Here is a 72,089-nt window from a genome sequence, read left to right on the forward strand (position 1 = left end):
AAGAATGCTCCAACTACCGTACAATTGCACTCATTTCACATGCTAGCAAGGTTATGCTCAAAATCCTCCAAGGTAGGCTTCAGCAGTATGTGGACCGAGAACTCCCAGAAGTACAAGCTGGATTCTGAAGAGGCAGAGGAACTAGAGACCAAATTGCTAACTTGTGCTGGATTATGGAGAAAGCCAGAGAGTTCCAGAAAAATATCTACTTCTGCTTCATTGATTATGCAAAAGCCTTTGACTGTGTGGACCACAGCAAACTGTGGCAAGTTCTTAAAGAAATGGGAGTGCCTGACCACCTTATCTGTCTCCTGAGAAACCTATATGTGGGACAGGAAGCAACAGTTAGAACTGGATATGGAACAACTGATTGGTTCAAAATTGGGAAAGGAGTACGACAAGGCTGTATATTGTCCACCTGCTTATTTAATTTATATGCAGAATACATCATGCGGAAGGCTGGACTGGATGAAACCCAAGCCGGAATTAAGATTGCCGGAAGAAATATCAACAACCTCAGATATGCAGATGATACCACTCTGACGGCAGAAAGTGAAGAGGAATTAAAGAACCTTGTAATGAGAGTGAAAGAGGAGAGTGCAAAAAAATGGTCTGAAACTCAACATCAAAAAAACTAAGATCATGGCCACTGGTCCCATCACCTCCTGGCAAATAAAAGGGGAAGACATGGAGGCAGTGACAGATTTTATTTTCCTGGGCTCCATGACCACTGCAGATGGAGACAGCAGCCACGAAATTAAAAGACGCCTGCTTCTTGGGAGGAAAGCGATGACAAATCTTGACAGCATCTTAAAAAGCAGAGACATCACCTTGCCAACAAAAGTCCGAATAGTCAAAGCTATGGTTTTTCCTGTTGTGATGTATGGAAGTGAGAGCTGGACCATAAAGAAAGCAGACCGCCGAAGAATTGATGCCTTTGATTTGTGGTGCTGGAGGAGGCTCTTGAGAATCCCCTGGACTGCAAGGAGAACAAACCTATCAGTTCTAAAGGAAATCAACCCTGAGTGCTCACTGGAAGGACAGATCCTGAAGCTGAGGCTCCAGTACTTTGGCCATCTCATGAGAAGAAAAGAGTCCTTGGAAAAAACCTTGATGTTAGGAAGGTGTGACGGCAAGAGGAGAAGGGGACGACTAAGGATGAGATGGCTGGACAGTGTCTGCGAAGCAACCAACATGAATTTGACACAACTCCGGGAGGCAGTGGAAGATAGGAGGGTGTGGCGTGCTCTGGTCCATGGGGTCACGAAGAGTCGGACACGACTAAACGACTAAACACACACACACCGGGATAATATTTTAAAATTGGGGAAATAACTAGATTGATTTATTTATTTAAAATATTTCTATCCCACCTTTCTCCCCAAAAGGACGACGCAAGTCTTGAATCTTTATAAAATGTGCAATACAGCAGGATGTATTCCATGGTTTCCACCATACTAGACTAAGAAGGGCAAAAACATTGATCGTAAAGGATCGCTGAGTACCTTCCCTCTAGAATGGCTGAAGGCGGAGTATTGAAATAGGCCCCGGTCAAACAGCTGTTAAACAAATAGTCTTTCAATGCTTGTGCAACACTCTTTGTCTTCAAACAGCTAAAAATAGTCTTAGAATGAAATTTTTACTTTAAAATGTAATTGTTAAGATTGTTCTTTGCTTGTGATTCCTTTCCTGAGGAGGCCTGGTAGTCAAGGACAATAACTCATTAAATAAATATATTCTACACAATCCCCTTGGAGGTTAATCACCTACTCAGTTTCAAACAGCCTTATTCGGAAGTGTCATGCATCGTTGTGCATTATTACACACAACTGAAGGATTTTAACTTAAGTGGTGATGATGATGTGTTAACTCTGAAAGCAGGCTTACTAATACTAATCTATTTTGTGTTTACATTGCTTGCATGAATTTAAGGCCCACGAGCCTTAAAGGATTATTTATGATCTGCATTTGCTTACAAAGTTCTCACTGAATGACAGTGTTCAGAAAGCTCAGAGCTGAATTTCTGGGTCCTGTGAGACAAGCCTTCTGTTGGGCAGTTGCCCTGTCCCGTTCACAGAATTTATTATCTCTGACACCCTAACATTTTATAGATATGCTAATTGTTACCCAGCAAGATGTTTTGCCATTGTGAAAGTGTGGTGACACTTTTGGGTGCCTTCAAATCTTCCATTGGAAGGGGGACATTGAAGAGTCCCACAGGTTCAGACGTAAAGGTAGGAGCTGAAGCTGCTATTCAATGCAACTTTATTAAACAGACCAACAACATAAGATAACTCTATCACAACTGCCATTGCCCTCTAGTTCTCCTGGATAAGATGTGATTCAATCTCATTCACAGGCCCCATGCTGGAAGTGGTTGCCTCACCCATTCCAAATGTCCAAATGGGAAAAGTGTTCTAACAGTGTCCCTACTATTGGCCACAATGGCAGGTGGGGATTGACCGTTCTTGAATGGCCAGTGCTTTGGTGTCCAGGCATCATAGAGACTGGAATGGTAGCTGCCTTCTCTACCTCTGCAGTTGGGTTGGAGTGGGAGATGCTGGGGTGGGTTGGTGGGAGGATAGTCACAGGTACTTGAGCTACGGCATCTCTTTGGCAGTGGAACCAAGAGACTTGCAGGACCTCTTTAGGTGGCTCCGGCTGAGGTGGCTCTGGGGCCTCAACCAAGGTCTCTCATTCTTTGTCTTCCCCTGCATTTTATTCTATTGTCTGTTCCCACCAGTTTTCTCCATCCTTGTTCACCTTTATTCTCATTCCTCCTTTCTGTCCTCTCAGTGCCCCATTTTATATCTTCCCAGCTCCCTCTTCCTCTCCAGATTCTTCTATCTTCTGAACCCCATCCTGTGCTCCCAGAGTCTCAATGTTTCCAGAAAGTTCCATGTTCGGCTTCAAGGGCAGTCCCATGTAGAGTGCGTTGCATTCATCTAATTGGGAAGTGACCAGGGTATGGACTACTATAACCAGGTTATCCCTGTCCATTTAAAACTGCTACAAAAAGAAATCTCATGCCAAACAAGAACTGGCCTTAATTAAACAACTACACATATCAACAAGTTATCCACTTTTATAACAATATTGTGAAAGCTGGGTGAGTCATGCTTTTTAATGTATTGATGTTATTTTATTTTGTTACTTTGTTGTTCTGTCTAGTTGTTGTAAACCACCCAGAATGGTCTTGGCTGCCAGATGGGAAGTATATAAATCAAATAAATAAATTAAAAATGGTATAATGGTAGTTTGATGTCCAGCTTTACTGGCTGGGCCAGTAAAGTGCCTGTTGGAGCAGGCCAGGGCCAAAGAGACCACATGGCAGCATCTAAACTTCTGTCATTGGAAGCAATATTGGTTTGCAAGTTACCTTTGTCTCACCTTGAGCTTTTGATTTCTTGCTGCTTAAATAATGGACAAACTGGTTGTGTAGTCAGCTCACACTTTACCTCTGGCTTTGCCCCAGCTACTTGAGAGGGAACCAGCACCCACTAAAATAATTTTGCCTCGTTTTAACTAAGAAACACTCATAAGTGAATTGCTCCTATACAGTGTATAACACCACTCATTTCTGTGGAGAAGCCATAACGGATACAACGTGTGAGCAACGGACATAGCAGGCTTTGAACAAACCCTTGGTCTATTTGAGATGTGAAGGAGGTGTCTGATGCAGCATCTGAACCATTGCAAAATCTGCTTTAAAATAACCTTGGACCAAGATAGGTGTAGCAGCTGCAAAGGTGCACTGTTCTTGTTCCCTAGGCAATAGGTGCCATCACATTATTAGGTAATGTTAGGTAACAAATTAAGCTGGGTTTCTTACTGCATCACCCATTCTAAGTTAAGTTTGAGGTTTCATGATTAATTTCTCTAACACAACTCACCCGAAAAGCAATGAAATATATTTTCCCATCTCCAGACTTCTGTGATGGTTGCTGTGGAAGATTTTAGAACTAGTCCTTGTTATTCTCTTTATCCTGTCTGTCCAGCGTTACAAAGCACAGCCTATTCTCATTTTCATGAAGTTCAGATAATTATGGCAAGCCTGCTAGGAAGCTTCTGGCATTCTGCAGGAAATGTCAGCAATCATTTCGAAAAGCTGAAGTGTGCACTAATCCTGCCTGTATATTATTTATACAATATTCCCCTTTCATCAATATTAAATCAGAGCAGTGAAGTATGCAAATCCCACAACTATTTTAAAACTGTTCGGAAGCTGAAAGATAATTCTCTCCCCATTACTGATCTTGCTTTCCTGGCCTACGAAGACACTAACAATGTTGGGATTCTAGGAACAGTGAACATTGTGAAAGGAAAATATCAGATATCTTGCACATTTAAATATAGAGGAAAAGAAACTGTCTCCAAGCCATTAAAACTACTCCCTTCAGAAATGTAATAACTTTCTTCCTGACATGCCAATGTTCATATCAGCAGGAACTCTGAATCAGGCAATTACTCACCTGTAAGCAGACGATTCCATATAACTCTTTTGAACACGGGGGCCAACTAGTAGCTGTGATTTTCTAAGGATAAATGATGAAAATTGCGAGGTATTTATGCCTGTGTGATTCAGCCCAAAATTCCAATTTCTGTGGTCTTGTTTGGAACTAACTCATCACAAGCTTACAGAAAGTTGCTCCCTTTGGGGCACAGTTGGAGAATGTGTAATCCTCCAGACATCACTGGATTTCAATTCTCTTTAAGCCCGGAGACCACAGCCACTAGGTTGAGATGGTGGGAGCAGCGAGTCAGCAACCACAAGAAGGTCACAGATTCCTCACTCCTGCTTTAGGAATTGGACTAAAGAAGCTTTTGCAGAAAATGTGCATCGGTGTGATTTCAGGCCTACCACCAATTCCATCTAGGCAACCAGTCTTCTGCTGGGTAGCTCAGTGGTTCAGGTCTCTGACTGCAGAGCCAGAGGCTGGATATTCAGTTCCTCGCTGTGCCACCTTGACAGGGGCTGGACTCAGTGCTTCATAGGGTCCCTTCCAGCTTTGCAGTTCTAAGATGTTTGTAACTGGCAGCTCACAATCATAGAAGAGGCTAACAATGTCAGTCCAACAAACATGGATGTCCATGCAAGACTGTGATCCTCAATACATCCATTCATTCAGTAATGCAATTTGATCTAAAAGAAATAGGGGGAGTAGTTTAGATAGCTTTGAGGTAAAGGTAAAGGTTCCCCTTGACATTTTTAGTCCAGTCGTGTCCGACTCTAGGGGGCGGTGCTCATCCCGTTTTTCAAGCCGTAGAGCCAGCGCTTGTCCGAAGACAGTTTCCGTTGTCATGTGGCCAGCATGACTAGGGAATGCTGTTTTACCTTCCCACTGAGGTGGTACCTATTTATCTACTCATATTCACATGCTTTCGACCTGCTAGGTTGGCAAGGAGCTGGGACAAAGCGACGGGAGCTCACTCCGTCACGTGGATTCGATCTTACGACTGCTGGTCTTCTGACCCTGCAGCACAGGCTTCTGCGGTTTGACCCGCAGCGCCACCACGTCAAAAGTGTTCGCCGAATTCAGAGCCAGCCTACAAATATGGCAGGGGTAGGGCTTCCTCTTTCTGCTTCCAATACTGTTGCTACCTCCAATTCATTCTTCTTTGGAGGAGGCAAGGATGAAATCTCACTCTGGCAACCTGTGCTGAGCAGGACAGCACTCCAGAGTGGCACGGGCCTCCCGCCTGGGTGGGAGGGAGTTGAAAATATGCTACCCACCGTGCACTGCTGCCTTAGGCTACTGTTTCAAGGGCTGGGCCGGCCTTATCCTACTGCGCTGCTCTTCCAGAGAGTCGTTTCTGCCAGAAACCAGAGGAAGGATAGCAATCCCCTGAGACGTGGCAATCCTGGCAACAGCCAACGTCATCATGAGTGATAATCAGGAGGTCCCAGCTTAACTCTGCAGTCCCTGATTCCATGGAGATAACTTCAGTAAATGCACCAAGACATCATTATAAAGGGACTATTTTGTAATGGCAAACATCTTATTACATGTTTGCATTCAGTCGTAACAAAACTCTCTCATGAGAAAAAAAAACATGAATCACAGAAATATTCTGGGTTTCTCATCTGCAGAAAGCATTCAGTTGTGTGACACCCTCTCCCCACATGCATTCTTAATTACCAGATCACTGCTAATTAGACCTTGGAGGCAATGATATGATTCACCATGACATGGATTTCACACACCTGGTTCATTTTTTATCTCTCAGTTTCTTTTTAGCAATAAACTTTGCATCAGATGTTATTTGCCACCTTCTCTTTTGCTTCCTACGTATCATTTGGGATGGGATGCAAAGTCTGGGTGACATGGGCCGTTGTTGTAAAAAGAATACTGCTCTGAATTCCATTTCTTCATTGATGAAGATACACAGGGTAGGAACTCCTCTTACTGTTTGAGTATGGCCTTGCAAAAGGAATACGGAGACCTGCAGGTAAAATGGGCTGAAGGGTTCTAATCCATGTGAATCTGATGCTTCAGTAGTCTTCATCATCCCCTTATTGATATCTATTCCAGGCCATTCATGTGATTTCTATTCAAACCGGTAGCAGCAGTGTCTTCAAAATGTTTGGTAACGCCTATCAAAATAAAGCCTCATTAATGGCACCCTGAATCTGAGCATTTTTTTCCACAGATTTTAGTGCTTTTCACTTGTTTTGTTTTACATCTGATAGGTAAAGGTAAAGGTTAAGGTTCCCCTTGACATTTTTTGTCCAGTCATGTTCGACTCTAGGGGGCAGTGCTCATCCCCGTTTCCAAGCCATAGAGCCAGCGTTTCGTCCGAAGACAATCTTCCATGGTCACATGGCCAGTGCGACTTAGACACAGAATGCTGTTACCTTCCCACAGAGGTGGTCCCTATTAATCTACTCGCATTTGAATGCTTTCAAACCGCTAGGTTGGCGGGAGCTGGGACAAGCGACGAGAGCTCACTCCGTCGCATGGATTCGATCTTACGACTGCTTGGTCTTCCGACCCTGCAGCACAGGCTTCTGCGTTTAGCCCACAGCACCACCACGTCCCTTTACATCTGATACCTCAATGTAATTGCTTCCTAATTTTTGGTGTGACTGTTATATTCTCTAATAATGTATGTTGTATTGCTTGCAAAGCATATGTGGCCTGCAGTAAAAAAAAATATCACTAGGTGGCAGATGTCCTTAACCTTCCCTAGAAATGAAATTTGAAATCTGTGAAGCCAACAGAGCCTCTACACCAATCGTTCCCAGGCTTGAGACCCCAGATGTTCTTGAACTAAAACTTCCAGAAGTCTCCACCATTAACTTCGCTAGCCAGGATTTCTGGGAGTTGTAGTTTGAGAACATATGGGGATCCAAGTTTGGGAACCACTGCTCTATATGAATCCAAATTCTAATTCCCTCTGCAGGTCCTCAAACTCTATAAGGAGAGAGAGGGAAGGTGGGGGAGACAGAAAGTGCAGTTTTCTGTTTGAGATGGAGTAAAGGTAAAGGTAAAGCCGCCTAGAGTGGTCTTAATCGACTAGATAGGCGGGATATAAATAGAATGAATGAATGAATGAATGAATGAATGAATGAATAAATAAATAAATAAATAAATAAATAAATAAATAAATAAATAAATAAAGGTTCCCCTTGACATTTTTAGTCCAGTCGTGTCTGATTCTAGGGGGTGGTGCTCATCCCATTTTCAAGCTGTAGAGCCAGCGCTTGTCCGAAGACAGTTTCCGTTGTCACGTGGCCAGCGTGACTAAGGAACACCATTTTTATCTTCCCACTGAAGTGGTCCCTATTTATCTACTCACATTTGCATGCTTTCGAACTGCTAGGTTGGCGAGGAGCTGGGACAAAGCGATGGGAGCTCAGTCTGTCGCATGTATTTGATCTTACGACTGCTGGTCTTCTGACCCTGCAGCACAGGCTTCTGCAGTTTAGCCCGCAGAGCCACCACATCCCTGGCTAAATAGGCAGGTGGAGAGAAAGATCAGCAAGACATAAAAGAAAGGTAGTGGGAAAGGGAGAGAAAGAATGGAGAAACAGAACAGTAAGGCGGGGTGGAGCAGAGGAAGATGACAGTTTTAACCGTTGCAAAGCCAGGAGCATCTTCTAGTGCCATTTAAAAGTAAGTCTTTAAAAGTCTTTAAGGTATCACAGGGAGATTCTGTGATTTTAGCTGCAGTACTGTTAATATAGAACACATTTTGAGGCTAAGAGGTTTTTTTATTTTAAAAAATGGTAAGTTCAGTAAAACAGTTATCTTCCTGTTTGTTTTCAATAAGTGATTTAAGAAGAATTGGTTTAATTAATTGGACATATCTGACCTGGGGTTAATTCTCGCTAGCTGTTTTTTAAAAAAATATATCTCTTTTCAGTGTCCCTGAACAAATAAAGTGGAAAGGCTTTAGCAGTAAGCAGTTATATTTCAGTAGGGGGACGGAGTAAGTTTTAATTGGCTCTGACAATAATGTTATTTATACTGAAAATCAAGCTATGAAACAGTTTCTAGATTGTACATTAGAGACCTAATACATGACCATAAGAGAATGGCTGATCTAAACAGTTCTGATTAATATTGCTTTGTAGTATGACATGGGGTGCAATGTGATTTAGTCCTCTAATAAGTGCACTGGAGGTTTGATCTATGGGTTTGAATGTATAGGTTGATAAAGTGCATTGTGCTCTTAATGAATATTGGCTAGAACAGGGCATACTTGCTTTGATAAATATTATATTTTGTCAGGTCATTATAATACAATGTTATTACTGGTTTTAGATTATTCAGATCATCTTTTATCCCCTTGAAAAAATGTTTCACTTGAAATACATCAACAATAAAGAAGTGAATGGGGTTTTTAATTGTATGTTAGCAGTACAACATTTTTTGTTTGTTTTAATTTCATCTGCTACTTTCCTTCTTTCTGGTCTATGGAAGATTTTGGGTTCAAAAAATGCCAAGTAGAAGGGGTGGCATTTGGCTGCTGATATAAAAGAAACATTTGGCAGCTAGGAGCCAATCTTGTGTCAAGGTTGCTGCTCTTCCAAGGCAGCCAAAGAATGCCAAAATTAATCCAGCAAAACCAAGTCATGTATGATGGCACAATGAATTCCTGGTAGCTTGTCAACATTTCAGTACCACTGCAGAGTGCCAGATTATTCCCTTTAGGGAGCCGTTGCAATGGATGCATTGGGAAGATGAATAAAACTAAGACAATATAATAATGCTTCCTTCCATCCATGAATTAAATTTAGTATCCTATATAATGCATATTTTTAAATGCATCAGCTAAATTATATAAATATGTATTGTGCCACTATATTTGCAGTAACTCTGACTTCCATTGATGTCAATATTTTAAAGACCATTTACACCTGCTCTAGCTTTTCTGTAATATATTTCTAAATCACTGAGAGGTAGAGTGGAAAGTATTATTCAATTAGAGGAGTGTAAGATGTACTGCTGTTTAAAATGGCTTTCTGGTCAAGATTTGATCTGGATATAATTTCAGCCAAAGCTTGTGAAAAAAAAAGTTCGTTCTTTGGACTAAAACACGCAGGCTAGTAAATCACAAGAGTAGGCCCACAGAAAGAATGGAACTTATGGAGGAGATTATTCAGGAAATTTCTACTTATTCAATGGGCATACTAGGCTAAGCAACAGGATTATAGCACTAGTATCCATTGACCACCTTGGTATGGGATTCTGAAATTTGTAATCCAACAAACTGTTTCCATTTAGATATTTCCAATACATTTTAAAATGATAAAATTATTGTCATAAATGAAAATTGTGCATTTCTTACACGCAGACGTTTCCTCACATGCCAAGTTTGTGTTTGCCAAATGGCTCCCTTGTGGTACCCATGGAGCTACTCCTAAATATACATAGGGAAAGGTTGGTGGTGTGGCATGCAGTAGCATTCTGGTCTGCTTATAGAAGATGCTCACAGCACTTTAAACCAGATACAGTAACATTTTTCATTGGATAGCAGAGATCATGATGAAATCCAGATGAGTAGTCAAGATTATAGAGCTCAAGAAAGTTACTTCTTTGGTCTACAATTCTTCCTGCCAACTTGTTCACCAACAAAGTTGGCTGGGTGTTTCTGGGACATGCAGATCAAATGTTAACTTTTCCAATTTGGGTTCAATAAAATATGGAATCTTTGACTCAAAAAAAAAAATCAGACCTGTGATGCAAAGCCCGTAGTAAATTTCAACCTGTAAAATAATGATGTATTATTACTGGGCTTGGTCCTGAAATCTAACTTTTAAAGTCAAACCTGCAAAGACGTTTTCTCTGCACCTCATAGCTTTATATTTGAACATCAGAAAAACAATGAACCCTCTTTCTGGCTATTTCTTTTAACAGTAACAAAAATTAAATATTTACGTTGACTGTGTTCCAGGCAGCTCCCACTATAATGATCATTTCATGCTGCCTACAGGCACACATTATGTGGAGAATCAAGCAGACTAGCAAAAATGCATAAACTGAAACCCAAGTTTCTATAATGGAGTTCTGTGGTGAAGCATAAATTCTCCAGATATGAAGTTCTAACCACCATACTCTCTTCTCGTGTCAGAAAGAGATTAGCAAGTGAGGGGGTGATAATCCTTTAGTGGTAAAGGCAAGCCTGGTCCTGTAGCACCACAGTGTATTCCAGAAAGGGGGGGGGTGTTAAAAAAAATATTGGACAGTCAAATGAAGCAACATGGAACACAATTCCAGAAACCACAAATCCGCACAAGGCTCAGCATCAGGTAGCTACGTATTGCCCTGAGCAGACGCCAGCTAACAGTCCTTGTAGACATGACCAAATATCAATGGGGTTGTTGGAGACAACTGTCTGTCCTCATATGGTTTTTACCTTTTGTATCCCTGGAAAACTTAACCCGACATCAAACCATCTCACAGCAGAAACGCAAATCCCTCAGCTTCTGGATGACTCCAAAGCCCACCTTGTTTGTAGGTTTTTGGTGATTCAAAAAGATTACTCATATACAAAATGCTGTTTCTCCTCATGACTCATGTAGCCACTTAGATTTTTAAGTTTTTAAGTACTTGCAAACAGTAGTGTTCAAAATCTCTCTGTGCCATTAAATGCAACCATTTCTTGAGAAAGAGCTGGACAACATGTGTGTCTTAAATGTTGTCAACCTGTAACTTCAATAATCTCTTTCTAGAGGCTAAACTGGCTAGGATTGTTGGTAATGGCAGCCCAACACCACTGGAAGGCCACATGTTTCCAACTCATAGCCTGAGTTGCTGTGTGTGTGTTTTTAACATCTCAGCACCGATTCCCCACCTGTATTCTGAAATTAGCTGGTTACTGTTAATTAGACCTAAAGGGAAATCTGTGATTAATCAGTCACACTGACAGCTTGCCTTCTTTTTTTAGATCTGTCCTATTTTATATTCACATAAGAAATTATGGCTGAAAGGAAAAGTCAACAGAGATTTCAAGGCTCATATGAATCACTTTATTCAGGATACTCAAGATTCATCCCCTTCTTCCGTTCCATTGGAGTCCCTCTCTCCTCAGAGAGTGCTGTTTATCTAATCTAGACTAGAGGATTTTTCTTCTCTCATTGCTTTCCTCACTCCAATCAATTTGCTCACCCCTGAGCTCATAAATTACTGAATGGGCTCAAATGCAATATGAAAACCATCCTGCATATTTAAACCCATCAGTTCTAGTGTGACTACCCTCAATGGTATATCTTAAACTTGTGGAGTGGACTCGTAATCCAGATAGGTGGGGTATAAATCAAATAAATAATAATAATACATAATAAAGATTTTTATAGACTCCATGGTATTATCAAGACTATGCACAGGCATCCTTCAGTCTTGAGAGACTATGGTAACATGCTCTGAATCGAGGAGTGTCCTCTCCAGAGCATGAAGCCCAGGTAAGGTAATATGGAGGATAGGCTGTTACCCAAGCAGCAGATCCCCCCTCTCCACATTGCTGAAATGGTCCAATGGAAAGGCAAGAGCCAATACAACTGGTTCCAGCAATGTCGCAGGAGTTGGCAGAACGACACATGCTGCCTTCGGGACTCCAGCTCCGGATTTTGCCTCGAGGTTAACTACTGAAGCCTTTTCCATGAGTGGATATAGCCACAAGGCAGTGGAGGTTTGAAATCGGAGTTTTCCTTCTCCTAGATGGGCTGCCTTCCATGGCTGACGAGCCCCACCTACCCAGCCTGATCTTTAATAGTGCAAAGGTATGATCTGATCCTTAAAACTTTCCTGACTACCCGGCTTATGCAAATCTCATTGGCTTTCCTATTTACCATATTAGGGCCAGATATAAAATTGAGAATTTCGCGCACCTAATGGCCTGGGACACGCTCTTTTAAATCAGGAAGTCCCACCCCTAGGCCCCACCCCAGGCCATGTGCTCAGGAGACAAAAAGAAAGCCCAGGAAAAGACTATAAACCTATGCATATTTAGGAGATAACACTCACAAGTCAGAATTCTGTTGGTTAGTTAAACCGCCGCACGTGCAGTGGCATGGGCTGCAGAAGCAAATTGCAGCTAATTAACAAGTCGCCACTTGCATTCCTTGCCACATGCCAGTTGCATGAGTTGGTGCATGAGAAGGAATGCAAGTGACAACCTGTCAATTAGTGCCACTTCAGCAAGGTAATTCACACTCCTGCACTTACATTGCTGCACTTCACTAGTGGGATTCTAGTCATCTTCCTGAAGATTTTAATTGTATTTTAATTGTATTTTAATTGTATTTTAATCATTTTATCTTTTATTGTATTGAACTTTAATTGTTGTGAGCCGCCCAGAGACCTCTGGGTAGATTGGGCGGCATGGAAATTAATTAATTAAATAAAATAAAATAAATAAAGAGTCTTTTGTGTAGGTAGAACTGGGGCCTAATGTTACATTTCATTATCTGGAACAGACATTCTCAAACTTATATTTTTGGCCATGACCAGAAACGTTAAGAAATATATATAGGCTGAATCAGGATTGTGCAGGTCGCATAACAAACTTTATAAGAACCGAGTATTTGCATTTGATCCCAATATTTTTGTATACCTCTGTATATTTATATATTTCGAAGTTTTATTTGTGGCTGATCTTTGACCGTAATAAAGTTTTATCTATCTACCTTATAAGCAGTGGTGGGATTCAAATAAATTAACAACAGGTTCTATGTCCTAATGATAAATAAATAAATAAATAAATAGATAGATAGATAGATAGATAGATAGATAGATAGATAGATAGATAGATAGATAGATAGATAGATAGATAGATAGATAGATAGATAGATAGATAGATAGATAGATAGATAGATAGATGCCCAGGACATTTAAAAAAAGGTACCACATAAGCAACAGTCTTATGTGGTACCTTTAACTTGAAAAAAATCATAGTAAAATGAGGACGGTTGGGTGTTTGACTGAAGCAGTCTCACCCCAAAACCTTTTCCCTCTGTGTCCCGCCCTCATGCCTTGTCAGTCACCCCCCCTCTCTGCCTTGAAGCCATGAGCTTTCCTCCAGTGACGTCAAGGACTCATCCTTTCCTCCCTTTCCCCCATTGACGCCTCTGCTCTTTCCAGGGCTTTATCTCTCGCACCCACACCCCACCTCAGACAGCTCAGTGTGGCACAGGAAGGGAGGCAGCTAATTGCGCCCCCCTCCCCCCGCTCATCGCTGGTCACCTGGCCCCTCCTCCTTCATTCATCTCAGGCCAGCAAACGGTTCTAAGAACCAATAGTACATTTAGGAATCGGTTCTATAGAATAGGTGCGAACCTGCTGAATCCCACCTCTGCTTATAAGGTAGTATGTGAAGAATTGTTTCCAGTCTGTGCCCCCCTTTAAATATGCCAGGGCCATTCATGGGGCCATATGCCCCCCCATTGAGAATGCTTGATCTGGAGAAGCTGCAGGCATGTAGAAAAGCACAGCTGTGATGACAACTACTCTGAGATTTTGACAGTTGTGGGAACAATATGTACCAATTCCCAAATCTATGTAGTGAAACATATAAATGTATTTTAAAATCATAACCAAGATATCAGAAAAAGAAACAATGCCAGTTTCAAAATCTGTACTCTGAAAATAAAAGTAATATGAGATGTAAGCTGGCTTTATAGATGTTAACTCAGTCTCCTGGTTCCAACAGAAGTTGCCTTTGAACTTGCAAAACCTGCCAAGAATTTAAGATACTGTGACTGGAATCTCTTAAATAGAAACAAAACATTGACGATGGATTTAACATGCTTCTGCTTGCTTAAGCTCTCACTGGTGGTACATTTGCCAGTTGGAACAAACTGTTTAATAATAAACATGAAGTTTTGACAGTTTTGTTCTCTACGTTGACAGGAAACATGTATATAAGGTCCAATCTGCAAGGTTCACTAAATATAATACTGTATATTAAATATATTATATTATATAGGTCATGGTGTGGAGGCCATTGCTATAAGATAAGTAGGATAATTTCTTTTATATTACACACACACTGCCCAGGACTTATACAAATATATGTAACGTACATATACTGTATATGAATGGCATTCGCTGTGTAAAGTACAGCATGTACACTTTGACAGAATTCTTTATTTGACCGCATTCTTGAAACAGCCACACATTTTTGTTCAGAAAAAATATATTAGTTTTCCTCATCATTTATATAAATAATCACAGAATTCCTCAACCAGTAACATTTTGGTTAAGCAAAGCAATATGATGCATAATAAGCTATTTTTCAAAGTTTCTGGTACACTGAATAAGCTTGTATTTACTGAAATTGAAATACACCTCCTTTTAGGATGATGGATGGGAAACAGACCATAAAAGTAACATGTTACAAGTAGCAGTATTATTAACTATAATGCATTACTTTTGGAATAATGATGTAATCAAGATTTTTTAATTTTTAAAAGCAATATAATCTAACAATAATATTGTTACTTTTTTGCATATATTTATTAATACTTACCTTACATTCTAAAACATTTGATGTAGGGCAATTTTTGTAGTTTTAAGTGTATTTTTTAAATACACCCCCACACCCCCACACACAAACACAGTATTTAAAGTAACTGAAAAGCAATTAGTTAGAAATGAGACAAGGAAGTTTTGGTGATCATCTTAAAAATTCCATATGCTGCTCTCAAACGCACCCTTGGGATCTCTTTCATCATGGGAGAGCCACTGGAACTGTGGGACAGGAGGGGGGTCCTTAATTTCTCCGAATTGCCTTTGTGGTAAAGACACCTCATCAGCAGCGATTTTTGGAAATTAAATACTTCCAACAATCCCATGGCTCTCAACAGTGAAAGAAAATCCCATTGGAGCACTAGGACCTTTGGGAGGGAATCTGAAATTTTTAATTTCCAGAAGAACAATGTGGCTGATGTCATCAACCCTACCTAAATTATACTACTGGATTTCTATGAACGATTTCCTGAGTAAACCCCACTGGTCCTAGTAAGACTTACTTTAGAGTCAATATGTAGAGAGAAGCATGGACCTGGTGTCATTCCTGTTTTATTTTATTCCAGATTCCGCCTCCTATTCTGCAATGTGGGTTCTGGAAGAAGGTCCTGAGATTTTATCTTCTTAAATTTTTTGTAACAGAAGGACTTTTACAAATGTCAGCCTAAGATACTTTTCTTCATATCTTCTCCACAGATGGTTCCATTTCTATGACTTCTCTCCTTTGTAAGAATATGTCCAATTATAAAATGTAGCTATATATTTTCACAGCTGTTGGTAACTGAGAAAGACAATGTAAAACGCCCCCATAGCCATACCTACACATTTGATGCTGGGAATTTCATAATAGGTTTTATTAATTACACAGTCAATAATTATATGAAATGCAGTTTCCTCAGTGGCTGAATTGTACACTCCTACATCCTTGCTCTTGAAAGTCCCCTGGACTGCAAGGAGAACAAACCTATCCATTCTAAAGGAAATCAACCCTGAGTGCTCACTGGAAGGACAGATCCTGAAGCTGAGGCTCCAGTACTTTGGCCATCTCATGAGAAGAGAAAACACCCTGGAAAAGACCCTGATGTTGGGAAAGTGTGAGGGCAAGAGGAGAAGGGGACAACAGAGGATGAGATGGTTGGACAGTGTCTGCGAAGCAACCAACATGAATTTGACAGAACTCCAGGAGGCAGTGGAAGACTGGTCCATGGGGTCACAATGAGTTGGACACGGCTAAACGACTAAACAACAACAACAACATCCTTGTTTAGTTCTAACACTCTTGGGCCAAAAAACCATAGAATTTGGGGTTGGGGGTTACCCTTCTCTTCCTGTTCTTGGCTTAGGCATGGGCAAAATTGCTTAATCCATAGTTATATCTGAATCAGGGAAATGGTGTTTAATGCTTGCATACTATGATGTAAAGCCATCATGAGCAATCGTGGTCAGATACAATGGGAACCTGGCTTAAGCAAGCCACAATCTTAGCATCAAATGCAGGAACAGGAAGTAGACATTCCTGGATGAAATAGGCAACCAAAATGCTTATTCTTAGTCCGGACTGTTTGGCCTCATATTCTTATGCATGAATTTGAGTTTAGAAACAGGGAGTGTCTTCCCCAAAATGAGATCTTACTTTAAATACAACCGTTAAACCTTATGAGTGACACATTTTTAGCAAGACTCCTTCCCACTACTGAGATTTCTGATGAGAACATGATGAGACTGTCAAAGCACAAAGCAGTTGAATTTAGAGTCTATTTAATTCTCTCCAGACTCTCTCTTTAGAGAAGTCAATAAAAAAACAGGCAATTCAGGTTATTCCCTAATGGCATTAAACTTGTTGGATAAGAATAAGGAACCCGACAGAAAGTGACCCTGTTGACGCACTTTTGTGATTATTCTGTCTTTGCACCGATCCTTTGCAATGATTTACCTTTGCTAAATTCTACCTTTGACTATTAAATCCAAAACAAATCAGCATTTGACAATCTGATATTTGTCTGGCCAGAAACATCAGTGAGTAAATTTTACTTCCCGGTGCATATACGGCAGTATACATTCGTTCAGTTAACACAAAAATGTGAGGTAGTGTTGTGTAGTGGGTAGAATGACAGACTAGGACTCAGGAGACCTGACTCTGAATCCTCCTTGGCCATGGAGACTCATGGGTGGGTGGTTCAGGATGGTAGAACCACTCCTTAAATGTCTCACACACCTTATGATAGCTGTAGATTGGCTGCGAGTTGATGGCACATAACAACTATAGACAAATACTAAGTTGTGTAAGCAAATCAGGTAGACTTAAATCAGTTTATTTTAATTAGTTATTTATTTGATTTTTTTATACCATCCATTTGGCTGCCAAGCCCACTCTCGGTGGTTTACCTTAAACAAATTGTGGGCTCGATCACACGTGCCAAAAGAACCCCAATTATACCAATTGTGCCATTATTTAGATAATTTCAATTTTTTCCGTTCACAGCTAACATTGATTCATTTGTTTCACCAATCAGTTTATTTCCTCCTCACTGGCAAAGTTGTTTTAAAATGTACTGATCACGTATTGATGGAATTCATTTCAATTCTGTATATCAGGATACAGCTGTTGATTTATTTCCTTTTTGAAGGGGTTAGGTTTTGGGGCATTTTCGGCACTTCATGGCTGCTGCACTTGTGCACTTTTTAAAAAATTACAGGTGTGTCTGAAAATTGTTTGTTGTAGCAACAGCAGCCACAACAACAACAACAACAACAACAACAACAACAACAACAACAACAACAACAACAACAACAACAACAACAACACAGGAATACATTGCTCAAAAGGAGAAAGCATGACCCTCTTCCCTTGCAAGTAGGAAAGAGGGCATGAGTCAAGAAAGGGCCATTCCCTGCTTGGGATTATTTGAGTGGGGAAAAGAAAGAGGTGTTGGTATTCATCAATATATCAATAAGGTTTTTTTAAATTAAAGGGTGGGTGTGGCCTGCATTGCCCCACCATCACCATAGTAAAAGAATCTATTAAAAATACCTGTCCAATGTAGTCTGCCAAAATGGTTCAAATAGCTGGGAATGAAATGATTCTTTTCACAACAACATGAACGTACCTATCGACATATAAACACGAGATGAATACATTTTAAAATGCATTGATTCCAAAGAGGGGTGAAAATAAAACAATTATTTTGTCACATGTGATTGAGCTCTGAGTCAAGAAGTACTTGTGGGAAAACCTCAATGCTCTATCACAGTCTCCCATAATCTTCCAATCTCCATGGCAATTGACAGTGTTGACTAAGGATGGCTGAATATGTAGACAAACATATCTAGCCTCCACTAGGGTTGGGAAAGGCTGACCTGCCTTGTCTCCTGAAACATGAACCACAGAAAATGTAGTGGCAAATCTAATAACCAGTGATCCAAAAACTTCTATTGACTCCCTTAAAATCTGTCTGTGTTTGATTACTCCAACATGTATAGCACAACACAGAGCAAGTAAAAAAAAGAACTGTGTAAATGGCAACTACACAGGACATTTCTGCACTTATAGCGGTGTAAGAATAATATATACCTTTGGAAGTATCTAGTGGTATCAAAATGCCAGCCCTTGCAGCAAACAATGTGTTTTTGGTTGCTACTGAAAGGGAATCAAATGGAAATAAAAAATCTGCTTTGGCCAAATTGCAAGCATTTAGCCTTCAGAAGCTATAATTGTATAAGCTGTTGTACGGCAGTTCCCATCTCACTTGGCAGCTTTCCTCACAGTTCCAGAAAAACAATTCTGCACCTCTCTCCATGTAGTCTGCTTACCACTTGGATCAGCACAACCATGAAGAATAAAACTGGGCCAAAGAGTATGCTGCCAGAGTCTCAGAAAAGCAATTCTAGATCTGTGTTCTAGCTCTACAGAGAGCAAAACTGGCAAAAGTAAATGGAGATGGAACTCCAGTAAACTGGGAATAATAGATGAGCCCATAACCCTATGCTGGGAGTGAGGGAGAAGATGCCACAATGTGACCAGGAAGGAAAAATATAACCATACGTGGCTATATATACAGAAGGAGCTGGTTGTTCCACAGCCAGAGAGTAAACACATGAAAGTAACAATGTCCACAGACATTGGGGAGGATTATTTATGATTCTGCCATTGTGGACTCTGCATCCCTTTGTTGCCAAGGACTGTACCATATTTCAGGAAGAAACATGGACCAGTAACAAAGTTATTTGACACAGGGCTCCAAATACCCATTTAACCCTCCTCAAGCACATCATTACGTAATACACAGTGAAATGGCATCCCTGGTTTTCTTACAGCAGCTATATATACCCATGATAAATGTCTTGATTTAATTGACTTTCTCAAGAACAATACTACCAGTTATATGGAACCGTAGTGTATTTTTGCTGGTCATCTCTTATTTCATGAGAGCTACACTTCCAAAACATTATTCTATAGTCTGTCACAAGGGTGCTTCAGTAAAGACAGCAATAGAAACATGCTGTGCCAGGTACAGAGGCAGGAGTAAAAGCAAGGTAAAACCAGCGGTGCTCAAAAAATAAATGACTTTTTTAATAAAAAAAATTAAGCTTATGAAAGCAGTCTGTAACACACATACTTTTCAAAGGAACACTAAGTCCTTAATTTCTTTGCCCTTCCAGCGTACGACTTATAAGGCAGCTTTCTATATTAGAAAACAACTTTTATTCTTTATCCACCTTGGAGAAAGCATTTGCCCGGAGAACCTCCATGCAGTTGACTAAAATCAGAGCACCGGTCAGTTCTCGCCATTGTTTGGTCACAGGGTTTTTCATTTTGTCCAATGCAGATTGTAGATCTTGCAACATATCTCTGTAGCTGTCACCATAGTGAGCTCCCCAGGTGTACAGAAAATCATATGCTGGTTTCCACATCATCTGCAGTTGAATATATATTAGATAAGAAATATTAAGATTCACAGGAATCCCAGCAGCATCTACAAAATTTTGGAAATGCCATAATATTTACAGATTTCATATCTTATCTGCATTTCTTCTCTAAAATGGGCTCCATTCACAAGAGTCTACTCTACAGTTTAGTTTTTGCATCTGGTCATCCACTCCACAAGTAATCTTTGTTTTACACAATACAGAATTAGTTCTTAGGGTCTGGAAATTTGTTCCTAGTAGGATGGTCAGTGTCCTAATTTAAAAGGTCAGTTCTCTATCTGAAAAATGCATTTTAGAGAACTTCTCTCAAAAGGATCATACACCTTCATAGATGGAATACAAGATATGTAACAGGCAGGTAGAGATGAAAGCAGAGGTCACTTATAAGTATCATAAAACAGGATCTTTTGATGAAATAATATAAAGAGCAACTTGCTAGTAGAACAAACAAGCAAGCAAGCAAGCAAACAAGCACCACACTATATGAGATTATAGGTTACACCATATGTGCAGCATGGGGATCACCTGAGGGAATCTGGAGCTATCTTCCTGCAGCACTGAACACAGACAGATGGCACAGATTTCTGCCAGGAGTGGCTAATCGACCATGAGCTCCAGAGTGATAGGAAGGGAGCACAGAGCCCGCAGCAGCAGCAGACGGTGAGTGGGTGGTCCGGCTTCGGGGGCTGGACCCTCGTTATGTCCACCCATGGAGGGGTATACAAATATGAATACCCCCATCTCTATCTGGGCTCCTTCCAGGTGGAGTGGGGATATGGGGCTGGACTTAGGTCCTTGGACCCACCACTCTTTTAGTCCTACATGTATTCAGACACACCGCCTGACTAGGGCTAAAGTGTGGATAACCTAGAAACTATCTTGATCAGGGGACAGAACACAGCTTCAAAATCTGGTATCTATCCTCCAGAATTTGTAGTGATCCTGACAGACAGGTGCAGAATGGCAATGAAAAAACTTTTGGAAATTGGGCGGGGGGGGGCAGACAAAATGACCAATTCAAGTTTCTTCCTTTTTGAAGCTGCAACAGCAGCAGTGTTAGTGGGGGCATCAGCCGGCGAAGGAAAATTATAAGAATAGCACAATGAAAACAGGCTGAATTTGGAAATGAAAATAAAAAATAAAATATTTCACCATATGAACATTTCCGTGTGCATTCATTTTCAAGACTGTACCTAGAAGAGTGATGTGAACAGCAAAGGAGCCAACAATACATTGTTTCAAGAAACTGTTCTAAAAAAAGGCTGTGCCTGTGGCTTCTATTTTTAAAAGAAATCAATCACAACACATTTAAAGTTCATCTTAAAAACCACAGGTGGAAAGCAAGATTAGCAACGACAGCACAAAGATGGAATGCCACCACAATCCATGACGGTAACGTAAAATTCAGACAGCTGGTGTAAAGCAGTGACCTTGAACCTGCTGCTCTTGAGCTTCCTGGATCAAATGTGCCCAGTTAAGCTTGGTTTGCAATAAAGATGGCTTCCTGGATGTCACTTTTGCAAACTCAGCCTACATGGTGAAAGTCAAACTGTGCTTGTGCCTTCTCATTGAATTTCCAAATAGGACTTGAGTAAGAGGAAACGAGACCAGTCTTACCGCTACTGGACTTAATGGAGCTAGAAGCAGCAAAATGGCCACAAAAAAAAAAAAAGGTAGCCCAATAGGGATGGGATAAGCAAACATGGTTTTCAAAGGCTAGCTTGAACATTCAGCAGCTCATGGTACAGCAGAAACCGGGCTCTTTATCCTTTCCCCAAGACCACATTCTTCTACATAGAATCGAGACAAATTGCCATTAGTGTACAAAAGAAGCTGCCCTTACAGCCCTACGTCTATACCCCAAGGCTCCAGCATAAGAAAAGGAAGAAGCCACTAAGGACATCTTTAAAGTTCAATGCTATTTCTCTGGTCCTAGGATCCTAAGGTTGGCTGTGCCAGCTCTTCTCAATGGAAGCTGAAGTGCCTGAAAAGTTACCCACTAGAAGGGCAATTCTCCTATTTTCTTTTATTTTAATGGTGTTATGGAGGGCTCTGAGGGAAACAGAAGAGAGCTTGGGAGGGCTGCATGATTCTCATCTCTGGTGCAACAGATCCTCATTTCCAGTGCAAGAGATTAGGAAAATCTGCCAAAATGGGATGGACGGGGCTCTTCCAACAAAACTGCCATGAGACTGAGTGGGTGCTGCTGCTGTTGTAGTAGTATGCCATCAAGACATTTCCCGCTTATAATCATAGGTGACCATGAGAAGTGAAGGAAACAAGAAACCCTGAATCTCAGCTAGAAAGGGTTGAATTCTAAATATGAAACAAAGTGGACTATCCTGCTCCCAAACAGTCTGGTCCCAAGGGCTAGGTCTGATGCACATATAGCAATAGGCCAAAAGAGTCCAGAATCACAACCAAGGAAGGAAGGCAGAGATATAGCAGCAGCAAAGCAGTCCTACAAGGTAAGATAGGTGCAGGAGACACAAAGCCAAAGTCCAGGAACAATCATCCATGGTCAAGCCAGTCTAGTAGTCACAGCAAAGAAACGGAGAATTTAAGAAGTGTTGTCCAGCCAGTCCTTCATGACATATACAGCCAAGGAGTCAACAATAAGTGTCAGGACAGAAGGAAGGAAAGACCTAGAGAAGTCTTTGCTGCATCCAAGGAGGGCTTCTAGTCAGACTTGCAGCTTCATCCTGTGGTGCTCTCCTTCAATGAGAGTTCATCTTGCCACCACCTCCACCTCAGACACAGAACTACCTCCATTTGAGGGTTCAACCTCCTGGACTCCCAAGGGTCTAGGTTGAGCACTAAGACACTCTCCTGAGGATTCTGCTTTCTCTGCCTCCAACGGTCCAGGATCTTTCCTGAGTCAGGTTGATGAACTGCCCATTCTAGACTGTCTTTGCTGCACGATTCCTCTAGCAGGGTTATGATGGAGGGAAACACATTGTACCATCACCAGAGTCCTGGATGATACGTTTTTTATGCTGAGGAACAAAAGGTAGCTTTTGGGAGGTTGCAAATAATTCATTTAATGTTTCACAGTGAGAATTTAATATCATTGTGGCCAGTGATACAGGGGTTCTAAGACAAATGACTCTGAATAAAAATGCCACCATCATCAAAATAAGAGACTATTATGCATTCTAATTCCTTTTGTGACAAATTATACTTTGTGCAGAATGCAAGGTTTCTCCTAAATTCTAATTTTCCTGCAGGGTTTGAAATCTGTCTTATTTTAAAGTAATTTTTGTCAATATTTACATGGCAGCCTCGTGACACCTCAGAGAACTGCATCAATAAATCTGAGCAGCTACAGGGCACTCTAAGCCACTGAATGGAACAACATAATGATTAGCTTTTTCTTTGGTCAAAGCACTGCGAAAATCAGTTTTTACAACAAATCCCTTTTGTAGACTCCAGTACTGCAAAAAAACATTTAAGATTGTCGTTGTTCTCATACTGAAAATATACCCTACACCTTCAAGACTATAATATCTTCAAGATGGCTTATACTCAACATGAAAAAGGAGCCAGAAAAAAAAATTGCTATGAAACATGTAACACACACAACATAGACCTCTCTTTGTGTATCAGGATTACATAGTTACAGCAGCTTGATACCACTTTAACTGTTATAGCCCTCACTGGTGACATCCTTGGATTTGTAGTTTGAAATTGTAGTTAGAATTCTCTGCTAAGAAGCAATAAAGCACTCCCCTGACATATATTAGTAGTGCTCAGTAGCACAGAATTCTAAGACTGCATCTGCAGTTTCTACTCAGTTATAGCAGTTTGATCCCAGTTTAACTGCCATGGCTTCATGCTATGCCATTGCAGGTTTATTGTTCGGTAAGATACTCAGAATCCTCTGTTACAGGAGATCTAGAGTTGCAGTTGCGTACAGTGAACAAGGAGAAATGAAAATCTGGAAATATAACAAGAGGAAAGAAAACTAGCCAGTTTTACAGATGTGTAAGGCTAAAGAAAGACATTTTGAAAGTCTCAGATAAACACCCTTGACTGGTTTTGGTCATTTTTCAAAAACCTGCACAACCTGTTTGAATTAAAGCAACATTTGGAGCAAAGAAACGTTATATACTCAGCACGCAACAGGATTCCTTCTTTCAAATCCCTCTTAAAGCTATTGCCAGTTTCCAGCCTAAAATTGTATTGCAACAACAGTGTAAGATCACGAAACCTCACCTCTGGAGGAACATCACCGTTTCTTCCCCAGTGTGGGGATTCATAAGCTTCGATCTGTTGCTTTGTGAGTCGGGCTAATTTTTCTGCCACTTCTCTCCAGCCTTTCCCAAGCTTTACAGCTGATGTGAAAATGACAGCATCTTGAGTAATGCGGGCTAGTAATCCTTGGCAATCCATCTTGAGAAGTGCCTGCAACCACAAGTTTGATCATGATGTTCCCAACAAAATAATTACTATGTGCTAGGTAACAATTTAGAAGATTAGTAGGCATGAAACATTCTTTGTTTCTGTAAGTTATCTAGCAAACAACTTCCTGGTGCCTTGTACTACTAAACAGCTTTCAGAAACAATTATTTTAGGCACCAATCCATCAGGGCTTCAACAAGCTAAATGTCTGTATTATATTAGCAATATTTTACTGCTATTTAAAAAATATGAAAGAAAATATATACAATTGCTGGATACCTACCCACAACATGAATGAATAAATGAATGAATGTACAAGTGGGTTATAAGGAAGCAAATATTAGTTAAATAAGGTGAAGAGATAAACAGATTTAACCTTAAGGTATTCAAGGTGACGAATCACAGACAATATACTCAAAGTCACAAAGTATTGTTGAGAAATGAAGAATTTATATCAGTTTTATTAAGAGCAGCATGAATCGTTAGAAAAGCCATATTCATCCATTCTCTATGAGAATTCTCATATTCATAACAACCAGACACTTGAAAAAGCACATTGGTTTTAGGGGTACAAGACCTCCATGAAGTTCAAAATCCATGTATAACTCTCAAGTCCCCCCAAACTTAACTACAAAGCATAAACAGTTGAGACAGGAGAGAGGGAGAAGGGCAGGCAGCTAAAGGACAGGAAAATATGCTATCAGGGGAGGGAAACAGAGGCACAATTTCTCCTCCCCACCACCCATGGAGCAGCACGCCACAATCATCTCTCGTAATCTGCATCAGCCTACTGGCATGCCCAACACCCTCCTCAGCTGGCAAAACTGTGTACTGTATAACCAACATCTTGCTGCTCAAATCTGTGCAATTCGGGGGGGGGGGGGGGAAGTGTAGTTCACAAACTCCAGTCCTCTTCAGGAGTTACCGAGTTGGATCTTTACAACGCAGGAGCAGAGAAGTGCTTAGTCCCTCTCTGTTCTCCCCTTTGCATCATTTTCCACTTGGAAAGTGACATGTTTCTAGAAGAGAGGTTCCTGCTTATGTGTAGGATCCCTGTGCAAGCATAAACCCTGATTCTCCTTTATATTTAATTCAGTGAAAACAAACCCATGTCTCTCTTTTGTACTGTAGGGCAAAAATACCATTTCTGAATCTCATGCCTGACCTCCATGAATAAGGAATAAGCAAGGCCACTCACAGAATACATAACACTCCCAGTACAAACAACATTAACATAAAAGTATTGTTAAGAAGCACACCAAGTGAAGACAAAATGAAAAATCCCTATTTAGAAAATACAATCTCCCCCAAGCTTTTGTTGTTTTGAGTTTGTTTCTGTTATCTCTCATCAAAAAGCCAGAACTGAAAAAGCGTCAAAACTAAGGAAGTTTTCCAGCTTCACTGCCATGATGCCAACACGAGATACTGTTCCAAAAATAAAAAGAGTGTTCTACATTTGTGTTGTCCATTGCTTTTGTCTACCTTGTCACTGTCACAAGTTGTTTTCCCTTGTTAAGATTATCAGTCAAATACACCAGTACAGCCTCATTCAATTTTGTCTCTCTGTAGCTCTTATAGATGAGGGTGGGGAATATGTAGCCCTCCAGATGATCTTGGATTATAAAGCCCATCATTCCTGATCACTGGCTATACCAACTGGGACCAGGGGCTGGAATACAGCATTATCACAGGACTCTCTCACCTGGGAATAATGTAACCCAACTGAAGGGGTATGAGAACGCCAGTCGATTCAATGGAATATCCATCACCAGGGCAGAAATACATAACTTTAAAAATGTGATACCTACCACAGAAATATAGGATTCTTGAACCAGCAGAACACTCTAGGAGAAATCATGGGTTGATGCAAAACAAATGTCAAAGAGTCGTTTGCATAACAATGCACATGCTGGACCTAAAATCAGACAGCTTCTCAGAATGTCTAGCTCAGCCTCGTGTGACCTCCCGACAGGTCCTCCAACCACCCCAGCATACAGTGCAGAGGTGTTACACATAGCTGCAGTTACGGATCACAGACAGTGATATTCATTAATTATGCATTCACGCTTTTAAAGTCTTTCAGTCTTTGCTTTCAAATTTGGTGGGTTTTTTTTTTTTTCGTCCATCAGAAAAAAGTAGATTTTTTTAAAAGGAGCTTTACCAAGAAAGGCACCTGAATAATGAGGCCAAATATAAAGCTCTAGAGAAAGGGAAGCTCAGAATGAGAGATACAACTTTTACCTGCAAGACCAGGTTTTGAGTTAGAACTGCGAAGAATTAATGAGAAGCTCTTAGGTGATAATGAATGACAAAAACCATTGTTAGGCAATTTTTTGTCCTTTGGGTAACTCGCTAATGAGTTGTGCAACACAAAAAAACAAGAAAAGGTTGCTGAGGTTTATGGTCTAAATTTATAACCCTGAGGCACTTTTGTCCTCTTTGCTTCCATTTCAGTCATTAGAAAAGCATTTCATTATTTTGGACCGTTCCATAATATCCTGTGTTCCACACATACATTCAGTAAATTCAGCCTGGCTTCAGCATCATCTATCTATCTATCTATCTATCTATCTATCTATCTATCTATCTATCTATCTATCTATCTATCTATCTATCTATCTATCTATCTATCTATCTATCTATCTATCTATCTATATATATATATATATATATATATATATATAGGTGGAATATATATATATATAGGTGGAATACCAATACCAATAGAACTATTTCAAGCCATAGAGGCTGAATATGTTAAAATCCTAAAAAGAATATGCTAGCAAATGCAGAAAACAAAACAATGGTCCACAGACTGGAACCATTCAATGTCCATTCTAGTTCCCATCAAAGGATATGCCAAAGAGTGCAGTACCTATAGGGACATTGCTTTAACTTCCCATGCAAACAAAGTGATGCTAAAGATATTGCAACAAAGGCTTTTGCCTTACATGGAACAAGACATGCCTGATATTCAAGCTGGATTCCAAAAAGGAAGAAGCACTTGACATCATATTGCAAATATCTAATGGTTACTGGAGCACACTAATTTTTTTTCAGAAGATTAGTCTATGCTTTATAGACTATAGCAAAGCCTTTGACTGTGTGAGAAACTATGGGTTGTTTTGGAAGAAATGGGTGTGTGCCTCAGCATTTGATTGTCCTGATGAATAATCTGCATTGTGGACAAGAAACTACTGTTAGGACAGAATATTGAGAGACAGAATGGTTTCCCATAGGCAAAGGTGTCAGATAGCATGCATTTTATCCCCTTATTTCATCAATCTGTATGCAGAACACATCATATGGAAAGCCAGTCTATATTTAGGAGAAAGAGGAGTGAAAAAAAAGAGGAAGAAACACCAATATTTTAAGATGGATAGATGACACCATCTTACTAGTGGAAAGCAGCAATGACTTGAAATGACTTTTAGTGAAAGTAAAAGAAGGAAGTTCCAAAGCAGCACTGTAGTTAAACATTAAGAAGACAAAAATCATGACTACAGAAGAACTACAAAACTTTGATGTTAAGAATTAAGACAGTGAAATAATGAAAGATTTTGTATACATTGGTTCAATCACCAATCTAAAAGGGAGACTGCAGCCAAAAAATCAGAAGACGACTGCAACTTGGAAGGGCAGCAATGAAGGAATTTCAAAAGATCATCAAGGGTAAGGCTATATCACTAGAGACCAAGATCATCCACACTATTGTGTATTTCTAATCACCATGCATAAGTATGAAAATTGGATAGTATAGAAAGTTGACAAGAAAAAAATTATTTGTTTGAAATATGGTGCTGGAGGACAACTTAATGGATACCCTGGACTGCCAGGAAGAAGAAGGGGGGGTGTCCTAGAGCAAGTCGAGCTTGAATTACTTCTGGAGGCAAAATGCTGAAGCTGAGGCTGTACTACTTTGGGCACATCATGAGAAGGCAGAATTCTCTGGAAAAGACAATAATGCTGGAAAAGGTTGAAGGCAGCAGGAAAAGAGGAAGACCAAATAGATTGATCAGCTCTTTAAAGGAAGTCACAGACTTGAGTTTACAAGAGCTGAGTCCCTTCTAATTGAGGACACGACATTTTGGAGATTGCTCATTCACCGGGCTGCCATAAGTCAGAAGTGACTTGAATGTGCATATCAACAACAACAGGCACAAGAAATCTACAGCTACAGAAGCTGGCTGGTGATGTTACTGGACTGCAGGAATGCAGATACTTATGGAGTGATAATGAAATCTTAAAAGTTCAGAGAAAATCCCACTTATGAGTAACATTTGGGGAAGAAACATTGAGTTAAAGTCATTTTCAGACACAATAACCAAGCAGAAAAGCCTGAGAGAAGCCCATAGTGTGGAGATAACTTTAAAATGAATTGAGAAGAGTTAACACATTTTTCCATTTATAAGATGATACTTTTGTCTAAAATCTTTTGACTAAAAATCGAGGGTTGTCTTATATACGGAAAGAAGCTGAGGAGAGAACAAAATGGCCCATACCTTGCCTCTGCAAACAGGCTGCCTCAAATCACAAGGCTTAGCTTCCTACAGTCAGGAGACTTAGCTTCCTCCAATCACGAGCCTTATGTAACTGACATCAGCTGATGCCGAACAAACCAATTCCAACACACCTCATTGGCAGTGCTCAGGTGCAACAGGGGCTCGTAATGTCCAAGAGTTTTGAACCCAGAGGCTGAATAAAGATAAAGTGTGATGCATAATATGACAGTACTGGTATGTAAATGTTACCTAATTACTAAATAAGTATGTGTTCTGTTTTATGTTTAAAATATTGGTTTCTTAATTTTGGGTTAGAAAAGTGGGGGGCGTCTTATACATGGGGCGTCTTATACAGTCGTGCCCCGCTTTACGATTGCCCTGCATCACGATGTTTTTGCGATTGGAAAACGATGATCTGAACAGGCTTGTTTTGCTTTGCGATGATCGGTTCCCTGCTTCGGGAACCGATTCTTCGCAAAACGATTTTTGGACAGCTGATTAGCGGTTTCAAAATGGCACCGGGTAAATAAAATGGCTCCCCGCTGTTTTCTGGGATGGAATCCTCGCTGCACAGGCACCGAAAATGGCCGCCCTATGGAGGATCTTCGCTGGATGGTGAGTTTCCAGCCCACTGGAACACATTGAAGGGGTTTCAATGCGTTTCAATGGGCTTTTTATTTTCGCATTACGACGTTTTCGTTCTACAGCGATTTCGCTGGAACGAATTGTCGTAATGCGAGGCACCACTGTATATGGTATGTACACACGGAGTGAGAAAATGAGAGTCCAGCTAGTAAGCATTAGCCAGGAACAGTACTAGCAAAAGTCAGCATTGTCCTTAATGCTGACCAAGGGAATTCACTGTCATCTTGCAAGTACTCCATATCTATTTACTTCCATTCAAGACTTTGAGGAGGTACAGAGCAAAAGATACCTAAGAACATATAAATTTATCAGTCATTATGTTTGCCAGAATCTTTTTTTTTTTTTGCCCCAATTTGCACATCATTTAAAAAATATTGAATATTTTTACATCTCTTTCTATTGGAACAACTTGCTCATGATCTAAACAACTCTGTAAATACAGATGCAGATAAATACAGGAGAATCACATACAGAGTCAGAACCTTCTTCAAAGATTCTACTGCAGCTGCTACTCGCATGGTTAACAAGGCAAGCTTCCCATTTTAAAAATAGCTGTTTTTGGCATTGAAATACAGAAGAGCCATGATCATGACAGATTTTCTAAAATAATGACTATCAATTTGAACCTCATGTGAAGTAATGCAGCCCAACCAATTAATACTTACAACAGAAAGCACATACAGGAAACGTCTTGCATTCTTGTTAGCGTGGCAAACTTCCTTGAGTTTCTTGACAACATATGCTACTTTTTCTGATTCCTCCTCAGCTTGTAACTCACTCAGACCATCCAGTGACACATTTGAAAGCCGAAGGGCATCAGCCAAAGCTTTCCAGTCGTAAATGCCCTCTGACACTGTGGACAAGATTGCTGAATAGATATAAGTCAGTTTTTTAAAAGGTAATGCAATTTGTTCCACAAGGCCATTGGTTGAGATTGTATTGTCCTCAGTATCCATTACTTGGTCTTTAGTTATGATTTTGATATTTTTGCAGTGTACAAGGCCGACTTTTCTTCTGAGTACTCCTACGTACCACTCTTTTACTTTAGTCTGCCCAATGGCTTTGATCTTGTCTTCACCAAGAAGTGCTATCGTATCACCTTTAAAGTATTCAAGCAAATAATCAATTTTACTTTGACGTAACACTGTTTTCAAAGCCACCCCATAGTTGGTAACATGTAAATCCCTCTCTTGAAATGTGGGATATTTTCTGGCTGGCACTGACAACAATGGTGCCAATTTTCTCTCCTTGTGTTTTTCTAATTGGTTTGGCTGACTGAATATGCCAGTTAATGGCTTTGGGGCTGGTTGAGGAGTTGTAATATAGAACTGGCAGACCAAGTTGTTGTTTGGGACTTTGACCTGAACACGGAAAACAAAGACATGTATCTTTCTTGTACTGATGACTGAAAATTGGAAGTGCTGGTGAATCACTGGGCCACCTTCTTTCAACATTCCCTCCTTAATTTCTTTCCCTTGATCTTCTTCCTTCACTTCAAAATCTGGGTCGCAGGAGGTCACAAAAATATTTAAGTCTTGTGGCTTCTCAAGTACAAACGTGTGTTTCCCCCATAGCTGGAAAACAACTGGGGGCATACTCTTTCCACCCTTTTTAATGTCACACACTGTAAGCTTCTCTGGAACATACGTGTGGCCAAACAGGGCAAAAACAACAGTGAATGAAGGGTGGATGTGTTTGGGCCCATAAATTCCAACTGAAAGTTTTCTGTGAATATATTCCCAAGCACTTGCAGGAGAATTAACTGTATTTGTTTGCGCTACAATCACAATGTACATGAGGTGACTTAAGTCGGTCAGCTTTACCTGGATAGTATCTTTATAGAGGTAACAGCTGTGAACTTTTTGAAAGGGCCCTTCCTTATTTGAACCACACAGGCATGTGATTTCAGTCATTACCTGGCTAAAAGGGTCCTTCTTGACTTCAGCAGCAATTTTCATTTCTAGTAAAATGGCTTCTGTGGTATTGAGGTTACTTAATGTAAGTTTAATCAAGGGACTCACAGTGGTTGAAAACTCATGGTTCAGTGATGATGGAGAGTCAAGGATAGCCTGTAACCCAACCTCTTGGAATTCTCCAAAAGGCACATGTCCTTCAGGGAAATGAACAGCAATGTCTGAATCTGGAAGCTGTACTGAGCCACCTTCATGGTTCACTTTGCACACTATATGTGTCTCTATGGACTGCGTTTGTGCCCATCCTGGACTCTGATTTATTGCATTCAAATCCAAGAAAGATCGGGCTAGCTGCCTTTGATTTAACCATGCTGTCTTATAGGCTTCACGATCATTCTGAATTGATTCAATCTCTGGAGGTAGAATATGGTTGACTGGCCTTGTACTAGGCGGCTCAAAAGGCTCAAATGTCTTGGTACATACAATATCCAAAAGATCTGAAGCACTCCTAGATTTTGAAGATATCCTTGATGCTTTATGAAGAAAAAGATAATCAATATTTAATTCATCTCCAGATGAAGCAGCAGAGTCCCTGTCATTTGAATCTCTAAAAAATAAATAGGGATCTTCTTTTAAGATAGATACACGCTTGTTACTTTTCTCTTTGCTGCTTAACTGAGCAACATCGTCTAAAAATGGGTTGGATGCTGACAGTTCATTCCAAAATGGGTTTGTCTTAAACATACCAGGGACCACTTGCTTAAATTCTGCAGACCAGAGGGACTTCTCATCCATTTTATATTCCTTGTTACCTGTTTCAAAAAGAAATAGTGATAAGTATCCCTTCTATGCATATGTTCTGACTGTATAATGCATATTCCCAAATATGATTTCTGATGTCAGTTTGCCAGGAATAATGTGGAGGAAAAGACCCTGTACAGTGTATTTACATGTGCATCTATCGAGGGACTGAATGTAATGCATTCAATCATACATTTTCATCCCAGTTACATCCTCTTTTCTTAAGCCTATGGCTTCAGCTCCATGCTGGAAACTGACCATGACCATTTAAAGACAGTTAAACAAGTGTGACCAACCTAGGAAAAATAAATTTGCAAGTAAGAGGAGTTTGCTGACTCAGGCCTTTCTCTCACTTCCACTGTTCTCCTCACATGACGAGCAACATTTTGAAGAGGTGGGCCTCGTTAGTGCTTAAGAGATCACCACACACCCCAGAAAGCTGGAAAAATTAGCATTAAGGCTCTCCATAACACCAAAAGAGAGGGAAGAAAAATAATGTTGAATTGCCTAGGCTACAGACAGAAGAAATTCCTTTTTCATAAAGTTGTTCTCCATTTGAGGACAGAAATAAGCAAGGACAAGCAGGCCTGGGATACTTCTCCTCTTTCCCCTCACATGCTTCTTTCCCCTAGACCACTTTGGGTCCCCAGATATTCTTGGACTAAAACTCCCAGAAGCCTTCACCACTAGCTGTGCTGGCCAGGATTTCTGGGAGTTGTAGTCCAAGAACATCTGGGGACTCAAGGTGAGGAACCACTGCCCTAGACTAATAATAATTCAGTTATGGTAGTACTGTTTTTGTATAGGTTTTATTTTGGGCAGAATATGTTAATGTCCTTGAGATGCAACTGCATACTGTTACTCAGGCAAGGTAAGGCTACAGAACTATGTGCACTTTCCTGAGATTCAGCCCCCCTTGAACACAGTGGGATTTGCTACAAAATAGAACTGAGCTATTGGATTGCAATCCACATCTCTTCACCTGGAAGCAAATTGCATTAAACCCAGATTTACCTCTAACCAGATACTTGTTTCTTATTGCCCATGGTCTGTGTTGGTGCCTTTTGAGTACAGCAGCACACTGAAGATACCCGTGTTAGTATAAATCTACTGTATCTTCTATTACTTCTATTACTTCAACATTTCTATTACTTCTATTACTTCTATTACTATATTTAGAATTTAGAAACATATTTATGACTTCTTTTCTGTTCTGTTGAAGACCTTTGGAAAATTTAATTTGTTTATATTTTAAAGAATCAAGAACATGCCTGATTTTGATGATAAAACAGTAAAATGCATAAAATAGATGCCCTGTTCTTGTAGCTTATTGTTTTATTATTTATTTTTTCTGCCTACTATTACTACCACAACTATTTACATAGAACGTCATCTGCACAAGACATACTCAGTGAGATCCAGATATAGTTGTGTGACTGACATAGCAGATCTTCCCACCAGTTCCTTGAAAATGATACACAGAGTGTCGATGGAACATGTCAAAAGGGGATAATAGTGGTACTTGGGATTCCTGAATGGATGCTGAGGCTGAGATAACTTCCACAAGCTGAGTCCTTCTGTCAACAGAAGACAGATGCTAAATCCAAATTAGTAAAAGAAATGAAACTTGCTTCAAACTTCACAAACCTCTTGTCCACAGTATTATACTTTTAATATACATTAATATAAACAATGAATAAAATTCTGCATGGAAATATAGGCTCGTGACAACATACCTTTCCAGTCATTTCTTGCAGATTTTCCATCATCTAGGTCAACCAGAGATCCCTCTGATTTACTCCATGAAAGATCTTTTATATGACATGAAGCAGACATTTTCTGTCCTAGCAGATTTAAGATATATTGGTTACACATTGAGAAACAATTAGAATTACAAAGCTGTCATTCACTGGGTGGTATGGAAATAAATAGGTAGAGCAAATGTGAGCAAAGCTTGACCTCCAAAATGTTGATGAGTTGTACTCCTATCTTATCTCACCATTGGCCATGTTGGCTAAGGCTGATAAGAATCTGAGTCCAACAACATCTGAAAGGCCACAGGTTTCCCAGGCTTGGTTTACTAGATTCCCTGAAAAGGGATCCATTAATTTCCCAACAGGGAGTCACTGACTTAAAGCTAATGCAGTGCTCAAATAACTCACCCACAGTCCTTAAGTCATGCTTTGTGTAATTGCTTATTGAGTATACAGTCAACCCATGTATGGAGGGAGGCATGTCATGAAACAAGGTGCCAGATACGGTAGCACAAGGGCTGTTCTCACAGGCCTAAACCCAACAGCCCCAGTTAGGGTAGACACACTGAATTAATCAGTGCTTAGTAAGTACATAGTCTGGTAAGTTCCACTGACTCAATAAGCCTACTCTACAAGAGACTAACAATTTGATTTAGACCATAAGTCCTTACAGGCACAAACATGACTTGTTGCCACGGATAAAGAAAATATCCCAATCAATTTAGCTGCTAGAGGTATACTATAAAGAAGAAGAAAGCCATAATATGAAAGGGTTAAAATTATGAGAAAGAAAATATAAGATATAATTTTAGATTTTAAAGGCTTAGAAAAAATTAGTGTGAAGTAAGCTTAGTAAGAAACATATTGACAAATGTAATAATGATATTTATACTGTTCTCTATCACATTCTGTATTTTTTATTTATCCCAATACCCTAATCCAAATCCCCTTCCCTATGATCTTCCCTTACCCAATGGAAAATGAATGAAACATTTTTTAAAAAAAAGAAGAAGAAAAGCTAGGTCATGAAAGTTTCTAGAACGTTTAAGAGAGGGAGCTCTCCCAGAAGTGAGAACTACAGGAAAAGGTTACAAATCCTACATGCATTCACCTGAGAAAATTCCACTGAGTAAAATCCCACTGAACTTAATAATATTTACTTCTATAGAAAAATATAGTCTTGCATTGCATGGAACAGAGAGATACAAGCTACAATGAGTGATTATGCCATTTGTTCTATGGTCAGTTGATGTTTGAGCATACCAGGACAGTTGCTTATGGGCTACAAACAAAAACTTGAAAATTTACATCTGTTAGAGGCCAATATCTGATTTCCATTTAGACAAAAGATGTTACACCTCTGTTTCAGAGGCAGATTTACATATGTTTCAAAAGCTAAAAGCTGCTACTTTTAAGAGTACTTTGTTTCTTATTGCCCATGGTCTGTGTTGGTGTCTTTTGAGTACAGCAGCACACTGAAGATACCCCTATTAGTATAAATCTACTGTATCTTCTATTACTTGGCTCATGATGGACAAACTAAGATTCTGTGACCATGATGAGCTGTGGAGAAATATCTGCACAGCTCACCAGCAGTGCAGAAACAATAATAAATAGCTGCAATGATTTTTTGCAGAACCAGCAATACAAAGCTGGTTTTACAGTTTACCCATCAGCAAAAGGACTTCCAGAGACTGCCAGAGAGAGAGAGACTTGGTTCCCTATTCCCATCTGCATTGCTCAATTTTATTGCTAGAGTTCTAGTCATACTAATAAAAATATATCAGACTTAAAGGAGAAGCAGACTTTTTTCAATCAAGCACCTCTTGGATTTTTATAATGTTTTCTCTTCTATATCTTCTTCATATTGGAAATGGCAAGAGTAGAATAATTTTTAAAATGTCCACTCAAAAGTATTCTGCATGAGTCAATAGGATGAACTAACTATGCAACACAACATAAAATCAATTAATATTGAGTGGACCAAAACATCACTGCTGATATTGCTACGTTAAATATATATTACTGAATAAAAGGAAACGTTGCCATCCATTCCTGAATTCACACCAGAAAAAATTGATTTTAAAAAAAGTATGCAGGATAAATATGGGGACAACTTGGATTTTGTTACCTACATGCAGATTACAAAATAACATTCTGCTATTCTAAACGAAGATAACAGTAATACTGTATTCTTCACTGATTGTCTGTCAGGCTGTTTATGTAGATATAGTAAAGAAAAAACTGCCAGAGAAAAAATAAATGGGATAGCATATCAGAAAGCAGACAAACAGCTGCTAAACAATGCATATTCTACAAAATGTAACCCAAAGAAGGCATTTATAGAGGGAAAATATAATGACAACAGAGATGCATTGACTTCAAACTTTTGCTTGTGTGTACCACATAAACGAACAGTGCAAACTATTTCCTGCCTCCACATTAAAAAAAAAATTAGTAGATTTCTACCTTTGAGTTTAAACATTTTTAATGCAAGTAAACACAAACTGGCAAGTGGGAAGAATTTTATTACGAAAAAAGGCTCATTGAAATTTCAAACCACTGAGACACCTCTATCATATATGCCTGTCATGAGTCAAGGATTTCAGTGAAGACCATTCTATACACTGGCTTCTGTTTTTCTACAAGCAGAAAGATTAATCCTCACATCAGGAAAGGTTCGCATTGGACTAGTTATAATAAATGTCCCGCCAAAGTGAGATGTGGATTTTATAACAAAGACAAGAAGGGAGAAGAAGGGTGTTAAAGGGTGCTTTTCTTCAGTAAGCAGTCTCTAGTGGTCCAAGTGTCATGCACACCCATCTCTGAGCCCAGGAAGGCTACTCACATTCTCAAAAACACATAAGAACTTTCTGAGCAATCAAAATGTTAAAAAGATTTTTTAATTATTGGGAGGCAGTCTGTACACTGTGTATATCTCATGGGCCACTGTCCATAAAGAAAGCTTTTGTGTGGGCATTCAAAATATAGACATCTGAAACAGGCATAGGTTATGCACATAAATCTGATTCTTGGCACTTTTGAAAAATTTTACTGAATTTCAGAACTCTTAAAGGTAGTTAACATCCAAAAACTGCCATCCAACTTGGACCACAATTTTCAGTGTAGTATAGTGAATCTGTCGTCAAGTTGTATCCGATTCAAGAGTGAATACAGGGAGGAACTAGGGCTTGAGAATAGGTTTGAATCCCCACTCAGCCATGGAAATTCATTGGGGAAGTGGAACTGGTAAAACCCACTCCTTAAATATCTCACTTATCTTGAAAGCTCTATTAGGGTGACTATTAGCTGGTCGTGACTTGATGGCACGTAACATACACACAACTTCGGCCACAAAAACAGAAGTTTAACACCCTCAAGACTGAAATGTTCAATTAGAACTCAAACTGCAGATTTAGTTTTGTATTGAATTATATAAATCAGATTTTCTGAGTCCACATGAATACAGTCTAGCAGTTCCTCCATTTAAGAGAGGCACAGGGAAGCCTCTGTGCTGCAGGGTCAGAAGACCAGCAGTTAGTTGTAAGATCGAATCCACGCGATGGAGTGAGCTCCCATCACTTGTCCTGGCTCCTGCCAATCTAGCAGTTCGAAAGCATGTAAATGTGAGTAGATAAATAGGTACCACCTCGGTGGGAAGGTAACGGTGTTCCATGTCTAGTTGCGCTGGCCACGTGACCACAGAAACTGTCTATGGACAAACGCTGGCTCTATGGCTTGGAAACGGGGATGAGCACCGTACCCTAGAGTCGGAAATGACTGGACTAAATGTCAAGGGCAACCTTTACCTTTATCTATGGAACCTGAAGCTCTGGATAAGTGCTAAGGCTACAAGCCCTGTTAGTCTGTACAAGTACAACTGACTGAAGTTGTGCTAGATCAGTAGTGATAATAGCTTAAATATATCTCATTTATGAAGGAGACAAGGGGCTGTAGAGGACTTGCTTCACATGCAGACAATCCACAGCACCTCCAGGTAGGGCAGGGAAATCTCCTGGTTGACCCCCTACAAGGGCTGCAGCCTGTCAGTGTGGACAATACTGGGCCAGAAAAAGTCAATAGTCTAACTTATAGTAAGTTAGTTCTTCATGTTCCTTCTTGCGGAAGTCATATAACTGCATAGGAGCCAAAAGCCTTTGTTACAGAGGCCTACAGGGCAGTAATTTTAACCGGGGAGATTTTCTTTCCATCATCACCACTAGAAGTTCCCTACAGTTGGTTTGCTGAAGCAAATGTGTAGAAGCTACACAAAGAATGCAGTTGTCTGCTTTGCAGTTGCCTCCATGGTAACACCTCAGAGGTATAGTTCACCACTGCCAGATTTACTTTCCCACCAACAACATTTCAGCCTATGCTATTAAAGAGCTGTTACCCAGAAAGCTCATAGCACCTGCTTCAAATTTAAAGAATGCTCTGCTGCCAGAAGTGGGACTGAGGAGACCCCTTTCTTTTGGACAGTATTGCTAAAATTGCTAAGACTGCAGACAAAAAAAAATATGTGAATCACTTCATTCTTGCAGGTTTAGAGAAGTTCATGCATATTATGCTACTGGAAGCAACTGGACAGCCAGATAAATTAAGAATGCTCCCCAGGTGTTTTCAATACAGTTGTCCATGTGCCTGGTTAGTAACAAACAAAACAAGATATCTCTTCAGAAAAATGGGTAGCAGAAATCAATCTTAGCATTTCTTACACATTCTGGGTAGGAAACAACAGCCACATTTGCTTGAACAATGAGCAGATATGCTATGTCTCCTCAGAATTGCATGCTATTGCTATTTTCTGCTTCTAATCATAGGAACAATCAATAATCACAATTTCAAGAGGCATGTATCCATAAGGCTCCCTTAACGCTGCTCAACACTGATGAAAACTTGTGATGCAGATATATTATAAGGATGCCTTAGATTTCAAACTTTCAGAATGTAATAGTACTAACTGATTATTCTAGAGTTACTCTAGACGCAAATCACTTTTTATTTAAAAACAAAAACAGAATTCAGACAAGGGCACACTGCTCATAATGTCAGCAGGCTTCTGCTGCTCCTTTCTGCCAGGTTGTGAAGCCCTCTGAGCCCCAAAGAGTAGGTGGGATTCTCTTCTTCCATCCTCTGCTCCATAAAAGAGGATGGAATCAAAGTTAACAAAGCAGTTTTTTATTAAATGGGTAGCAAATGATTCAACAGTACTGCCAACAACAACTATAACGTTTTTTTTCAGTATCCGAGGTCTATATTGAGAGAGAGAGAGAGACTCTTTTCAGAAGTAACCCTTTTGTCCTCTTTCATTAACAGTTGACAGGACTGTCACTCTCGAATTGGCCTTCTCAGCCACACTAGACGTTGGTCGAAGACCTCTATTCAGAGCATGATACCATAGTCTCTCAAGAGTGAAGGATGCCTACACAAGGGTTTTCAGTGAGGGTTGGTGTTCCCTGTGCCTGCCTTGCTTGAAGTAGCCTCTCTCTCTCTCTCTCTCTCTGCTCTCTCTCTGTTCTCTTTCTCCAATATGATGGTTTATGTGGAGGTTGTAGATTGAGATGTTTCTCCACTTCTCCTTTAGAAACCCTTCATTGTACCTATACCCTCCCACATCCATGGGTCTTCTTTAAAGATATATTCCCGATCTCCTGGGGCTTCAGGCTTCCTGGATTCTTCAACTTCTAGGTGATACACCTCTTCCCCTGGGTCATCTAAGGCAGTGGTCCCCAACCTTGGGCCTCCAGATGTTCTTGGACTTCAACTCCCAGAAATCCTGGCCAGCAGAGGTGATGGGGAAAGCTTCTGGGAGTTGTAGTCCAAGAACATCTGGAGGCCCAAGGTTGGGGACCACTGATCTAAGGCATCTATTCAAACCTCCCCTTCCTCTACTTCCTTTCCCCCAGAAGGAACAGCCTGGGCTGATGAGACTCATTGCCCACTATCACCTCCAACCCATTTTTAATACCTCCCATCTTCCATAGTTCTTTTCCTGAGCTTTTTTCTTTCTTCCTCCTTTTGTGCATCTCCTAACTCTATCCCTTGGTTAGTTTCATCATTATCCTGGTCATTTGGAAAATTGTATTTCATCGCGACTTCCCTCATATCTACTGGAGAAGTGCTGGCGTGGAGTTTTACTAGTCCTGGGGATGAAGGGGATGGCCCACCAACAGGGGCCTCTGTCCCCTTCTTTGCATAGTCACATATCCTATAATGCCTTTCAAGAAATATGTAACATCAGACACAACATGCTGGTTATATTTGTTGTAAACCACCCAGAGTGGCAGTTTAAAACAAACAAACAAGCAAACAAACAAACATCACTCTAGGTATTAAAACAAAGCATAAAATATGATAAAATACACAAAAACAATGTCATCATCACAGCAGTAAAAATAAATGTTAAACTGGGCACATCAAGAGAAGAGAAGACTTGCTGGAAAAGCTAATAATGCCAGGAAAAACTGAAGGCAGCAGGAAAAGAAGAAGGCTGAACATGAGAACTGATTCAATAAAGGATGCCAGGGCCTTGAATTTGCAAGATCTGAGCAGGGCTGCTAATAATTATATCTTTACAATCATTAATTCATAGGGACACCTTAAGTCCAGGTGTGCTTGTCCCTATACATCTGCAGACTGACTTGAAAGGAAAGAGAAAACCCAAAAGTCTGTAGTTCTATGTGCACAATCACTTACTTTTGGATATTCTTCTGTGGCAGTACTGTTTTCTCCTCACTGGCAAGTGACTTACCTAATTTCTTACAGGACACTGACCCCCAAGCTTTATAAAAGCAGTAAATATCTGTTTAAATTGCTTGTGGCTGACAAAGAGTATTTAATGGTATACTAGCATTTGGTCTGTGTATTCCCCAAAGGCATTTCCAGAAGAAGCTAGCATGACATTGAAAGAATTTACCTCAGGAAGCAGGGCAAGACTCAGCCTGTTTTCTAGTCACTAAGGGACCTTTTAAAATAGACAGTAGCTTTTCAACATGTCACGTTGCATTGTCCATTTTTCTTTTTTAAAAAAACAACAACCTTTGAATCATCCTCATGTTTTTCCACATATTTTTCTAATATGAGAATACTTGGCAAATATCTTGGCCTGGGAAATGAGGCAACTGAAATAATTTACAATAATGTGACATAGCAGTTACATGGATGCATTCCTTTTGGCAAACAAGAAAACCCTAGATTTGTGAGCTTGATGGGTACCATTGGGATGATAAAACCTGCTGTCAAACCTAGAAAAGACGAAAATAATTCCTCATAGTGGAATATATTTCAGACCTACATAGTGCAGCCAATGGCAGCCCAGAAACCCGTTTCACTGCTTGTCCCTCCCATGACATTATTAAAGCAGTCCAGTCAGTTACTGCTGGAGACTTCGCAAGTATTCCTGCAAAATCCCTCAGGGCATTACAGAATGAAATTGGAAATTCTGACATAACTGGGGCTAGAATGCTACCTGCAGAAGTTTAAAAAAACCAAAAAGATATTGAGGCTAAAATAGGGAAATTCTATGGAGAAGAGAAGAAATGTAATCTGCCAAATAAATCTGGTATCGAAAATAGCATTTTGCAATTTAGATATTCTACTTAGACTTATCTGCAGCAGTCTATTATACACTGTCTTTTCTTCCTATGCAAAAAAACAAATCAAACCAGATTCTACCCACAGCAGAAACGGATGGATGCTAATGACAGATAGCATGTTGGAGCCAGAGGGAGAGAAATCTGACCACAGAGTGGATAAAATCATAGGATACAAAGAGACAAAAAGCCCATTTCATTCACCTGTAACATTCCTAATGATAGAGAAGATAATGTGATTTTTTTTAAAAACTGTTCTATTATTCAGTGGATGCCACAATTTGTACACACCAAGTTCTTTTCACCAGTGCAAGAGTAGGAGAGTCCATAGAAGTTACACTGACACCAGCCATGAGTTCAGTCATGGTCATGCAGTGGAAATACTACAGCTAAGTATGGGGGGGGGGGGGCGGAAACCCTTCTGTCATATTTGACAGAACACACATTTCAGAACTGATTATCCCTCTGTATTATTCCCCCCCATTCATCTCTAGAAATACTCAACTACCAGTCACTTTTTTGAATAACTTTCATCAAGTTACAATAAAGCCTAATAAAATTTACAAATGCCTACTTGTCTGATCAGCCTTGCACAGGAAAAAAAAAGAAAAGGGAGATAGAGAGACAGTTTACCTGGAAGCTTTGAGTCAACTGCACCCCTTCCAAACTTGAAAGAATATACTTCTGCAGTGAAACCACAGACAACACTACATAAGCTTGGGATAAAAGAGTAACTTAGCAAATTGAGCAACTTAAAAATTTAAACCCAAGGCATTTGTGAGCTTAAGGACTTGGCAAAATGTAATCTACAATAATCTTTTGAAAATAAGTCAGATATTTACATGTCCAGGATCTTTAAGTTCAGGATGGTTCTCTTCAGAAAAAAGTAATGATAAATATCATAATTAAGTATTAATAGTCCCCACATGGAGGTGCATTCATAGAGAAACAATGACTATTCATTTTCTTGCAATAGCTTTGCCAGAAAATACACCCTGAAAAGGAATATGCAAACCTAACTTAATGATTTGCTGACTTTAGTGGTTTGGAATGCACAGAAGCTTCTTCTGCTGGCACAAGTGCTCTTGTGCTGCTGATTTCAGGTCTATCAGCATAACTAGATTTGTAAGCAAAACTGCTGTACTAGCTGAGATCAGGGTGCGACTACCTGGATTTGATTCAAAATTTGTAGTATGTTTGAAATCACAATCAGTGCTCACACAGAGCCTGCAGATTGATTCAGGAGTACACCTTTCATAGTGAATGTGATGTGAGTCTCATCCCAGTTCACAGCCCCCTTTCTTTCTACTATTCCTTCCTCTGGTCCTGTCTCTGCTGATCCTTTTATGGTTCACTTGTGAAGCCACTTTCTCATTTAAAGGTTCAAACTACAACATTTCTCAAAAACTGTTCTATAGAAAAATAAAATGGAAAGGTACTTAAGAGTATAGGACATCCAAAATTTGAACAGTAGTTTTGCAAAATACATCATAATTCACCTGTCAGAATGATACCATAACAGAGATCACCCTCATCCCCACCCATGCATGCAGGAATTACTTCATCTCTGGTCACAGCTTATCATGCCAATAGTTTAAAACCATATGTGAACAAAGATGAGGTAATTTCTAAATGCATTATTTGAAAGTAATGAAAAAGAATAACAAATTAAGGAGAAGGTGATTTTAATGACACCTGTAGACCTATCAGTTAAGTAATTAACAGCACTAAGTTTATGCTCCACAACAAAAGGGCCCTCTCACACAATCTGACCGAATTCAGGACTAGTACCTGATTCCCCCCCCCCCAATTACAATCACAGTGCTTTGCTTTTGCGCCCCCCAACCCAGGCCTGAACATCATGTCTCAACTGCCCATATCATCAAAACACCCCATAACTATATGGGGAAAAGCTCATTCAGTTTTTTTTTTTTTTTTTTTGCATAAAAAAGGTAGCAGGAAAGAAGGGAGCAAAAGATGTGGACCAATTCAAATAAGTCTTTGTATCATGTGGTGAGTAAAAATACTTCAAATTCACCTATTTGATAAGCAGAGCAAATTCTACCATATTTGACCATGTAGTCGCACGCTCAGTCAGACAAATCCAAAAAGGTGCAGAGAAGGTGAGGAGCAGGATTATGCCATATCTTAACCTATCTCTGTCCCAGCTCACAGTCCACGCAAGCACAAAGTTAGGCCAGTACCAGGGTCATCCTAAGTAATTTCCAGCACCCTTGGGGTGGGAAGGGTTCACATTAAGCTCTACCTCGGCTGGCCTTATGTCACCAACAGCTAGCCTTCAGTCATTGTAGTTAATTAGGATTGCACTCTTAGCCTCTAGGGCAGAGAGTGACTCTATGACTAGAGATGGGGTATTCGTGTTCATCTCCTGTGGGAGACGAATACAAATATTGCCACCACAGGTGGCTGGGCCCTTTTGGCCCTTCCCCCAGAACCAGTTTGTCATCGTACCTCCTCGCCAGAGTGGTTGGCAGCGCAGGGAGGCAGGGAAGTGCTAGTGGGGTGACTTCCGTGATTGGTGCAATGCTACCGACAAAGGCCATGCATGCCGTGTGAAGCCCGGTGAGTGGCCCAGGCTGGTTCTGGGAGGAGAGAAAGGACCTCTGTGGCACTTGTGGTGCTGCGCTTCATATTCGTATCCCGGGGGAATATGAAGTCCCCATGTCTACTAAACAGAAACTATGCAGAGTTTACTTGACCAGCAAAGCACACCCTCACTTTTTAAGAATTTTATTTGCATTATTTAAAAAGAAAGAAAGAAAGATTGGAGGCAATTTATTCCAATAAATGAAATAATAGTATATTGACTAAGAAAAAAAACCACAAAATTCAAGAGGATCCTGAATGGACTGGTTGCAAATAAAAAGTGTAAAAGCATCCACTTTGATGATAGGCATCATGCCACAAAGTGGCATGAATTGCAGAGGGAGGATATTCGGCATAGGTGTTATTTATGTGATTCATAAAACAAACCATGTGCTAACGCATGTGTCTTGAGGACTCGAATTTCTTAACATACACATCTGTTGCAAGAGCTTTTGCATTAAAACAAAGTTCCAGAGCCTGTCTTTCAAGTTGTCTAACGAGAGAATTCTACCAGACCTAAAATGCTGAACTTCATTTCTGTAGCTGAGCATCAGGAATTGCCACGGAGTTGCAAAGAATTCATATCCCTATTATATTTTGAAAGAGCAGAGTCATGTGACAGCCTTTCTTCATAACCATCACCACTAAATACATAGAAGATTATACAACTGGTGCCAACATACAGTGAGAACAGGCTCAATGATGTAAAATGCTGATGATGTAAGGTTGCATAGTATAATCCAGATCAGGTGGTAGAAGCATTACATTTAGAGTAGTAAAAAGCTTCCTATCTGCCTCCCTTTAGGTTCTGAGTCTCCCTAGGCTTCCTTTTGCCTAGGGAAGCCTTTGGGAGCCTCGGCATGGGGCAAGGAAAGCCTTTAATAGTGAAAAATCACTGTTCAGTTGCAGTACGTACTGATCCTGATGGAAGTTAGCTGCTGGAAGCAATTGTTTTTCTATTTTTAAAACCCATTCTTCCCAATATCCATAAACTCCCAAAGGCTTCTCAAGGCAAAACGGAGCTCTAGGGAGCCTCAAAACCTAAAAACAAGGTAACGGGAAGATTTTAATTGCTTTAAATTAAATGTTTCTGGTACCCCATCTGGGTTAATAACAATAATCATGTGCCATCATGTGAATTTTGACTTAATGTGGCCTTTTCAGGGTTTTCTAGGTAGAGAATACACAGAATCTGTTTATCATTTCCTTCTTCTGAGGGTGCCCTGGGACTGTGCAGCTTGCCCAAGGCTACCCAGGCTGGCTCTACTCATAGGAGTCATGGGGAATTGAACTCCCAACCTCTAGCTCTGCAGCCTAGACCACTGAGCTATCCAGCCATCTTAGATCTGGGTTACACCCCAATCTGCAAAATGATTTTGCCCTTTATGTGCCACCATGGTTAAAAATAATCTACCTTTCTTATTGATTTCATACATCTGTGGCTTCATTCTCTCCCTCTTTCTAATACATTATTAAGATGCAGTTGACACAAACCATTTTTTCTTTCTTTCCTGAGCAAACTCAGGATTGATGCCCAGGTTAAAAGCAAGACTGCAAAATACACTATTAAAGGATAGAATTATGAAAAATAAATCTAAAAAAGCCTCCAGTATTGCATAGAAACCAATTAAACTACTGAGAACTTAGCAGAATGAAGTGCTTAGGAAAGAAATAACTCAAATGCCTGTTACAGGCATTAAACAGTTGGGGATTAGGCAAAAGCTCCAAAACGCCAAGTGTCTTAATGGGCAATTTAATGAGGATATCTATGGAGCAGAAAGTTTAGTCAGAGAAGTAAGTAAAATACAGAATGGTTTTTAAATATGGAAGTTGTGCATGCAATTACCATTAATAAATTGATATATAATCCCATTTGGACCCTTTGATACTGCTTATTAAGAAATGATATGCTATAGCCAATAGGCATAGGTTTAAAAAGCATTACAGAAAAAATAGAAAGCTTTTCAAATTGCTAACCACAGAAGCTACAAGGACTACAAATTACTACAAAGCCATTTATATCAGAAGACAAAACCCCACATCACTGCAGGAAGAAGAATGGTAGCTCAGATGTATTTTTTCACTCATCTCTTCCCGCAACAGCTTTTCTGCTGTTGATAACTTCCATCACTTGATAACTTCCATCTCAGATATTTTCAAAATGTGAAGGACATCTTTAAACAAGTAAAAATAAGACTAACACAGCATGTAATTAGTTTTTCATAAGACAATGCTATTGCTGAATTAAGCTAGTAATTTAACTCGAGGCATCAACCTAATTTTAGGCCAGCAGTCATTTAAAGGCAGGGTAACTTGTGAATAATTTCATTGTTCTGGCTCTCATTCAATTTGACCTAAGGAGTATACTGTAATGGTTAAAGCTATCCCAGAGGTGCAGGCATTTGTTGTATCCAGTAAACTGCATCTTTATCAGTGGCCTCCAAATTCAATTGAGAAAAGCCAATATTTTTGCTAAAGAACGGTGGGAGTTAAGACCACCAGCACTGAACACTATTAGTGTTTATCGATGAGTGAAGCAGCAGGTACAGAAAGATGGATGTTCAGACCACTGGATCCTTCAACTGAACCAGTCCAGCATCCCACATATACTTCTGCATCCTTTGTACATCCCTTCCTAGATTTCAAGATGATGTCATTCTCTGCTTGATTTAGCACTACATCTTTCACTCTACTGACATTCACAAGTCAAGTTTAAGCTTTGCTGTCCCAAAGAGGGGGGGGGGGGGGTCATCAAGCCTGATGATACCTCCATTAGAGCCTTCCTGCATTTTCTCATCAGTTCCAATCACACAAGGCCGGGTATGCTACTGCAGGTTTACTGGATTCATCGTAAGCTTGTCTGCATGAATAGGCCAAATACACATGACTGCCAGCTATTAGAATCCTTAGCTACTACTCTCATCTCCATATGATATGATGTGTTCTGACCTTTTTTGTTTCACCTCTGAGTAAAAACAAAAGGACAATATTAAGGTATATTGCCCTATTTTTAGGAAACAGCCCCACACTTCTCCAGTAGGCTGCCCTAGATCGCTACTGCAGGAAAAGAATGGCAGAGAAGGTGTCGGTCACAATTCAAAATAATAGGACCAAAAATTTGATAGCAGAATACATTATGTTCACTACAGAATTTGCTGCTTAAGAAAAGTTTGACAGAAACATTAAATTTCAATATATTTCAGTAGGTTGGTTCCAAAGGACCAAAGGACTTGGAAGGCATTCCAGCTAGCACAAGAGGAAGTTAGTGACTTCCAGATGTAACTTTTCCGGTTAGAAGACATCTTTTCTAGCTCACTGGAACTCCCTCCTTGGTAGGTATTTAGCAAGGAAGCTTCCATTTATTAAACAGCTCGATTAGAAATTCAGAAAGTCACAAACAAGAGCAATGATATCCATATTGGACACAGTGAATTCCAAACTCTGTGTTGAGATGATACCATTATGTAATAATAATAACTGTGTGCCATCAAGTCAGTTCTGACTCATGGCAACCCTTCTCAGGATTTTCTGCATAGAGTAGAGAGTACTCAGAAGTGGTTTATCATTCCCTTCTTTGGGGGGCATCTTGGGACTAAGCAGCTTGTACAAAGCAACCCAGGCTGGCTCCTTGGGGAGGCACAGTGGGGAATTGAACTCCCGACCTCTGGCTCCACAGCCAGGTAACTAACTCACCGAATTTTCCAGCCCGCTGATGCCATTATAAACCAATCCAAAAGGCACAACGAGAGTGCAGAGGTGCACAAAAAAGATGCATGCTTTGGGGAATTCGGTGTCTTTCCTAATGTTTGATGTTAAAAGTAAGCAAGGGGTGGAGTGGGAGTAGAGGCTGAGTTTAAGTCCCTATAATCTGCCTTTGTTGTTCCAGGATGAAATAGGAGGCGCAATGTGACATGAGGAATGGGAAGTTAGAAACTTTAGGTCTTCCATCTTAAACAGCACAAGTCTTCCACAGACGTACCAAATCAGTTTGCTGCAAAAAGATTCCTTTATTATGGTTTTCAAAATATGTAGATTCATTTTCATTTGGTTGATTAACAATCTCCCTACTAAACAATTAAGCAACTGAAATTATCTAGTTGAAAACCCTCGTCTACACCAATAGCAATGCTTAGCACTGTATTTTCTTAAGTCTATGTTGATGTTACAATGATTACAAGGACAAGACATACACTGAGTGAAATGTTAAAGTAAAAGGTGTATGTAAGATACATAAGAAAAATGCTTCCTTTTTTTAAACAACATGACAGGACAGAAGAATTGTGTTACACAAAGGTTCACGTTTCTGGACATAACTTCACCAACACACAGACAAAAGCTTCTTGCCTCACTTCATTGATTACTTCCAAACACCATTTTGGTTGTTTATAGCATTAATCTCCTGCCTTTCCTCCAGAGAGATCAAGATACTGTAGCATGTATTGTTTTTTCCAACTCCACATTTTATCCTCTCAGGAATAGTCTCAGGTACAGTTACATGCAAAGCTGGGGCCAGACCGAGATCTCCCAGCGGGAGCTGCATGTTGCCTGAGTATGGTTTCAAACTTCAGTCTCCCAACCCCAATACTAGGTTAAAAAGATAATTTTTCTTGGATGCATTTTTACATGATGCTTTATACTTTTTAAACTAGATTGCTATTATCTGTAGTTATAGATGAACTGAGATATTGCTGATGAAAACTGAAGTTCTTTAGTGGATGAATTTTGGGAGGAAAAATGGTACAAGAAAACAGTGGCCTATAATAATTCACTAAACACTGTGAAATGCTAAGGGCTAAATACAATTGCTAGTCCCAACTACAGTAGACCTATTAATCAGTGCAACTTATATATAAAGAGTATTGTGATACTTTAAAGTCTTACAAATTTTACTTGGCACAAGCTTTTATCGAAGCTCACTTCATGTTGATTTAACAAATCCTATTTATTCAGTACTCTAATTGGGACTAGCAATTGCAATCCCCAGTAAGCATCATAATAATTTTTAAAGTTTCAAGAACTACTTTTACAGTACATATCCAGGAAGAGCCAGATCCCACACACCCCAGGCTAAAATATTTGTGAAGACATTACACTTTCTATTTTAAAAGACTGGTTAGAGGCTCACAAATTATTGTAAGGGCATCGTTGAGAGTTAGCCGTTGTTCTTTAAAATAAAAAGGTATTGTCAACAATTCGTGATCCAATAAACACCTTGCCCATCTAAAGAAGAATAAGAAACTTCTTTCAGAGTGTCAGCCAGAAGCCAGTTTTTTGGAAATTTAAACTTACACTTCACGTCATAGTTTACTATGAGTGTGCAGCAGATCTATCTATATACTGTATCCTGTTCTTCTCTCAAAACCCCTCTCATCCATTTCACAGGTACCGAAAGTTTGAAAAATAATTATTTAACTAAAAAACTTACCTTTTCCTCTCTCTCTCCTAAAACTGCAACAGTTATTCTCATCAAGGCATTGCTTTGGAGCTGTATCAACGTTAATATGTTCTTGATGATTCCATGCGGGTTTCTATAAATCTGAACAGCAAACACCTTTCCTTTGTGAGTCACCGCAATGCTTTCTGGGACTCTGAGTCTTACTGCAGCTCTGCAATTCACCCTGCATCAGTCACTTCAACAAGATTGAACTACATTACCCCAAAGTCTATATGGCTCACCTAGGCTTCCACCTGAAACCAGGAAAACTAGTCCGGTCACTCCAGTTTCACCTTAAAGGCGGTGGGGGAGACAGAGAGAGAAAGAGGAGGTGGCATGAGAGAAGGAAATGCTTCAGTTTTTATATTCTGTTATCTGTTGCCTTTATTCGGCTCCATTACTCATAGCTGAATGAGACAGAAGGCGAGGAACAAACTTACATGGACTGTGCTGTCAAATACTCTGGTTTTTCAGTGCCTGGATTTCAAAGATGGGTGTAGAAGAGATGTATTATTATAGCATCAAAACCTGACTGACCAGATTCTGTCTATGAGAAACGTGGGAACTGCCAGCAGGTGAATAAGCTGAGGGTGGCAACAATACTTTAGATTTTAACTGTAGGAGAAATAGACAGCCATTGGGGAAGTAAAAAAAGGAAACCTAGACACACAACGTCTCATATTTCATAGGGGGTGCGGTAAGCATTCTAGAGGTGTGGTTTTGCTATTGCTCCTGCTGCCTGCCTTTTAGTTCACACTATGCACCCTTTCTAGTTAAGGTGTAGAGACAATCAGGGCTGCACAGATGGAGTTAGAAGTGTTGGTGAAGGCCCAGACAGCACTTCCTATCAGACCCACTATGTGTTAAGTGTTGTGGTGATCATTGCGTGGGGCCAGATGAAGGGCGAGTGTGTTGCAAACATTAAGGGAGTACAGGGATTGCTTTGTTGGGGGTTGGGACAAATTGTCTCCCTGGCTGCTTCTTGGAGAGAGTCCTGGAACCTTTGCAGGCACCACTTTCCAGCTTGTTTGCTCCCAACAGAGAAGCTGGCACATCTAATCTTGACTCTGTGTCTGTTGGAAAGCAACTCTAAATTCTTGACACAGCTTATCCTGATTTTACACCATGTGTAGCTCTCTAGATATTGTTAAACCGCAACTCCCATGATCTCACGTCTTTGGTTTGCTGGCAAGGGCTGATGGGAGTTTCCATCCAGCCACATCTGGGTGGCTGGTCGTTCCCAATCCCTCTTTAAAACCTTTGATTTCTAGGTTGGCCTTCCTTCTGCCCTAATAACATAGTGAATTTCTCCACAGATATTTCTAACTACTCCCTGCAATCCCATGGTCCCCTGCTTTAGGTCCCCAGAGGTTCTTGGACTAAAATTCCCAGAAGCCTTTACCACTAGCTGTGCTGGCCAAGATTTCTGGGAGTTCTAGTCAAAGAACCTCTGGAGACCCAAGGTTGGAAACCAGTGCTTTAATCTCTCAATTTTCAGACACAATGTTTTGAAATCTTACAGAGCACAGATTAAAATACTTGTTTCCTTAAGCTAGTTTTTCTGGGTCTATCCTGGCCAGGCCACCCTAAGCTCATCACTGTTACATTGCCCTTCTTGTGGGTGTGATCCCAAGCAGCTGCTTTTTCAAATGCTGCTCAACAAATGACAATGGAAATGTTATGTTATTAATTTTTTTATAAGAAAAGTGGTTAAAGGTAGCTATGGGCATTAAATTATTGTATTAGGATTCGGCTGACTTCTGGTGTTGATTTATTTTTCTGGGTTGTTGTTTTTTCTTTAACGGAAGTTTACATTGGGACACAGTTTTCAATCATTTCACCCCACCGATCCTTTAAATCTGAGTACCATTGCACAATCTTGAAATATTGTGCCCTAAATCATTTTTAATTTCAGTTGAGATGTTTTCATTTTACCCGAGACCGCTGCCTCTACATACCACTCCTATACACCTACATGTAGATATTTGCAATATTCACCATTACAGTGGTGGATAATTAGAAGGAGGGGTTTGTGTGTGTGTGTGTGTTTTAATGATTTAATCAGAGGATTTGTTCGCAGAGGAACCCAAATGCCATACAGGCAGACCAAAGCAGTCACAAATGTTTGCTGATTCAATTGCCAACATTCTTTCCACATTTTTATTGTTTGGTCCATTGAGACTATTATGGCTATTACATCAGTTATATAGGGCTGTTTGTGGTTAAAACATACTAATTAGAAAGGATCGGTCACATTAATGAAAAAGGTGAGGCCTGAGTTGCAAAGAAAACAAAACTAGGCTTTGTCTACAGTCTGAGATATGCAAAAACAATAAATATTTGGCCATACAAATATTTATTGAGTTAAACTGTCAGCCTAGCTTAGCATCATCTCTTTTGACCGGTACGAATTCTCCGGTTAACATGCAAACTTCTTTCCTGGCTTTTCATTTTTTTGGCTGGGATTTCCAGGGATTGAACCTGGCACTTTGCTGCTTAGGTATTCTTCCTTCCAAATAGAGTCTAGTTACATCTACTTCTATGGAATTCAAGCTGCCAAGGCATTTTCAGTAATCTTTTAATGTGAATAAATTGCAGAAGGGGGTGGGGAAAATGCATCTTAAAAGCATTTACTGTACACTGGCTTTTCTTTTTTTAAAAAAGAAGTGTGTCAGTACTGTATAAGGTAAGTACATCCCATTCTCTCCCTCCGTCCATCTTTCTGTTTCTAGGAACAAATGTATTTGCATATCTTTGTATGCCTACCCAAGTAACAAGCCTTTTAGACTGTTTTTCAGAATGCTGCATCCAGTGCAGAATTGATGAGCTAGCCAGAGAACTAATGGGCAAAATCCCATTGCATAACTCTGCACACACAGTTCAAGGTTGCACCTTGAATAGTTATGATGGTGCTGAGGCTATCCATGAAACACTTCTACCAGTGCTTGGCGCAATTCGTCATGCCAGGGACATGGGACTATTTGTGCCACTGAAGAGTGCAGTTCCTTGTTGCTGGATGTAATGACCCGCACATTTATGCTGGCATAACTTCATGTTATACATGAACAGGGTTTTGCCTACTATCTGAGATTGTTCATCTCTCCTTTATTCTAGAAAGTACACCTTCACATTTAGACACCACAGGTCTGATAGTTCTATTGCTCTACAGATGATTTCATACATCAAAAAAAAATTATAGCTCACCCAGAAGGAAAGGTACCTCTTATATTTCCAAAATACACATTTTCATTCTGTGATTGTTGGGTGTGACAATGCAAAGGGACAAAAACTTTTCAGCACTGAAAGAGATTTAATTTAATTCATCTTTAGTAACGTCAGCACAAAGCAGGAAGCAGGAATCACTTGAAGTGACTGCTGATGAAGGTGAAAGAAGTCGGTATGTGAGCATAAGTTGGAGAAGGATATGGAGGACAGGTTTACAGCCTTCAATGATGGATTGGAGACTTAATCATGGTAACTTATACAGTAATAGCCTAGCAATTAAATAGTAAAGCTACTAGTTAGTAAGTATTGCATTGTTTTACGGGAAAGGCTTATAGAAGCTTACTTAATACCTACAGTAGATGCTTTGCATTTAACCAGTACAATTGTATTTTTTGTATTTTCTTTATTTTACAACGTTTTACTCTTTTTGAACAAATATTCTATATTTTACCCCAGTGTGATTCTTGGTGGCAAGGGTGAGAGTGCTTAAAGAAAGTGCCATCTCTACAAGAGCTTTATTTGCTATTTTGGGTTATTTGGTTGTTCTACTTGGTAAGGCTGGTGTGCAAGGACCAAAGTACACAGCTAAAGAGTTTTAAGCTAAAATAAATGAGTAATTGGTAATCTAGGGTCAGAAGCTTGTCCATAGTTGCCCACTATAAACCTACTAGATCTCACCCAGTCTAGATTGAAAGGTGGTAGATGCTGAGAACTACAGTTGGCTCCTTCCCCTAGTGGGATGACCTCTCTAAGGAGACGGTGAAAGAAGAAAGTGCAAAAATAGGCTACAGTTGAACATTAAGACAAAAATTACAGAAGAATTGCGTAACTTGACACTGAAGAAATTGAGATTGTTAAAGATTTTATATACCTTGGTTCAACTGTCAAACCAAATGAAGCCAAGAAATCAGAAGAAGACTGAGACCTAGGGAGGCAGCTATGGAAGACCTAGAGGAGATCATTAAGTGTAGTTTCACTGGAGATCATTAAGGATGTGTCACTAGAGATAAGACCAATATAATCAACACAATTGTGTTTTCAGTTATTATGTACCGATCTGAAAGCTGGAAACTGAAGAAAGCCGGCAGGGGGAAAAAATCAATTCTTCCTTTACTGTATATGGTGATGGAGGAGAGCTTCACATGTACCCTGGACCATCAGCAGACAAACAAGTCAAGCTAGATCAAATCAAGCCTGAACTGTCTCTATGAGTAAAGATGATGAAACTGAGGCTGTCATACTTTGAACAGATCATTAGAAGACAAAACTTGCTGGAAAAGAAAAAAAAAGAAAAGAAAAGGTGAAAGCAGCAGGATGGCTAGAATCGTATTACTGATATATGCCCGCATGGGTCAAGTGGTTTAAATGGCACCAATGATTTTTTACTAGTTAAGGAGTCGAAATGTTTTATTCTTCAGTGCATGCCAATTTGTGCAACTGGTGTACAATGAGAATGCAAGCACCAACTCCTTAATTACTACCAATTGGTGGCTAGTTAAGAGATTTATGCCACCCAATATATGTTGTCTAGTTTAATGTCCTTTAAAAATTATCAGGTTTGTTGTTCAACTTGTAGAAGAACAAAGGTAGCATTAATTTAACTTCAACCAGACAGTCAAATAAAATAAACTGTTCTCACAGCAGGAAGCTGGGTATAAAACTGATTTCTTTTTTCAGATTTGTTCATAAACTATCTAGTGCTAAGGATGAACAGTGAAATGTCTGGCTTTTATTACATTACTCAGGGTGAGAAGGAAGGAAGGAATGAGAATAAAATGGGGGAATGAGAATAAAAATGGCCAACATGAATCATTTTTACATATGCACTGTTGGGGGGGGGGGTCTGTGCTAGTGGCTCAAAAAGTCTTGAGACCAAACTGAATTAGACCATTGATAACATTAACCTCCTCTTAATGAAATCCAATTCTTGATTAAACCTGATAAATTCTGCAATTTTAAACTCAACCCACAAGTTGGTGCTGATGTTGCAAGGATATTCCTTGACTTTTATGTCTCATTGAGATCTTGATTGGTGGCCTGGCACTGGCCTGGCTCCGTTCCTTCTTGGAGGACCGCCCCCAGTACAGCTTGGGGAGAGTGTATCGGCCGCGTGGAGTCTCAATTGTGGGGTTCCACAGGGGTCGATCATATCCCCAATGCTGTTTAACATCTATATGAGGCCGCTGGGTGGGGTCATCAGGGGGTGTGGAGCATTGTGTCATCAGTACGCTGATGACACTCAGCTCTACATCTCCTTTTCACCAACTGCAGGAGATGCCGTTCTGTCCCTCCAGCGCTGCCTGGGGACTGTACTGCAATGGATGCAGGAGAACGGGCTGAGGCTGAACCCGGACAAGACGGAGGTGCTGAGGGTGGGCGCTCCCACAGTTGGGGGCTTGGGAAACTCCCTCCCTTTTGGGGGGGTGACTCTTCCCGCCAAGGATGGGGTCCGCAGCTTGGGGATCCATCTTGACCCGGTACTCACTATGGAAACTCAGGTGGCGTCGGTAGTCCGTACCGCCTTTTTTCATCTTCGGCAGATAGCCCAACTGTGGTCCTATCTTGATGTTGGGGTGCTCACTACCTTGGTACATGCGCTCGTAATCTCAAGATTAGACCACTGTAATGCACTCTACGTGGGGCTGCCTTTGAGGCTGTTGCAGAAACTCCAGGTGGTGCAGAATGCAGCGGCCACATTACTTAGTGGAGTGAAGAAATACCAACACATTTCGCCCACTCTGGCCGCACTGCATTGGCTGCCCATTCGGTTCCGCATCGACTTCAAAGTGTTGATGCTTACATACAAAGCCTTAAACGGTTTAGGACCTCGATACCAGGCGGAACGCCTAGTCCCACCAAGATCTACCCGTGTCACTTGTGCGAGTCAGGAGATGAGGCTGAGGAGCCTAACGCCGAGGGAGGCCCGGAAGGATAAGACAAGAAATCGGGCCTTCTCGGCAGTGGCTCCTCGCCTCTGGAACACCTTACCTCCAGAGATTCGCGTGGCTCCCTTGCTGGGTATCTTTAAAAATCAATTAAAAACATGGATGTTTCGGCAGGCCTTCCCTCAAGTCAATTCCTGATACTTTCTCCCTTCCTTTTCCCATTGTCTACTCCCATCTTGTGTAATGTGTTTCTACTATGTAGAAATTGTTTTTATATATATATTTCTGTTTGTTTGTTTGCTGTAAGCCGCCTAGAGTGGTCCTAAACGACCAGATAGGCAGGATATAAAATAAATAAATAAATAAATAAATAAATAAACAAACAAATAGATAGATAAATAGATAAATAGATAAATAGATTCTGGGTGCATTTACTTGACAGTATTTGTTTATTTTAGACTAGGCATCCTTCAGCCTCGAGAGACTATGGTAACGTGCTCTGTATGGAGGATTTGGAACAGCGTCTAGGGTGGCTGAGAAGGCCAATTCAAGAGTGACAATCCCTTCCACTCTGAAGACAGATACAATCTGTTCCCTGTCCAGCTTCCTGATTTTGCTGCTTTTGGGACTGCCTTTTTGCCTCAGCCTGCTGGACAAGTGTCTCTTCAAATTGTTGATTTTAATGCAGTGAATTTCAAAGTAAGCCTACACAAGATGAAAGCCGTCATCCAATAACAAGTGATGATTTGTAAATCATATAGGCTGGTTTGTGTGAGTGTAAAAAAGAATTCAGCTTACAAAAGGGACATCTTATTTCTTTGTTCATTCACTTTGGTTATTTTAAAGCTGTGCATCATCATTGCAGATGCCAGGGCAGCATGGGGTAAATCATACATCTAAACTAACTTATAAGGCAGTTAAGTCAGAATTGGTCATATGGAACTATAATTTGCAATAAAAACACTACAATGCAGCAGAATAGAAACTAGGAAACTTGGGGCAACTGGAGGTTTCTCAGTGGGGGATCAATTTTCATTTCACACAGCCTTCTCAGTGCCCCACGTCCTGTATGCTAGGACCAGCCCTATCATAAGGCAGCCCATATGGATGTCAGAAAAGAGCAGAAAATGATTGTTTTGATTATGTTGCTAGAGTAAGGATGTTGTTTGGCTTTGTTTCCCCTGCCCTGAAAGGTCAGGGGGAGCTGCTTATGGAATATTTTGACTCATGTCGGTAAAGGTGTATGGCTTTGGGTCATATATACCTTGAGTTTAGGGGGACACAATTTGCTACTCTGCTTCAGGCAGCCAAATGTCTTGGGATCTGCTGCATATATGATTCTTCACAAAGGACTTAGTGATGTATTTCATTTTGAATCAAATCAAATTTAATAGAATAAAAGTAGAATTACTATAGTATGAAATTTATGTGTGTTTGTTGTTTACTTTAGCATTTTGTATCAAAACATCTGCACATATATAGTCTAAGTGTATAGTAAATACATGTCGGGGATGTGGTGGTGCTGCGGGTTAAACCGCAGAAGCCTTTGTGTGCTGCAGGGTCAGAAGACCAAGCAGTCGTAAGATCGAATCCATGCGACAGAGTGAGCTCTTGTCACTTGTTCCAGCTCCTTGCCAACTTAGTGGTTCGAAAGCATGCAAATGCAAGTAGATAAATAGGGACCACCTCGGTGGGAAGGTAACAGCGTTCCGTGTCTAAGTCGCACTGGCCATGTGACCATGGAAGATTGTCTTCGGACAAAACGCTGGCTCTATGGCTTGGAAACGGGGATGAGCACCGCCCCCTAGAGTCGGACACGACTGGACAAAAATTGTCAAGGGGAACCTTTACCTATAGCAAATACATAAACACATGCATGTGTATTAACAGTGTGGAGGGAAAAGTTGATTTGATGAGAGCATAGTCAAGGAAACCCATAAACAGCAGCCATGTTCCTGCTAAGCAGGATATCAAGAGTAGTGTACAGATTTGTGGTTTTAGACTACCAACTCCCACAATCCTCCAGCGAGTCCGGTTTAGTCTCTCTTTGTGTGTGTGTGTGTGTGTGTGTGTGTGTGTGTGTGTGTGTGTGAGAGAGAGAGAGAGAGAGAGAGAGAAAGAAAGAGAGGTGGTTTTAAAGCCTGGGTTCCCATCTCCACTCATTCCCAACTGGTGCCCAGATTTATTGGATTTGCATGAAAGTGCTTGCATGTGCATAGAGCATCAGAAAGCCAGAGGTGAAGCAACAAGACTAGGGACAGAATGAGTGCATACATACAGTTGGGCCTATCATGACATAAGAAGTAAAACAGGGAGCAAAACTGGGATCCTCTTTGTTGCAACTCATGAGCTTTTCCTGTTGTGTGCCCTGTGACATCTGTCCCAAAGGTGCTGCCCAGTAACATCACAAAGGCCCTCTCTTTGGTCTCATGTTTTGACTGTGAAATTTTAGGGAATGCAAAGCTGCTTACTTGGCAACTCTGTCTTGGTGATTTGATCTCTGAATGCCAGCTACTTTTTTGTTTTATCGCTTCATAAGAGTGCAGTGATGTTATTGTACTGGAAGACAAATCAACATGCTATAAGATAAAAATAGGGTCATCCCAAACAAAATATTATAACTTTTTAAATGGACTTCCGATCAACACCAAATCTGGCACTGACAGAGCAGACTGTCTGTTCTTTCTCTATGGCAAATTAGGGGAAATGTGGGCAAAGCATTTTTGAGTTATGGTTTTTGAAAAGTAACACTCTTTTACCACGACTTTCAAGTCCCTAAAAATCTTCCCAGATTTAATAGCTCATAAATTGGAAAGACCAATCTTGCCTATCTTTAAAAACAATGGTTAGTTCCAAATGCTTTTTTAAAAAATTTAGAAACTTTTAAAAAAATTTGAAAGAATCTAGGCTGTAGGGGCTGTATTGATCCTTAAAAAAAAAGCCTTTCAAAAAGGTTGAAACAGGAACTTTCTTAGAAACTGAGCATGTGTGGAACAGGCTTACTGGCAAAACTGTTCAAAGGTAGAAAGGAGATGTTTTGAGGGCAATGAGAAGTCACAGAAACAGTCAAAAGACAGGTTTTCTTTGAAGAGTTAAGAAAAACAGGCTTGCTTTAAGGAAAGTAACTGGGTGACAGTCTTCACTACCATTCATACGTGCTGAAAAACTGCCCTGACAATTGTTTTGTGTTTGGGTGAGAAGTGGTTAATTGATGAAAAAAGGAGTCAGCTTCTGGGATTTTCCTTTGCATAGATAATGTCACGTTGTGAATGGCAGTAAGCACAAGAGGGTATCTTTCCTGCTGCCATTGGTGTTGTCAACATTCAGGCTGCCCTTTGCTATGTAAACCTTGGCATCCTTTTCTGTGCTATCAATGTGGGCACAACATTGTGCAGCAATTTTGGGCAATTTCCTGGCGTTATGAATCACAGATACAGAAGCACAATATCTCACATTCATAAACTGAAGGCTTTTTAAAGAATTGAATTTGTTTTATGATGGCTGACTGGCAGTGTACAAATAAAAGATACAAGTAGGCCACTACATGGGTATGCTGATTTTGAAAAGGGGCCTCGGTTGCTGCTTGGAAGTGTAGACCATCAGGGCATATGTGTTTTTTATGGGGGGGGGGAGGTTCCATTGTGCAAATACTGTACCTCTCTGGTGGGAGGCCATAGAGCCTGTCACCCACGAAGCAATTATTATTTCCAAGACCTTTGACAATTACAGAACTGATAGGTCTTAATAAAGATCTCCTTTCCCCCATTTGTAGTCCAAACTCATGTGGTTGTTTAACTAAATGCATCAAATCCTGCTTTTGTAAAAGCCAAACTGAATTTACAGTGCTGCTTAAAGTTTCAGCTGATGTAATTTAAGAACTGAAGTAACTTTGCATCTCCATGAAGTTCACGAAGCTAGGGGAGTGCCATTGATTTATAGCAACTAATGAGCTGGCAACAAGCCCAGAGTGTATATCAAGAACTGTTATAAAAGAATTGTTTCATCTCTGAAGCCAGGTCTTATCAACTATACAGTGACTTTTTAAAGATATTTTTCTTTCTTTTCACAGGTCCAGTCAAGAAGGCCAGACACACATCGATTACCTGCAGTAGGAATTTCCAGACATTTAAGACTACCCCTAAAGGCTTATTAATAGGATCCTAAGAGAGCTGAGGAAAATTTTGGAGGGGTGAGAGGAAACTTTTAATTATCAAAATAAGTCTGTGACTAATGACATCATCAGATTTACTGCTGTAACTTTGCATTACTGGATTTCAGCCCCACAATCTTAAAATATTCATGTGCATTTATTTCTTCTGTGAGTTTTGAAATTAATCACCCACTTGCAGGCGATTGTACGGAGAACTAATTGGATTCATTGAATGTTCTTTAAGATACAAAAATGGTTTCTGGGAATAAGCTACAGATGATGTTTTGGTTTGCCTTTGAAATTAATATTTTGACAGATAGAGCAAAATTATCTTTGGCATTTTTAAAAAATGGTTGTTCAAGAAGAAAGTGCAAAGCCTGCAGAGAAAAAGGAAGTAGAAAGGACGATATATTTGTTTTGACAGAAGAACTAGAGGCCAAACGTAGTTGTGACACCACTAAGGAGAAAGCCATTTTTTCACCAGGCTTGCCAGTATTATTTAGTTCATTTCCTTCAGGATGAGGCAAAGAGAGTGTTTGTCTGATTTTTAAAAAATGAAATAAATTAACCATTGAAGAAAGTAAAAATAACACCTTAGAAGTCACAATTCCAGTTTTATTTGGAACTGTGGCAGCCAGTTCACTTAAAAATACCTTACTGAAAAACACAAAGAATTTTAATTTTAATTTTTCCTTCCTGGAAAATCTAGTTACTTTTCTAGCACTAGTTCTATGTGACAGTTGAATATCAGTACAACTGCCAGGATCCTTTTATGCAATTACTGTGCCTCCCTAAAGAGCTTTGCAGACATGATAGAAAAAGTGTCACACGTTTTATTCATGCATACATAAATAATACATTACACAGCTTCTTACCGGTACAAGAACTTTAAATATCTGAATAAATTCAAATATAGAAATACTCATGTCTTTAGTGGAAGACCACTCTCAGTTCTTTTCAGACGAAAAGAGAACAAGACTTTGGATATAAACTATATTCTAACATTGAGCTATAGTGAGCTTTGGGGTATTATTTGCATAAGTATTTCTTGATCTAGCATGCAACATTCATGACTTTTCCCCATCATTGTGTTTCATACTACAAAAAACCAAAATACAGGGGTGCCCCGCATATCGACGTTAATCCGTTCCAGATTAATCGTCGCTATGCAGAAACATCGCTAAACAGGACGGGAAAAGCCATAGGAACGCATTAAACTTAATTTAATGCGTTCCCATGGCTCCCAAACTCACCGTTCAGCGAAGTTCCTCCATAGCGCCGCCATTTTCGCACCCTCGGTAAGCGAGGGCAGGGCATGAAAACACTTGCGGTGGCCATTTTGGGCACCCAGCGGCCATTCTGGAACCGCGATCAGCTGTTTAAAAAAATATCGCAATGCGAAGATTGGTAAGCAAAACGCCGATCATCGCAATGCGATTTTCAGCCATAGAAAACATCGCAATGCGATCATAAAAACGATCGCAAAATCCGCATTGCTATGCGGATTCGTTGTTAAATGGTGCGCTCGTTAAGTGAGGCACCACTAAGTATTTTAGGAACTAAATGGTGAGAAACAGGTCAGTAAAGGATTTATTCCATCATTATAGTTGTGAGAAATTTAAAATAATGTGTTATTTCCAAAAAGTTTGATACAGATATAAAAGCAACCAGGGCTGGGTTTGGGTCTGAGCAAGGAGTGAGGCTAATCCTGAATGGTCGTAAGTGGTGCCTCGACTTACACATGTCCCTACTTACGACCAGCTCTGACCGCAAAATTTTGCTTCGACTTGCGGTCGGAGCTTCCAATTATGAACCCAAAAGGCGGGGGGGAAGGCGGGAAATTCAAATTTGAAAGGAAGGGAGCAACCGCCGGAGCCCTGGGCCAGGCTCACCCTCCTGGCATCAGGACCCCACCACCGCCACCCTACGTCCCGTCCCCAGAGAACGTCGGGCAGCAGCAGTGACTCTCCCCACTAAAGCCGCCACCATCATCATCACCGTCGCCACCACAGACCCGCCAGACTGAAAGGGAGAGGGACCGTGAGAGGGGGGTGAAAGCCAGCACAAGCGCACACGTGTTTTGGTGGAGCCTCCTGATCCTGACCAGTTCTGTACCATGCCTTTGCCCTTTAAGCCTCCTCTTGCCTATGTGCCCACGATGCCCACAGTGAGGGATCGATCACAACTGTCTTCTGCTTGCCTGCCTGTCCTTCACTGCCCATCCTTCACTGCCCGTCCTTCACCTGCCCGTCCTTCACTGCATTTGACGGGCTCCTCCGGGGACGTGGATGGGGCGTGAGGCATCAGTGGGGCTCGCCCAGCTGCATGGCTTCCTTCGGCACAGGCTCCCACTCCAGCATCGGCTCCGGCGGTGAGAGGCCAAAATGTGTGTGCTCACGCTGGCTCTCACCCGCTCTCCCGGTCCCTCTCCCTTTCAGTCCGGCGGGGCTGTGGTGGCGATGGTGATGATGGTGGTGGTGTTAGGGTTGCTATAAATCAGTTCTGATTTGAAGGTACATGACGACGACGACGACGACGACAACAACAACAACGACAACAACAACAACAACAACAACAACAACAACAACAACGTGGCAGTTTATACTGTAGAGAGTCACAAATTATTCTACATTGCTTTTTTTCCATAAAATAGGTGTGCCAAAATTATTTGCAACTTCAGCAATTCACCTCTTCCATTGGTCTCAGTTGTATGAATCTAAAACAGAGATTTAACAGATGGTAGACAAAACTCTGATTTGTAGGAAAATCAGTAACTCGTTTTACAGTGTGTAGCACTTGTGGGTTTTTAATCAGATATAAATAATTCCAGGATATATAATGCACAGAATAAGTTGCAAAGACCATCTGGATTCAATCACTGTAGTAGGGTACCCTTGAGACAGCTAGGTAAGTACATTTCTCAGTTTGAATCTGTCATCATAACCATAAATGTAGTCTTCACATATAAAGTGGATTGATTGTCATATGCTTAAATCACAGATCAACTCCAGCTGATCCATTTCAGGGCAGAGAAGAGGGCCTGCAGCTGATTTTTCAGTTGGGGGGGGCATTTGGGATATAAAAATGTTAAGTTTAAGCACACAACTTCAAATCCCTTGATCACCTGGCCTCCTTTTCCAGTGCATTTCCAGTACAAGATTCCTTCAGGCCACTTTGTTTTTCATATTTTCTGCATACTTCATTTATCTCACACATTAATAGTTCATATTTTGTGGTTTTCACAATCATTATTGCTGACCTCTTCTGTGTTACTGGCAAATCGACATGCATATTTAGTTCAGCCACTTTAATTTGCACTAATAGCCCTTTGTATTTAAGAAAATATTATACACCAATTTGTGAATATAATTTAAGATCAATCTGAAAAGATTCGGGCATGAATAAAATATATGTATTAAACTGTCTTTAATCCATTAATTTTTAATTTTATATATGTTTAATTCTTATTAATATTGTCAGAGTTTGTTGGGTTTTTAGCTCTTAATATTGTTTGTTTCAATATTTTAATCTGCCTTGGATCCTTGTGACGAGAAAGGCAGGGTATAAATATTATAATAAATAATGTGTGGGAAAGTCCACCAGAGGACACTTTCTTGAGACAAAGTTTGAAGGAGCCAGAGGCTACCTTAATTGAGAGCTGTACTAACTTTCCTAAGTAATTTTCCTAAGTTTTGGCCTAAGGCCTCTGTACTTGAAAGCAATATTGCAACAAACTCCTAACCATTTTAATTCTCCCTAAGCAGTCCTAAACTGTATGAAGTCTTTTGTCTTTGCTGGAGGTAAGGTGGAGTACCATAGGACATGAAGGATGCAAACACTGTCACATTGTACAAGCACAAAGGAGACAGGGATGACTGCATAACTACCGTGGCATCTCTCTTCTTAGCGTTGTAGGGAAGCTACTTGCCTGTGTTGTGCTGAAGAGGCTCTAGGTGCTTGCAGACAGTCTATCCAGAATCACAGTGTGGATTTTGAGCCAACAGATCCACCACTGACATGGTATTCTCCCTCAGACAGTTGCAGGAGAAATGCAGGGAATAACAGCCACTCTTTGTGGCTTTCATAGATCTCACAAAGGCCTTTGATTTGGTTAGCAGGGATTGCCTTTTTAAAATACTTCCCAAGATTGGATGTCCACTTCAACTCCTGAACATCACCAGATCCTTCCATGAGGGAATGAAAGACACTGTAGTTTTTGATGGCTCAACATCAGATCCCTTTGACATCCGAAGCGGAGTGAAACAGGGCTGTGTTCTTGCACCAACCCTTTTGGGGACCTTTTTTGCTGTCATGCTGAAGTATGCCTTTGGAACTGCAACAGGTGTCTATTTCCGGACTTGATCAGACAGAAAGCTCGTTAATCTCTCTAGATTGAGAGCGAGGACCAAAGTCCAATTGAAATGCATATGGGACTTCCTCTTTGCAGATGATGCAGCCATTGTTTCCCACTCTGCTGAAGACCTCCAACTCATGAAACGTTTAGCAAGACTAATAATCAGCCTGAAGAAAACACAAGTCATGGGCCAGGGTGTGGATTCACCTCCCTCCATTACCATCTCCAAACAAGAATTGGAGATTGTTCATGACTTTGTGTACCTTGGCTCAATGATCTCTGACACACTGTCTCTAGATGTCGACCTGGATAAATGCACTGGCAAAGCAGCTACCATGTTCTCTAGACTCACAAAAAGAGTATGGCTCATTAAGAAGCTGAAGACATATATCAAGATCCAGGTCTATAGAGCCTGTGTCCTGAGCACACTCCTGTAGTTGAGTCCTGGACCCTTTGTGCACGGCAGGAGAGGAAGCTGAACACCTTCCATATGCGTTGCCTCTGACGGATTTTTGGTATCACATGGCAGGACAAAGTTCCAAATAGAGTAGTCCTAGAACGAGCTGAAATTTTTAGCATATATACATTACTGAAACAGTGACATCTATGTTGGCTTGGGCATGTCGTGAAAATGGCTGATGGTTGGATTCCAAAAGATCTCCTGTATGGAAAATTAGTGCAGGGAAATTGCCCCAGAGGGAGAACACAGCTGTGGTACAAGGACATCTGCAAGCGGGATCTGAAGGCCTTAGGAATGGACCTCAACAGATGGGAAACTTTGACATTTGAGCATTCAGCCTGGAGGCAGGTGGTGCATCACTGCCTCTCCCATTTTGAAGAGACCCTTGTCCAGCAGGCCAAGGCAAAGAGGAAGTCACAAAAGCAGCAAAATCAGGAAGCTGGACAGGGGACAGATTGGATTTGTCTTCAGTGTGAAAGGGATTGTCACTCTCGAATTGGCCTCCTCAGCCACACCAGACGTTGTTCCAAGTCCTCCATACAGAGTATGTTACCATAGTCTTTTGAGACTGAAGGATGCCTAATCGTAATCATAAAGCAGTCCTGAGCAAAGAAAGACTAAACTGCCATCTTACAGAGTGATTGCTAGTAAATTGTTGTTCTGTGTATGCAATAATCCGGTTTTCAATGGTTCACCCAACCTTGCTCTATTCTGTAAACGTTAGTGATAATCATATCTCATTGTCTCAGTAATAATTAGTCATTACATTAACTTTTAAATGATGTCAACAAGCAATGACAGAACCTTTCGAAATTACTCCCCTCAAACTTTTTCTGGCTTTTTATGTTTCTAGAAACTGCTGTGCATGTAGAAATGATTCAGCAGTGTATGGCCATTTTTCATTATAGAAGGACTGGATCCATGCCAAAATGTGGCTAGGTTCTACATTTTTTCTTTATTTTTAGTATTTTTAGTATTTATCTTTGACAAAATACCACAGTATATATATTTACCTTTACTGCAAGATGCTTTCCCAATCTTTACTGAAGCATATTTGATATTTTCATATCTCATATTACTGCTTATTGTGTTCTCTCTTTCTGTATTCCAAGCTACGTATGAATGGATTAAAGAATGTTTCTTGGAAAACGGATAGCCCAAAAAGAAAATTAGATGGTTAAAGAAAAATATGTCAGACTACTTTCAAATCTATATTATAGAATCATAGAATCATGGAGTTAGAAGGGGCCTATGAGGCCAGTGAGTCCAACTCCTGCTTAATGCAGAAATCCAGTTTAAGGTATATTAGATAGGTGACTGACTCTAACTTTCTCTTGAATGGCTCCAGTGCTGGGAGTGCTTATCACCTCCCAAAGTAACTGTGTCCATTGTCATGCTGCTCTTCAAATTTGGAGAGAAGGGAGAAATAACTTAAATCTGTTAATGCACACACTCCTATCATAATATTTTTATTGGAATGATTCCATACAAATTTAAAATACTACTACTACTACTACTACTACTACTACTACTACTACTACTACTAATAATAATAATAATAATAATAATGATAATGATAATAATGATAATAATGATAATAATGATAATAATAATGGCTTTTAATCTTGCTGGAGAAACTGGAATTACAATCACATAAAACCATTAATATGGCACAACTATACAAAATGTCACATGAAGATGAAAGCTAGAAAATGATGTGAATATAATTTGTAGAAAATTTCACCTCATTAAAAACAAGTTGGGTGGGAAAAATGGGATCATGTGGCCTTGTTGGACAATACTGTGTAACACAACACACACTGTGTTGGTTGGTTGTCTTTAGGATCCATACACATGAAGCAAATTGACTTTGCTATAATAGCAACACTTTTTAAGATAACTGGAAGAAGCTTCATTTTGCTTTGAACAGGATGCATCCTCATCAACAGCATCAGTTCTTTTATGTTTCAGATTTAGCCAGTGATCTATTTTGAGGTTCAGTCAAAATATGTTGTTATGAAATTCAAGTGTGATGATATTGAAAAGTCACTTTACCCAATAATAACCAAATGATTTTATTAGCAGAAGTCGAAGAAATGGAATCACAAAGTCTGTCTAAACACTCATATCGACATTGACTGGCTCCAACTCTCTCTTCCTATGACTTCTGACTGTCTGCACAGTAGCAAGAAACGCTACGTGCCTTCTCTCAGCCACTCAGCATCATTCACATGTATGTTCTCACTGTGTACAGAAATATTAAACAGTTATTTGTTATCAAACAGTTGTTTTTAATAACTTTTTTTACTTTTGTTTGTTTTTAATGGAGGTGAAAGTTCAACAAGCCAAATTTTACACAAACAAGCAAGGGAAATTAAGATTTTTTTTTACGTTTCCTTTTCTTCCTTGCTTTCACTTTTTAAAAATTCTTTCTATATTAACTGCAAAAGATTGTAACATTTCTTAGGCTTCACAGACCCACCTGTGAGGATATTGTGGCCCCTCTGGGGCTCCGTAGACCACAGATTAAGAACCAGTGATTTAATGCCTAAGTAGATGGTAGGTTTGGAGAAAAAAAACATAACAGCTTCAGCTTTCTGTGACACATATCATCACCCATGACAAGGAAATGGCATCTGCTATTGTAGATTATTGACACTTGTAACAACAGAAGGGTTGCTTACTACCTGTTGTGGTTACGTGCACAAGACCACTTCTAACTTGGTTTGTGAGCTATTTAGTGGTTTGTCATGGCTACCCTCCTAGTCAGTTTCCAAGAATTTGAACTCCAGTCTCTTGAGACCTAGTCTGCCACTCCATCCATTACACCACACTGGCTCTCACAACTTACTAGTCCAAATCGTACTGTGCAGCTTTATGCTGTGGTGATGTCATCAGCTATGGCTGTTTGTAGGGAATCAAAAACTTCCTGTTCTCTTTGGGAGTCTGGGAACAGGAGAAGGAACTCTTTAATGCTCAAATATCATTGCTATTCGTCCCAATCACTGCTAGGATTTGTAGAAGCAATTTTAAGGCACTAGAATCATAGAATTTATTTTTATCTATCTATCTATCTATCTATCTATCTATCTATCTATCTATCTATCTATCTATCTATCTATCTATCTATCTATCTATCTATCTATCTATCTATCTATCTATCTATCTATCTATCTATCTATCTATCTATCTATCTATCTATTTATTTATTTATTTTATATCCCGCCTATCTAGTCACTTAAGACCACTCTAGGCGGCTTACAACAAGCGTAATACAATATAATTAACACAATTTTAAATAAGGAGAAAAACTATGGACAAGATGGGACAAACACTAGGAGAGAGGAAAAAAGAGGGAAGATTACGAATTGGCTGAGGGGACCATTGACTAATGGCATTGGAAGGGGTCTATAAGGCCATCAAAGAACGCTAGTGCAGGGATCCAAATTAAAGCATATCTGACAGATGGCTGTCTAGCTTTCTCTTGGATGCCTCCTGTTCCCTTCATCCAATGAAAGGGATCCCATCCCCAGAGTTTTTGGGGGAATAGGAAGCTTTTTAATTCCTTCCAAACCACCATAGCTGATGATGTCATCAGAGTTGCATGGTGTAAATTTGGGCAATCGTATTCTGACCGCTATGTGATATCAATAAATATCCTGCTAAGGCTCATGAGGTGGGAAGCAAATAAACCAAGCCCACTATTATTATTTGTCAAAATATTTATAACCTGCCCTATTTCAATATCTCTCAAGATACCAAAAATCAATTAAAAAAACACAAAAAAACCCAGGAACCATAAAAACATATTCACAACAAAGCATAAAACAGTGGAATATAATCCAATTAAACAATCAGCCTAGCATTACTGATCTTCACAGGCAAGGTCTAAATCTTATAATAGATTCCCATAAACCATCTTTTCAATCTTTGAGACAAAAGCTATTTAAAAGAAGTCTTTTATGGCCCATTTCTGTACAGCATGAGCACTTGACGTACGCCATATGCTCATTTCATTGCTCTGGGGAGAGTCTATCTCTCTATATTTTGCCTCTGTGCCAGTCAGTCTCCATAGCAACGGGCTTGCTCCCATGGAGAAACAAGATAATTTTCCCCAAAGAGAAGGGTGGGAAAGGAAAACCTTAAATTTGAAAACCAGGTCTCCTTCTGTGTGTGTGCATGCACACACATACATGCACATTCTCTGACACGCACAATGTTTAGGATAAATTTCTGACTATTATTTTTCTTGACATTTTCTTGATATTTATGTTTAGAACAGGCATTCCAAAATTGCTGGAGACGCAGCAATAAAACTTTACAGTCCTTCTATCTCAGACAGAAAGATACCCTTAATTTGCTTACATATTTATTTTGGAAGTACAGTATAGTGGCATGGTATGTGTGTATATGCAAAGTCTGAGTCAAACTATAAATTACAGATTTCTTTAGAAAAGGGACTTTCACAGGCTGAAAGACATCTGACTGTCACAGTACAAGCTTATCGTAGCCCCAGCAGTCTGCGAATCAACTTGTTTTGCTTTGTGATTGGTCATCGGAGGTAAACGGGAGCTTTACTTGCAAGTAGATTGCTGAGATGTGAAGCTTTGCTGGAATCATGTCTCTAGAATACTAATGGCTTTGAATGTCATGCTAACTGAGGCCCTCAATTCTAATTTTTTCTCAAATGGTAAGTTAATTTGCCCAAAACTTATTTTTCCCATCTTAGTTTCAGTTCATCCCAAAACTCAAAAGCTTTCGTGAAAAAACCCCACATGCGTTTTAAAAGTTTGAATTGAAATGAAAATTGAATGAATTTCTTTCCCCTCTTTTATTTTTAGAATCATTTTTTGTAAATGCAAGCATCAGAAAGACCTTTCTTGTTGTGAAATACAGCTCAAATGATGACACCTCTGCTCTTTTCTCCTGGTAGCAATTTGTTCCCGCTTCAGAGTCCAAGTGCTCTAGTAATAGTTTCAGACAAGCTTAGCATCTGCTTCATCTGGAGGTAATGAAGCTTTCATTTTTTATGTCAATTATACAAGAGAGGAAGACAGAGGGTTTCACCAGATGGGTTATGAGAACCTGTGCTTTTTTGGGGGGGGGTGCCTCCTCCCCCTCCCCCTGTCCTATTTGCATTCTCTTCAGATCTTTAAATAGGCAGAACATTTTTCTAAGCAGGATGAAAGTTGGCTGAAAGTTCTTTTGCAAGGGATATACTAGCCACATTTCTCCTGGCATACACATTCTTGGACAAGAAACAAAGAAAATAAGGACCTGCATTACATAACAGTGAGCTACCCAGTTGTGTTTTTGAGGGCAGATTATAGGACAAACAAAGAGTATCAGATGCAGTGCTGACACTTCTAGACAAAGACTTTATTGAGATACTGTTTTGTCTCCAAAGCCCAAGCAAAATACAGTCATTTAGTAGACCATGGGCCAGTTAGGAATGCTTTTAAAATCTACTTGATACTAGGAAGGAGATGGGGGAAAATTATTTCCAGATGTAGGTGACACTAAGAGATTGCTCATAACAGAGTAATCTAGCCAGTGGCCACGATAGTTGTACCAAGAAAAGAAACCAGAATTCTCGTAGCACCTTTAAGACTAAATCACCCCCTGATTTTCTCCCCCCACTTTTTTTAAATATCTTTCCTCCTGTGGCTAGGCCTCTCGTATTTTACATGTTTGTGATTTTACCATGATTTCACTTGATCATATTTGCATTTCAATCAATTGTGACGGCTTTTAGCCAATACAATAAACATGAACTTGACTAAGTCTGTTTTATTTTTCTTGCGCTTTTGTGTGCCCAAGCACACTTCTTTGCTCTGTTATAAGTGAAAAAGTAGAGGACAGTAAAAGAGAAGCACAACTTTGTGAAAATGAAACATGAAAAATTATTTTTGAACATCATGATCTTCCCAATCGTATAAGAAAATAAAAAGAATTCTGCATCAGCATTTGGTTCCTACCCAAGCGATGCATAGCTCTTATGCCAAGTAGCCATTGATCACTCTTTTCTCCAAGAATTTGTTTAATCCTTTTTTCAAGATCCTGACAATCACTATGAGCATAAACAGGCACCAATTGGGTAGGCAGAAAGTCATAAACCTTTAGAAAGAGATTAAATGTTTCCCTTCCAGAGACAATGATTCCCTATAGGTTGGTGGCTGAGCAATCACAATTGGAAATAAAACCTGTGCTTAGCTCTTAAAAATCAATCAGAAAGAAAAGGCAAAGTAAATGAAATGCAACTTCTTGAGGGAGCTCCTGACTGATGGTGTTCTGACAACATTATCTGTTTCTGCCATGTATAGGATCTGTGGAGGCAGATCCTACAACTTGACTACATACTATCTGAATACATCTTTTGATTTCTCCTTTGTCTAACATTCAACTTCATTGGCTCACCCTGGGTTCCAATACTATCAATTACAATTTCAGTTACAAGATATTGCTGTAACTTAGCTGAAAATGCAGAAAATAAGTTCTTTCATCAGGGATGTTTAAACACATTTTCAGCCTTATGCAATGACAAACCATTAAATTGATTCTGTTTACAGTGTCACAAGTAAACAGGATAGAAGGACTCAAAGTTTGTATGTTTACAGGAGTTCTGATGTGTCTGAAATTTTCCCCTGCCTGTAAGGGAATCCCCGTTCATTCCGATAGAAGTAGCAACAATGTGTATACCATGTTTCCCTGAAAATAAGAATTGGTCTTATATTAATTTTTGCTCCAAAAATGCATTAGTGTTTATTTTCAGGGGATGTTTTATTTTTTCATGTACAACAATCTACATTTATTTAAATACAGTCATGTCATCTTTTTCTGGTCGCTGCACAATGGTCGAGGGTGGGGTTTCACTTAACTGAGGCTTATTTTGGGGTAGGGCTTATATTATGAGCATTCTGAAAAATCATACTACGGCTTATAGGTTAGGTCTTATTTTTTGGGAAACAGGGTACAGTATAATGTTGCTGAGTGCTGCATCTCATATTTATTTACTTATTTGTGTTACTTATATGTCGCCTTTTTCCCCACAAGAGACTCAAGGAAAATCACAACCAATTAAAAGCAAACAGCAATGACCATTTAAAACATCATAAAAAATAAGCCTAGCTTTGTACATACTAATTGGAAATGCAACAGTGTAAATTATCTTGGCCTTGGTCTTCAGTGACACATCCTCACACCTTTTCTAATTCCTTCATCGCTGCCCTTCTGAGTTTAAGTCTTTTTCTGATTTCTTGACCGCAGTCTACCTTTAGAGTGATGATTGAACCATGACAAAAACATACAAAAGATACAAAATCTTTCATTAATTCATTTTCGTCATGTCAATGTTAAAGTTGTGTAATTCTTCTGCAGTCATTTTTGTTTTAATGTTCAACTGCAATTCTGCTTTGGCACTTTCTTCTTTTACTTTCACCAGAAGTCATTTCAAGTCATTACTGCTTTC

General features: G+C 40.0%; 1 protein-coding gene across 1 annotated transcript; it reads right to left on the minus strand.

Moving 5' to 3' along the window:
• Nucleotides 1-14,571: 14,571 nt before the first annotated feature.
• MACC1 (MET transcriptional regulator MACC1) lies at nucleotides 14,572-49,700 on the minus strand. The gene is made up of 5 exons (XM_020781304.3): nucleotides 49,539-49,700; nucleotides 33,897-34,004; nucleotides 30,112-32,171; nucleotides 24,114-24,302; nucleotides 14,572-19,886 (listed from the first exon to the last, which is right to left on the minus strand). The coding sequence occupies exons 2-5, from the start codon at nucleotides 33,994-33,996 to the stop codon at nucleotides 19,674-19,676; spliced, it is 2,562 nt and encodes an 853-aa protein (XP_020636963.3). The 5' UTR covers nucleotides 33,997-34,004; nucleotides 49,539-49,700; the 3' UTR covers nucleotides 14,572-19,673.
• Between the last annotated feature and the right edge of the window lie 22,389 nt (nucleotides 49,701-72,089).

Source organism: Pogona vitticeps, chromosome 6 (assembly GCF_051106095.1).
Source record: "Pogona vitticeps strain Pit_001003342236 chromosome 6, PviZW2.1, whole genome shotgun sequence".
Classification (NCBI taxonomy): Eukaryota; Metazoa; Chordata; class Lepidosauria; order Squamata; family Agamidae; genus Pogona; species Pogona vitticeps.

Excerpts from the sequence above, each read along its gene's own strand:
- MACC1 (XM_020781304.3), bottom strand. The coding sequence starts at position 33,996 with ATGTCTGCTTCATGTCATATAAAAGATCTTTCATGGAGTAAATCAGAG. Across the intron at positions 32,172-33,896 it reads TGCAAGAAATGACTGGAAAG|GTAACAAGGAATATAAAATG; the intron begins GTATGTTGTCAC and ends TTTTTGAAACAG. Across the intron at positions 19,887-24,113 it reads ACGGTGATGTTCCTCCAGAG|ATGATGTGGAAACCAGCATA; the intron begins GTGAGGTTTCGT and ends ATTCAACTGCAG.